Source organism: Vanellus vanellus, assembly GCF_965231255.1.
Source record: "Vanellus vanellus genome assembly, chromosome: 30".
NCBI classification, from domain to species: Eukaryota; Metazoa; Chordata; class Aves; order Charadriiformes; family Charadriidae; genus Vanellus; species Vanellus vanellus.
In genome coordinates this window covers 395,349-464,483 of record NC_138935.1, presented here as the reverse complement: position 1 = coordinate 464,483, position 69,135 = coordinate 395,349, and the positions used below count along the sequence as shown (strand labels likewise).

Below are 69,135 nucleotides of genomic sequence, written 5' to 3'. Positions count from 1 at the left end.
CAGTTTGACCGAGCCCACATTAACAGCACTTTGAGATCTTAGAGGGTAGGGTTTTGCCGTGTTGTTTCAATATTTTCTGCATTATATTCACTGTGGTTCTCTGCTCCTGGGAAATATCATTCCCCATAGTCCCCGGCTGCTTACCTCCGTCAAGCGGTAGGTTATTAATCATGCACAATGCCGCTTCCTTTCAGCGATCCAAGTTCAGCTACTTCCTTTCAGCGATCCAAGTTCAGCCAACTCCTTTCAGCGATGCAAGTTCAGCCACTTCCTTTCAGCAATCCAAGTTCAGCCACTTCCTTTCAGCAATCCAAGTTCAGCCGGGCTCTGCCACCGGTCTGCGGGATGCTGGTATTATAGCCCTGGGTGAAGTGAAACTTCAAGTCCCTGTTCAGACGACATTTTTGGTAGATTGAAAGACACGGACTCCGATATCCAGGATTGAAATCAGCTTTATTAAGCAGGCGTGCTCTTTATATACTTTTCTACCAAGGCCAGTAATTTTCTACTTTACTTGTTTACACCACCGCGTGCTCTAAAAGATCACGTTCCCCCCGAAAAGGGAATCTCTCTTCCCCGTGAGCAGCACCTCCTTATCTAGGGAGTAGCTTCACACAACTTCATCATCTGCCAAAACAGTGCTGCAGCTGCTTATTCCTCCCTATTCGTTCTACCACACTTAACCCTTCTTTTGCCTCAGTGCCCACACCTGCTCTCCCCTCCCAGGCCCTGATCCCATCCCTCTGACCCACCCCACGCATCTCCTGGGCCATCTCAGTTCTCGCTGCAAACACCCAGCACTGACATGCTCATCCCACAGGCACCCCACACTTGGGGGTCCCCACAGGTCCCCTGGGGACCCTCATCAATCCCTCATACCCCAGCCTGACCCCAGGACCCCCTCCTGGCTGACTGGTCCAGCTCAAAGTTTGCTGGTGAGTGCCCACCGGGACTGAGGAAGACACAGATATTTACCCCTCCGGCCAGCAGCAGGGACTCGGGCTCTCACCCGTGGTCCCACTCCAGACACTGGCACTGAGCCCCTCACTCACCCCAATCCCTTTTGCTCCCCACTCTCCCCTCCACGTGCCCACTGACCAGTTCCCCACACACAAGCGTGCCCTCCCGTGCCCTGACAGTGGTTAGGGACTGCCTGGCCAGGTTGCAGCTCTGCAGAAAGGTCCCTGGTTGTCCTGAGGTTTCATTGGACAAGCTAAGAGACATTGACAAAGAAGACAGAGAGCATCCTGTGCTGTCTGAGTCGGAAGACAGCCAGTGGGGGTGATTGTTCCCCTCTGCAAAGGACAGTGTCTCGAGGCAGTGACCCACATGTGGGGGCTTTGATAAACGAGGCATAAATGTAAATCATTCCGTTTGGGAGACTTAGTCCAAGCCTTGAAATCAGGCAGGATGAATCCCATCCCTGGCAAGGACCACGTCCAAACTGAAGGGCCGGCACAGCAGCTGCCCAGCTTTGGCCGTGCAGGGTGAGCAGCCTCTGTCCCGCATGTGGAAGGCCTCCAGTGAGAGCGCTGTGCCCTGGGGTCTCTGGGTAGCCAATGGCATCTGTCAGTCAGAGGGCAACGGCGTTATGCCATTGTACCCCATGAAATTTGGCCAACCTCTAGACAGGCATGATGTGGGGGAAGCACTGGCGGGTGTGGCCATTGCGTGATAGCAATGAAATGAAAATCCACCTTCTCCAACTATCGCTGCTTCCAGCTGCCTTCAGGTATCATAGAAAGGTTTAGGTTGGAAAGGACCTTGAAGATCATTGAGTTCCAATCCCCCTGCCATAGGCAGGGACACCTCCCTCTAGACCAGGTTGCCCAAGGCTACGTCCAGCCTGGCCTTGAACACCTCCAGGGATGGGGCCTCAACAACCTCTCTGGGCAACCTGGGCCAGTGCCTCACCACCCTCAAAGTGAAAAACTTCTTCCTACTCTTCAATCCTCCGGTTTAAAGTCATTCCCCTCGTCCTATTGCTACATACCCCAGTAAAAAGTCCTTCCCCAGCTCTCCTGTAGGCCCCCTTTAGGTACTGGAAGGCCACAATAAGATCTCCCCAGAGCCTGCTCTTCTCCAGGCTGAACAGTCCCATTCTTTCAGCCTCTCCTCATAGGAGAGGTGCTCCAGCCCTCGGATCATCCTCGTGGCTCTCCTCTGGACACACTCCAGCAGGTCCATGTCCTTCTTTTGTTGGGGACTCGAGAGCGGGATGCAGTACTCCAGATGGGGTCTCACCAGAGTGGAGTAAAGGGGCAGGATCGCCTCCTTTCACCTGGCTGGCCACACTTCTTTTGATGCAGCCCAGGATATGGGTGGCCTTCTGGGCTGTGATCGCACATTGCTGGCTCATGTTGAGCTTCTTGTCAATCAGCACCCCCAGGTCCTTCTCCTCAGGGCTGCTCTCCAGCCATTCCCTGCTGAGCCTGAATTTGTGCTTGGGATTGCCCTGACCCAGATGTAGAACCTTCCCCTTGGCCTTGTTGAACTGCATGAGGTTGGCTTGGGCCCACCTCTGCAGCCTGTCCAGGTCCCTCTGGGTGGCATCCCTCCCCTCCAGCGTGTCTACCTCGCCACACAGCTCGGTGTCATCGGCAAACTTGCTGAGTGAGCACTCGACCCCACTGTCCGTGTCACCGACAAAGATGTTGAACAGTACAGGTCCCAGTACTGACCCCCGAGGAACGCCACTCGTCACTGCTCTCCACTTGGACATCGAGCCTTTGACCGCAACACTTTGAGTGCGACCATCCAGCCAATTCTTTATCCACCAAGAGGTCTATTTTTTGAATCTGTGTCTCTTCAATTTAGAGACCAGGATATCAAGTGGGACAGTGTCAAACGCTTTGCACAAGTCCAAGTAGATGACATCAATTGATCTTCCCTTGTCCACTGCTGCTATACGCCCTTTGTAGAAGGCCACCAAATTTGTCAGGCATGACTTGCCCTTGGTGAGGCCATGCTGGCTGTCACCAATCACCTCCTTGTTTTCTATGTGCCTCAGCAGAGTTGCCAGGAGGATCTGCTCCATGATCTTGCCAGACACAGAGGGGAGACTGACTGGCCTGTAGTTCCCTGGGTCTTCCTTATTTCCCTTTGTGAAAATAGGGGTTACATTTCCCCTTTTCCAGTCAGTAGGAACCTCGCCAGACTGCCACGACTTCTCAAATATGATGGCTGGTGGCTTAGCGCCTTGATCTGCCAGTTCCCTCAGGACCCGTGCATGTGTCTCATCAGGTCCCACGGACTTGTGCACCTTCAGATTCCTCAGGTGGTCTCGCACTGGATCTTCACCTACAGTGGGCGGTTCTCCATTTTCCCAATCCTCGTCTTTGCATTCTGCGTCACGGGCACTGCGGCTGCAATCCTTGCCAGTGAAGACTGAGGCAAAAAAGTCATTGAGTTCCTCAGCTCTGTCTCTGTCCCGGGTAACCAGTTCTTGCGTTTCCTTCCGGAGAGGGCCCACACTTTCCCTACTCTTTCTTTTCTCACTGACATACTTAAAGAAGGATTTTTTGTTTGTCTTAATGTCCCAGGCCAGATTTAGTTCTGTCTGGGCTTTAGCTTGTCTGACCCGATCCCTGCCTGCTCAAACCAGTCCTCTGGATACCTCCCAGGCTACCCGCCCCTGTTCCCACTCCCTATAGGCCTCCCTTTTGCTTTTGGTCATGTCCAGGAGCTCCTTGTTCATCCATGCAGGCCTCCTGGCTTTTCTGCCTGCCTTCCTCTTTGTAGGGATGCAGGTAAATGTTTAAGGCAGTGTGGGGTGGGAGGGTGCAGAGAGCTCACTGGGGGGGAGATCTTCACAGCCTTCTACGTAGTAAGTCTTTGGATGCAGAGCAATGGAGGTGTGGGTGCTGGAGGAATCTCCAAAAGCCAGGGCCATCCCATGGCTGTCCTTGCCAGCAGGGTCCCTGAACACCGTGGGAGGGAGAATTCAGAAAACCCCTGCTGTTCCCTCCAATGCAGACCCCCTTGCTCTGAGTAAGCCCCCTTGCCTCTCTCCCACCCAGCCAAGCCTCTGCCCTCAGGGCTGTGGGGTCCAAAGCATGAACCAGCTCCTCTGCAGCCAGAGCTCCAGCAGAACCTTGGGGCAGATCTCCAGCATCTCTCCTGAAGAGCACACAGGCTGAGAGCAGCTGCCCAGCAGACCTCCACGATGCAAATCTGCCCCATAGCACCTTGGTCTTTTCTGAAAGAGAGACCTTGAGAAGAGGTGAGAGGTTTAGTGGTCTGCAGTGGATCCCTCTGCTCTTGGCCGTGTCTGGTGGCTTTTGAGAGTAGGCCATGCGATCTAAAACCCCCATCAAAGATCTGGCTCCTGCCCCTACCGTTCCCATGAACCCATGGCTGCAGAGCAGGGTTGACTCCTGGGCAGCAAACCAGCAGATGCTCTGCTCCTCAGGGCACACGCAGCCAGCACCAACCAGAGCTCCAGCCATGGAGCTGAAGAAGGTCTCCTGCAAAAGGAAAAGGGAGTTGAGTGTAGCAGGGAGAGCATCCGTGAGTAGTTCCTTTGATTTTGCTCAGAGAACTCTCCCCTAATTTGTCACTGTCTTTCCCTCCACGGAAAGTGCCCCTTTCCCTGAGGCAGCACATGTCCAACAGCAGCTCCATCACCCACTTTTTCCCCCTGGAGTTTGCAGCCAAGCGGGAGCTGCAGCTCTTGCACTTCTACCTCTTCCTGGGCATCGACCTGGCTGCCCTCCCGGGCAACAGCCGCATCATCACAGCCATAGCCTGTGACCACCACCTCCACACCCCCATGTAATTCTTCCTCCTCAACCTCTCCCTCCTCAGCCTAGGCTCCATCTCCACTGCTGTCCCCAAATCTGTGGCCAATTCCCTGTGAGACACCAGGGCCATTTCCTATGCAGGATGTGCTGCCCAAGTGTTTCTGTTTGTCTTCTTCTTGTCAGCAGAGTTGTCTCTTCTCACCATCATGGCCTATGACCGCTACGTTGCCATCTGCCAACCCCTGCACTAGGGGACCCTCCTGGGCAGCAGAGCTTGTGTCCACATGGCAGCAGCTGCCTGGGGCAGTGGTGTCCTCCATGCTGTGCTGCACACGGCCAATCCATTTTCACTACCCCTCTGCCAAGACAATGCCATAAACCAGTTCTTCTGTGAAATCCCCCAGATCCTCCAGCTCTCCTGCTCACACTCCTCTCTCAGGGTAGGCTGCCTTCTTGTGCTTAATGTCTCCCTGGGGTTTGGGTGTTTTATTTTCATTGTCCTGTCCTATGTGCAGGTCTTCATGGCTGTGCTGAGGTTCCCTTCTGAGCAGGGACGGCACAAAGCCTTTTCCACGTGCCTCCCTCACCTGGCCGCGGTCTCCCTGTATGTCAGCACTGGCATGTTCATCTACCTGATGCCCCCCTCCACCTCCTCCCACTCACTGGATCTGCTCATGGCTGTTCTGTACTCGGTGGTGCCCCCAGCAGTGAACCCCCTCATCTACAGCATGAGGAACCAGGAGCTCCAAGACACACTGAAGAAGCTGAGTCAATCACTTGTCTTTCAGCAGCAATAAGCTGCCCAGGTCTCTTCACCAGCAATTTCCAGTTCATCTCAGGAACCACCTCGCCTTTGGGCATTTGGTCTGTGATCATCATGTTTGGCCAGGAGTATCTGCATCCACTCCACTTCTCCAGCGTCATGAGCCCAGTCTGTCTGAGGCAGAGGCCTTTGTACATGTCTGTGGCATGATGGTACAGCTGGTCTTCTGTGTCACATCTCTCTAATAAAAGGGGATTTCCTCAGTTCCAATGTCTGGAGGTTGGACTCTTCTTCCCCAGCTGAAGTCAAGAACCGGCTGAAGTGGTTGCCCCTCCAAGGCCATGCTGCTGTGCTTGGGTTCTGCATGGGCTTGGGGGTGGAGGGCATGGGGCGATGTGTTGGGGAAGGCCTGGGCTGAGCTTTCACCTGTGGGTGACCACTGCCACTGGAGATGGTGAATGCTCAGAAGGGCTCTGCCTGGGACTGTCTCCGCATGGGTTTTGGGCACCACAGCCTGCTCACTCTGCAGAGCAGCACCACCCTCTCAGGGCTCTGTGGGGAGCACAGGGAGGGCCAGGAGTGTCCAGCCAGGTCAGCACAGGCACATTGCCATGGGGAAAGGTTCTCTGGGGAAGGGACGTCCCTGGAGAAGAGCAAAGGAGCAACTCTGTGAGGGGAAGAAATGACCAGGAGAAAGGTATTTCTGCATGCAGCAGCTCGGGGCAGGCTGGTCTTTCGCTGGCGAGATGGGAAGAGGCGAGAAGTGGCTGGGCCGGGCTGGAAAGTGCCCGGCAGAGGACAAGACCAAAGTTGGCTGAGCTGTGTGACCACGCAGGGTGAGGACTCCCCCCAGGTGGGTTGTGGTGCAGACCCCAGGGCTCCTTGAAGGCAGCTGAGCCGTGCAGGCACAGGAGAGAGAGCCTGGTCTGGAACAATAGTTGCAGCTCTGTTGCTTGGCCACCTCCGGGACAGGGTGGTGACGGGGCCACGAAGCAGCATCCAGAGAGGGGCAGCAAAGACAGGCACAAACAAGGGATTCCTGTGCATTGCCGCCATTGTGCAGGTATGATTGTGGGAAAGGCAAAGCTCCCCTGGAGTCGGTTGCAAGGGCTGTCAAGGGCGAAACAAAGAGCTTTGATTGCTTGTTAGAGACCAAGGCTGAGCAAGGGAAATGCAGGGCTGCTGCTGAAGGGGAGGGAGATTTCACACCAGCAGACAGAGGTGCGGCTGAGGGACTCAAATGGCCTTTGTCTTTCCTGGAAAGGTCTCCAGGGCTCTGTGCTCAAAGAGAGGGCTGAAGGAGGAGGAGAGCCCATCTTGGCAGGAACCTCATGGAACGCCTCAAGGACAAATGCCAGTTTCTGCCCCTGCAGGGGACAAACCCTGGCAATGGCACAGGGTGAGGGCGACCTGGGTGGGGAGCAGCTCTGTGGAGAAGGTCTTGGTGGTCAGTGATCTGGAGAGGAGGCAGCGGTGTGCCCCAAAGGAGGGAAGGCCACCAGTGTCCTGGGCTGTCTGACCAGGAGCATGGCCAGGAGAGCGAGGAAAGGGACTGTGCAGGTAACTGCATCCAGATTTCTCATCCCCAGTACAGGTAGAATGTTGGTGGTAAGCTGGAGTGTGTTTAGCAAAGGGTGCTCAAGATGGTCAGGGCCTGGAGCACTTGACTTATGAGAAAAGTCTGAGGGAGCGGGGCTTGTCCAGCCTGGAGAAGGGAAGGCCGAGGGGCACCTCAGTGCAGCCTACCAGTACCTACGAGGAGGTTACGGAGAATACAGAGCCAGGCTCTCCACCGGGGTGCATGTTGAGAGGGCAAAAAGCAGTGAGCGTAAGGTGATAGAGAAGAGCTTCAGCCTGGAGAAAAGAAAACACTTTTTCTCCATGGACTCAGTGCACCGTTGGAACCGGTCACCCAGAGAGGCTGTGCCGTCTGTGTCCCTGGGGGGTTTCAAACTACGACTGGATCAAGCCTTGAAGAACCCGGTCTGACCCTCTTTCTGACCTGTTTGACTGCAGACCTCCCGAGGTCTCTTCGGACCTGAGATGTCTTAAGATCCTATGACTTCAGACCCTGTTCTTGGTGCTTATGGGTCATGAATCCTCCTGTGCCCTATGTGGCCATGCAGTGCAAGGCATGGGAACTCCTCCTCCTCCTCCTCCTCGCTCTTCACTGCAACTGCATCCTGGGAGGCACTGCCTCAGACCTCTGTGTCGTACTCTTGAAACTCACTGCAGTCAGCTTGAACCACCTCCACGTGCCTTGTCTTGCTGCACACTGAGATGTAGGAAGAAAACCTGGGCTTTCCCGGGCTGGGATTTCTCCACCCCTGCAGTCTGCTTCTCTGCACCATCACTTTCTTTCCTACTTGACGTTCATACATGTGTGTTTTGGGAATGAGGGGAATGGACCCCAGACAGGACTCCTCAATACAGGCCTTGTATTCATGGTGAGGACCCCCTGCCCAGCCTCCACCTGCAGCTCCCGAGGGGCTCTAATCTCCTATGGAATACCTGCCCGTCCCAGACGAACACCTCAGGTCCAGTTGGGCCTCCAAAAAAGGCATTGGATGTTTATGGCCAGGCCACTGAGCTCTGCCTGGAAAGGTGCACATTTTTTTCAACATTATTAATCAGTCAAAACAACCGAGTACTTTTAATGAAATCACCATGTTTTCCCACCATGTCAGAAAGGGAATGTCCCGGAAGTGCATTATTCATAGGAGAAGTATTGATCTTCCCCTCTACTTGCATGGCAGCTACTCTGTCTACTCCACTGGGAGTTTCTTCTCCCTCACCTTTCATGTGTTCCCACCTCTCCTGATTAAGTGACCTCGCCTGAAGGCATCTTTTCAGCAGTCTATCTCGACACATACCCTTCCCATGGCTCTCCAGGTTTCCCCCTCCCCTGGCTCGTTGGTCACTCAGATGCCTCCAAACTATGTGATTGCTGCTTTGATCTTCAGGGAATTAGAAAATTGCCCCATCTATGAGAAATGTAATGAACTGTTGACTCATATCCTTAATTATGTTTCTATCTATCCTTTCCTAACTCTATCTAAAACAGTTCTTGTGCAGATATTCCTTGTGGAAGGTGGCCCTCGTGAGGTGCAGCTTGGATATGGCATGTGGAAAAGGAGAGTGTTTTGAAGGTTATCGAATTGCATCATTTGTAGCTTTTGTTTTTTGTGAATGAGGAGAAGTGCTCCTGTGGCAGTTCTCTGAGGAAAGCAGGAGGGAATTGGTGGCAAGGTGCTGTAACATCCAGCTGCAGCCTTCAGTGGAGAAGTCTGCTGTAAGGAGAAGTGATGCAAGGCCCAGGGGGCCGATTAGAGAAATGGAAGGGTTGGGGAGGTGAGGAGGAAGGATGTCCATCGAGTGTCTGGCGTCAAGGGACTGCTTCTCCTACCTGCCCATATCTGCTTAGGTGACCCTCTGGGTCAATAATCAGCTCTAGAATGCTGTTATCACTGAAAAGGAAAAAAAAATTACTTTAAAAAGTATATATACTTTTTCATTAAGTAGTCATTGAAATCTTCTCCTTTAACTACCCTCCTGAAACCTCTCCAATTAGCTGCTGAAGACTTGAAGAACATTATAGGAAGAGACAAGGCACACGAGGGCTCTCTGCCTTGGAATGAGCCCCATGGTGGTTTTGGTGCTGAGTCCATGGACCTGCAGTGCTGAGAGGAGATTGCACAATCTGCTCAAGGAGTCAGAAGGAAACACTGAAGTTTCTTGTAGTATTAATGAGCCCCACTGAGGGCCAATTCCAAGACAGCCTCCCCACGGACTCCGTTAGAGTAGAAAATTGGAGGCAGTGATGACAGGCAGGCACAGGCCAAGCACCGGTGGCTCTGGTGCTGAGTAAAGCCTTGGTGTGTTTTATCACACCAAATGCCAAGCCCTGACCCCAGGCCCTCAGAAGAGAGATCCTGTCCATCCCACACGGCTCAGGGCTCTTCCTGGGATGTGTGGGGTGTGATGCCAGGATGCCAAGGACAACAGTTCAACACCTCCCAGCCTCCCCACAGTGTGCAAGGTGGCAACATGGCCTCAGTGCCATGAACCCTGGAGAAATAATTGCAGCATCCTTTCTAGCCCCCGGAGTGGCGTCAGCTAAAGCGCTTGCTACGCTTAATAAGCTTGAGTGTTGGCTGGCCAAGCGATCTAATGCTTCATCTTCAGCTTTAAGTAGTTTACTACTAGATGTAGACTCAGTTAGACATGCCAGACTGCAGAATCGAGCTGCAATAGATTTTTTATTGCTGGCTCATGGTCATGGCTGTCAAGATTTTGATGGGCTGTGCTGCATGAACTGATCAGACCATTCTCAATCTATTCATGTACGCCTCCAAGAGTTAATGGAACGAACGAAAAAGTTAAAGGAAGAGGACGGGTTCTTCTCTTTTGATCACCTTTTGCAAAACTGGGGACTCTCGGGATGGCTGGTTTCAATGGTCAAAGCAGGATTAATAATATTGTTGATAGTTGTAGTTGTGCTAGTGATGGTGCCATGTCTCATCTCCCCGCTGCAAAGGGCCCTGCAGCAGGTGATGGGGGCGGCATTTGTAGCACAAATACAAAAAGGGGGAATTGTGGGAAACTTTGGCTGGTCCGAGGGATCAGAATGCGAGCTTAAAATTGACCTTGAGCAGATATGCATGTACCCTTGAAGAGACTGGGGAGTCCTGAGAAGAGCCAAGTAAAAAGAAAAGGGTTGGCAAACATCCTGGCTTTGACCAGAGCATGAACAGCGCGTGATCAACCATTGTATTGGCTGGCTGGCGTGTGATGTGAGAGCGTATTGGGCAAAAGTAGAATGGTAGAATATATATGCATAGATAAGCGCATGGGTAAAAGAATATAAAAAAGCACTGCTTGTTAAATAAAGAAATTGGATTGCTGCAACTTGATGTTCAGTATCGTGTCCGTCCCAAAAATGACACCAAACTTGTTCTCACCCCGGCATGTCCCTACCTTTACTGACATCTCTCCATCCTCACTGGCTGTTCCTTCAAACACAAAATCATCCGCTAACCCAGACTGCCTCTGAGCGAACTGTTATGCCAAAACATCACCCTCCTTCAACTGACATTTCTGTCTCCTCACACCCATCTGGACTTCCAGAACTGCAGTTTCTTGGGGTTTTCCTCTCTCATGCTCTTTCCTTCCACTAAAGAACATGCAATTGTCTCTGGAAGTGACCATCAAGATTTCTCAGGCCACTACTGTATTTTCCTGAGCCTCCACTTCACCAGGCCAATGAGGTCCCCACCTCTCAGCTTTCCCACACATGGCCACTAACCTCATCTTGGCAGACCTCTTAAGGGCCCGCTCCAGTTCCTCCCCACTCCTCCAGAAAAGGCATGCCCACATGAGGCCACACTATTCCAGATGTGTCCCCACACGTGCTGAGTGCGGGCTGGGGGTTGATAACTCCCCTGGCCATGGTGGCCACACTCCTCCCAGTGCAGACCAGTGTGCACATGCCCATAGCTAGGGTTAGCACCACTGCCCTGTAATGCCCGGGCCCTTCTCCTCCAGGTTGCTGCTCATCCAGTCCCGGTAGAAGCCTGTCTTGCTTTAAGAGGGGTTGTTTTGCTCCCTAATGTAGAAGGTCAGACCATCAAAAGCTGAAGATTCCGCCTCCTTGAAAACTTCTTGACGTCTCAGTTGGCCAAATCCCTGAGTTTCTCAAGGTCTACTTGGAGTGAAGCTGCGTTGTGCCAACTGTTAGTGTCAGCGTGCTGGTGGCCCACTGATCTGTGGCATCCCTAAGAAGGTCACAGCATGAGGAAATTATAGGGCAGGGCAGATAAGAAATGAAAGGAGGAGATACTAGTTAAATGAAATTCCAAGCCACGGCAGGTACTACCATGGTGACCATCCCAGAACATTTCATTCCCTGCAGGGAAGAGGGACACCCCTTTGCCCATGGGTGTCGTGGGTTGACCCCGGAAGGCAGCTAAGTCCCACACCACTTGGGGGATTGAGGAGACAATGGGAAGGGTGAAAGTGAGACAACTCATAGCTCACGATAAAGACAGTTTAATAGATAAAGCCAAAGGTGCCTGTGCAAACAAAGCAAAAGAAGGGATTCATTCTCCACTTCCCATCGGCAGGCAGTCAGCCACCTGCAGGACAGCACGGCTCCATCGTGCGTAGCGGTGGCTTTGAAGACAAACGCCGTAACTCCAAACATCCCCCCTCCCTCCCGCTTTCCCCCGGTTTCCATTGCTGGGGCACAGATTCATATGGTCCGGGATATCGCTTTGGTCAGTTGGGGTCAGCTGTCCCCACCGTGTCCCCTCCCAACTCCTTGCCCACCCCCCGCCTACTCCCTGGTGGATGAGAAACAGAAAAGGTGCAGACACGCTTCAGTGACAGCTAAAACAGGGGGGTGACACCAACAAATCCAAAACACACAACCACCCCAGCATCTAAGGAGAACATTAACTCTCTCCCAGCCAAACCCAGTACAATGGGGGGGACACCTCCCACAAACCCTCTGTACAGCAGCCACCTCCTGCTGTAACACCTCAGACACCCTCGGGAAGGGGCACTCGGGGATCTCTTGGGTCAAGAGAGACAAGAGGCAGCAGCATGCAGCTGGGGTGAGCGAGCAGAGAGCACGACAGCTCTCTGGGGACAACTTCCTCACCGCTTCAGAGGGAGAAGAGCCTCCCGAAGGACCAGGGTGGGAAGAGCTACGGAGCAGAGGATGGCTTTCACCCACTGCTCCCTGGGTCATGGGCTCACTCCTTCTGGGTCCCTCTGCCCAGGACTGATGCCAAGCAAACCAAGTAGCGCCCACCACGGGGATTCCTGCTCTACTCACAACCTCCGCGCTCCTTCACGCTGCCGCAGTACGTGCCAGCCTAGGATATCAGCTAGTGGGCTTCAAGCTCTCTCGGGCGTGTTTCCCACAGCCCTGCTGAGGAGGTCTCTTGAAGAGGTGTGTTAGATCCCCAGGGACATGTTCTGAGCATGGCAAAATGCTCCCCGACCGCCCTCCGGGCATTATGGCCTTTCTGTGCCCCAGGCCACCCTGGCTGTAGGCGTTCCCCGTGCCTTCAGGTCTACAGTGCAGTACAAGCAAACGTGGAGGTCACTTCCCTACTCTACGGCAAGCGTCTTGCAGGAAAGGCTTTCAAACTTTAACAGACTTCTATGTGGGTATTAAACACACCGTCGTATTTGGCTACAACAGGAGTAAGAGTAAAGATATCAATCCTTGCATAAGGGGAAACACGATATTTGTGACATTTGAAAATACACGGTCTCTGTTCATCCTCTTCCACTCGGCCTCCCACTCCTTCTGAGCTCTCTCATACTGCTCCCGCTCACCTGGTGACAGAGAAACAGAGGTGTTGCAAAGGCGGGAGCTGAGCCCCCAGGCTCCCAAGGACTACTCTTGTCCCCACCACCAAGCTTGGCCCTCAACAGGCAGTGACATTTCTGCCCCCCAGAAGTTACTTTTCAGTTCCCTGTCCTTCTCTGCCAGGGAGAGTTGGGTGTTGACGATGATTTTTTCCAGAGCCTCTATGTGCGGCAGGAACTCCAGCAGGACAGCATCAGCCTGCAAGAGCACAGATAGAAGAGGAGTCGAAGGGAGAAACAGCAGTTGGGGAAAATGGTTTCCTGGGGGAAGGGGATGCGACGTGGAGCCTCTCCCCTTGAAGGGGAGCTGCTCTTGTGCCTACCTTCACCCCCTTGCCAGGCAGCTCCCGATATTTCTCCAACAGTGCCTGCTGGTCTCCTTTGAACAGCTCATAACCCCCTGACACACCGTAGACTCCTGCACTGATGTTTTTGTCTATGTCTTGGTAGAGGTTCCAGAGAGCAGCCTTGCAAATGAGACGGGACACCTCCTCGTTGGCCCTGCAGAACGTCGCCTTGATGGCCTCCACCTGGCGCTGTCCAGAAAGATGCAGAGCAAAGGCATCAGCCCAGGCTGAGCTGCGGCCGCTGCTCTCATTCTAGGCAAAGATCAAGCCTTGTTGACATGGAAATTGGGATCTCCATCTGTGGGGTAATCAGCTGGCAGGTGAGAGATGGAGAGGGCATTGTGCACCCATGGACATCTCTGCACCAAGGTGCCCAGGAGCAGAGAGCATGCCAGGGACCACAGGCTTCACAAAACAGAGGGACAGGAATTAGTCAGCAGGAGAGGGGAAGCATGTCCCTGGGGGAATCCCAGCTGGGCTGGGGAGCACCTACTGTAAGATCTGCCTGGAAATGGCAGATGTCATCCCCGAATGCCTGTTTCTGGAACAGCTCCAGTGCCTCCCGCTCGCACTGGCTGTGCAGATCCAGGAGCTCCTCAACGGTCTCCGTCGGCAGCTGCGCCCGCTGATCCATCAGATCGTGGTACAACTTCACAGCCTCTTCCAGTGCCGCTGCATTTGCAATCTTGGCCAGGGCAAGCACCGCACTCTCCAGGCATGGCACTGCCCCGCTCTGGATGGCCTCCACGTAGGCCTCTGCCAGTTTCCCCAGCACTGCCAAGGACGACCGAGGATGAGAGATCGGCAGCCCCAACACAACCCAGGCTCCCCTTCGGCCCCGGCTCCTGCCATATCCCTGCTGCCTCCCTGCCAGAGCCTGCCTCAACTTCTCTTCCAAACTCTTTCCCACCCGCCTCCAACACCCAGAACCTCCAAATCCAGAGGCAGGCACAGCAGCCAGCAGAAAACCTCTCCCTTTCCCCACCGGCATCATTTGACTCTGCATTTGACCCCTCCCCAGACACAGTGCCAGGAGCTGCTGGCCACCCAACCCTCTGGACAGCCGTACTCACACGTCCCTGTTATGATGCCGCCACCGGGGATGGTCTTAGGTGAAGACTTCTCCCAGATGTGCCTGCAGAATTTCTCCACCTGCTGCTGGAATTCAGGATCGATCTCATGATCCTGAAGCTCCTCCAAGCGGACCAGGTCCCTCTTGTGGGCTGGCTGCTCAAAAACAAAGCACTTGCGATTTGGAAAGAACTGGCGGAGGCATTCCCGGGGCTCATTGTAGCGCTGGATCTCTGGGCTGTTACCTGTGGGGTAAGGGGACACGGAGCAAGTTCACCGGGCTTGGGCTGCTCTTGACTTACCCTGAAATGCCGCTGAGTCTGGGGCTGGATGTCTCCAGCAGCACAGCACCATTCCCTTACCAGCCTTCAAATTCAGTGCCTTCTCCAAGTAGTCATCCTCAGAGATTTCCTTCCCATCCACCTCCATCTGCAGCGTGAAATCCCGGACAGTCCAGACAAACGTCGGGAAGAAGGAGGCAAACTTTTTGGAATCCTTCTGTTTATCTTTACTGTTCTGGGCTGCTGCTTTCAACTTGACATGCTCGCACATCTTCATCACATAGCTAGGGAGCTGGCTAAGGAAAGAGGGAGCTCTGCTCTGAAGGCAGGGGCATCGCCATCCTGCAAGACCCCAGCACTTCCTGGGCAAGAGGGGAGACTCTGCAGGGACAGACAACTGCAGGGAACCACCGGAAGGAGAAGGGAGAAAAAGCCTCAGCCCTCAGCTCTACCACATGGCACTCCTGAGGACTCAAAGCACATCACTGGGCACCACCAGAAGGTTCTGCCACTGTCGGAGGAAGTAGCATTTGTCAAGCCCTTGCCCATCATACAGGCAGAGGAGGGCATCCCTGGTGCTGCTGTCCCACCAAGGATACTGCAGTTGCTCCATGGCCTGCTGGTCAATGGTGCCTCTGCTGTTGTAGATCAGGGTGCTGGAGAGCAGTACGGTGAGCAAAAAGATCCAGGTGTCGTTCTTGGTGTCGCCCTGGAACAAGAACCCATGGCTCTTGTTAACAACACTCCCAAAGTCTGAGCAGAACCCTAGAGCCCCAGACCCTGAGCACCCCTAACCAACATGCCATGGCAAGCCCAGTGTTTGGAGACACCCATCCCGATGCCACCCCCATGTCTTTCTGCAGCCGCGTTATCCTCAACTCTTTACTCTCAGGGTGCCACCACACCTCTATCCAAGTGCTCCCTGAGCTCCTCGTTCCCGTTCTGCTGCTCTTTGCCAGAGAAGCAGAGCAATTTGGCACCTCGTCTACCCCAACCGCCTTCCCCGTAGCCGCCAGCTCTTCCCAGCACACAGGCTGAAGGCCTCCACCGGTTTTGGGAACACCTGCACTCTGGTCCCCGTGGCTGGGCCCTCAAGAGCTTCCCAAGTGCTGGGAATGCACAAAGGCAGCTTCTGCGTCTGCCACACCTTCTCCACGTCGCCCAGCCCTTCAGTGTCCAGCAGCACCAGAGTGTGTCCAGGCTGGCAGGGGTGAGGTACACACCACATCCAGATCCCTTTGGTGTGGGACTGCAGGCCGCAGCCCAGCGAGAAACCTGTGGGGAGGACGCACAGCTCTCCAGAGCGCTACATAGAGAGGGGGAAACCCAGGTACCTTGGCCAGCCGGGGCCGGGACCTCCCTCACCTTTCCTCTGACCAGCCAGCCTGTTCATGAGGTAGGACTTGCCAGTGCGGTACAGCCCTGTGATGCCCACCACCACCACAGGCTGGGTGATCTCCGACAGCACCTGCAGGGCCTCCTGATGCACCACCAGCCTCTTCGTCTGGCTGTTCTCTATGAGGCAGACAGGCTCCGGCATGTGCACTTCAGATGCCATTGCTGACGCAAGCGCAGCCTGCGGAGGAGACGGCGAGACGGCATGCTTAACAAGGTGGGGGCACCCCACAGTCCAAACAGGGACAGTCCTTATCACCCTGCTTCATTTCTCCAAGCCAATCATGCTTTGCATCAAATTCCTTCCACCACACCTCCTCTTTTGGCCCATCGCAAGCGATGCTGCCAAGACAACGACGACACTTAGAAGAGGTGCACAGCCCCTTCCCGTTGGCCACACAACAGGAATGGCTCAATTCCGCAAAGCCCAACTGGGACCATGGCAGTGCTCTGCATTGTGTCCTGAACCCCCCGTGGAAGTTTGCTGAGTGCCGAATTGTGCAGAAATGGGTGTGGGACAGAGCAATGGCCTCAGGCAGGGCTCTAGGGCAGAGGAATGGCTGCAGAGTCACAGCAGCACCAAGGGAAGGATAGGTTAGGGGGTGAAAGTCAAGCTTCTGGGAGCTGCCTAGGAATGTCTCCATAAATTTCTCACACCCGACCCCGTTAAACCTCGTCTCACCCCCCGCTGTGCTTCTCACCGGGACATGAGTGCCTGCACAATGTGCAGTTAATTTTCAGCAGTAAGAAGAGGCTTAGCTAAAACGTGAAGTTCCTGAACACAATTGGTCCTGTTTTACCTCAAAACGCAACCACCATGACAAGCCCCCGCACCTGTGGCTTCCCGGGTCAGAAGGAGGCATTCCGCAGCCCCAGTGTGCAGGGCTGCTTGCCCGGGCTGGGGGGAGGCGTGAGGGGAAGGGACTCACCGCTGCCTTCGTCCCCTGTCCAAGGCTGCAACAGCTTTGCTGCAGCCTGGGTCCTGCCCTGACTTTTATCCTCTGCCCGTGGCCAGCGGCCCCTCCTATGCTATTCCGGGAAATCAGAGTGAGTCATAGAGCGAAAGTGAAAGTCAGTCACTGGTAGGCAGGAGGAAAACCCCACCCAGAGAGACCGCCCATGGTTTGACAGGGCCCACAAGCTCAGCACAGAAACTCGGAGCAGACAATGTAAAGACAGTTTAATAACTGAAGGACCAAGAATAAAAAACAAGCGACGCAAAAGCAAACCCTCACCACCTCCCAACCGCATGTTATCCCACACCGGGGCGTGAACCATTCCCCTAATATCTGCGCACCCCACATCGCTTTTCCCCCCGGCTTGTGGTGGAGTGAAAGACACGAACTCCGATATGCAGGATTGAAATCAGCTTTATTAAGCAAGCGTGCTCTTTTTATACTTTTCTACCAAGACCAGTAATTTTCTACTTTGCTTGTTTACACCATCGCATACTCTAAAAGATCATGTTCCCCCCACGTGATAGGAAGTGATACTCTTCCCTGTGAGCAGCTCTCCTTATCTAGGGAGTAGCTTCACACAACTTCATCATCTGCCACAACAGTGCTGCAGCTGCTTATTCCTCCCTATTCGTTCTACCACACTTAACCCTTCTTTTGCCTCAGTCCCCACTTCTCCCCCTTTTTTCTTTTGTTGAACAATTAGCACTGTGTTGATTGAGTTTTTCAACATTCTCTGCAAATATTGTAAAAGGCACAGTAAAAAGCACGGTTCTGCAAAGCAGCATGTCCAACCGAGTCTATATCCATTAATAAGCTAGACAGAGACAGCGACGTGGCATTGCTCTGTTTGGGAAGCCAGCACTCAAATTTATTCAACGTGGCTAAAGCTCGCGAAGCAGCATAGAGGCCATAATTATCTCCCCTTTACTCCAAAACCCCACGTTATCATTGCATTCGCTCTGAAAGGCGTGGGCCGATCGTTTGGGGCGTCGATGATGTTTTGTAAAATTCAGAATCGTTGATGTATTTGGGGTCAACTGCGTAAGTCTTCCCGGACTACAGGGCCCTCCCCTTATATGTGAGGGTACACCTCCCCAAGCTCGATCGCCACAGATAAAGAGCCCCCGCAGGAGCTGTAAAGGCACATTGCTGGAGCGGGAGACCTTACTACTGCTCTAGCTGCACCAGGCCGTGTTATTTCTATACATAGACAGAGAAGAATTAACATTCGGTGCTCGTATACTTAAAATTGTTTCCAGTATACTGAAAAATTAGACAGCTATCCATTTTGATTGAGCCTAGGAGTTCATTCTCCTGTGGCTCATGGGGTAGGGGTGGCAAGTGAGGAGCCCACCCATCCCAGTTATCAGCCAAAGCCGATGAGTTTCCAAAATGCCTTGCTTGTTCATGGCTTGGCCAGTTGTCTGCTGGGACACCAACGAGACATGTGGAAAAGGGGTTTCCTGGGGTAGGCAGCGAAAGGCGCAGGGTGTCCTGACTGGTCTTGTTTGCCAAAGTTACGCAGATGTTTTCCTTGGGTGCCGGTGGGATCCACAGCACATCTCCTGGTTCTGCTGTCATCATGATGACGAGGATGACTGCAGCGACGGTCGGACCCATCTCGCCAAAACGCATCTTGGTGCAGTATCTGTGGAGACACAGTGATATCCTCGACCCCAAGTTATCTGTGGGTACGGACCTTCCCATTGGTTATTCATCATATTTTTGATCATCACCTGTGCTTTCTCCCATGGAGAGAGTGCTTGCAGTCCCTCCGAGAGAGAGGTAAAGTGCTTTATCATGGCCGGCTCACCGTCCGTCCATCGATTTAAAACATTCAACACATATAATGCTTCTGCTAAACGTTCTGGCGGTGTGCCTAGGGCCACCCCCCTTTTTGTTTTTGCAACATGGCTTTGAGCATGCCATGGGCCCGTTCCATGATGGCTTGGCCAGTAGGAGAATGGGAGATACCTGTAACGTGGGAAACCACCCACACCTGGAAAAAGCGTGCCGTCTGACGGGCCGTATAGGCAGGACCGTTATCAGTCTGAACATGTCACGGGACACCAATGCCACAAAGGCGGCCTTTAGATGCCGAACTACATCTCTAGCTCGCTCAGCTGTATGACAGGAGGCAAAAATACATGTCGAAAATGTGTCAACCGACACGTGCACGTATTTCAACCTGCTGAGATCTGGAACACAGGCAGTGTCTGTCTGCCAAAGTTCTGGAGCCGACAGACCTCAGGGATTAATGCCAATGGGGACACCGGCGTCACTTGCTGGCAGTCTGGACAGGAGGCAGCAATGGCTTGAGCCTGTTCCTTGGATATAGAAAACGGACAAGCTAATGCCTGAGCATTTTGATGAAAAACTTCATGTGACAAACAAGCTTGCTCAAATGTGTGTGGGACCACAACTGGGCCCGCCACCAGATCCGCCTGTGCATTGCCTCCGACCATGGGGCCTGGAAGTTTATTCGGGGACCGCACATGCATGATAAAATATTTGCCCGGCCACCAATTCAATAAAAGCAACAATTGCCTCATAAGAGTAAACAAGTGAGGATTGGCGACCTCCTTTAAAAAGGCAGATTCCATTCTGCTGGCCAGGCCAGCAACATAGGCTGAGTCGGTGACAACGCTGAGATCTGTTGACCATTGGCAAAAGGCACAGACTACTGCCAGCAATTCGACGATTTGAGGGGAGCTGTGGAGCACTTGGACATCCTGCTGCCAGGGAGCCTCAGCGTCCGATCGCCAAACGATGTAAAATCCGACCGGAGGTGGAGGCCCCATTGTGACAAGCAATCTCTGCCCCATAGAGTGACTCGGCTAGCGAGGATGAATGGCTTTACAGTTGCCACTCACCTCTCCGGGCCTGTACTCAGAATGTTGTGCTGACTCTGCAATGGGAGAGCTGCCCCCCCTGATACCAGAAACGGAGGCAGCCGCCCTGGGGGGTGGCCACGAGGGAGGCCAAGCTGTTGTAGAGGTGCTGGTAACATCTGCACCCGTATCAATAATTCCTTCCAGAGTTATCTCATTTTGACGGGTGGAGTGCCGGAGGCTACAACGGTAGGAGGGGCGTCGCGTGGAGACGTTCTGGGCCCACATGATCTGCACGGGCCCCGTGGAACTGAAACCATCTCCGCAAGCATCTGCCAGGCATCACGGCACCTGGCTCTGAAACGGCACCAACTGTGCAATACGTGAGCCTTCAGGAATCTGACACGGAGGAGCAGGAGTCCATACCGCAATTTGAATCTCCCCGGTAAAGTCCACATGGATAACACCAGGCAATGCAAACAGTCCCTGGCACATCGCCGAGGAGCGACTGAGAAGGAGGGTGCTCAGTCCATTGCCCAACGGTCCCTTAACCCCCGTAGGGATCAGGGTAGCGGTTGTATCAAAAAGCGTTACTGTGACTGCGGAGGCCATGTCCTTTCTGGCGCTTCCGCTGGTTCGGGCATACAGGCTGGGGCTGACAGGGGCAGGGGAGGGTGGCTTGTGTCATCATGTGCCCCCTCTGCGCGCTGCCCTGGCTGTTTCCCCGACCCGATGGCTGAAGCGGTCTGCTGACCTTGTCAAACCTGGAGTGACACTGGTTGGCGAAGGGACTCCCCTTTTTACATCACGGACCGAGTCCCATCTCTCATAGGGATCGGGGGGAAACAAATCTGGCTCCTGCTCAGGATCGACTGGCCCGGGATCGAAAGGGTCGTCTGCAGGCGACTCCTGATCTCCCACAGCCCCCACCACCATGTCGGCTGACACCAAATCCAATGGAGCTGAGGTGGTCTTAGACTGTTCTCCGGGCTTTTGAGTATGCTGTTTCAAGGTCTCAAACAACGTCCACCATGCAGAGAGCCACCCTGCTGCTGTTTTGTCAGACCGGATTGCCGAGTCCCACAGTTTGACCCCTATCTGGTCCCAGGTTTTGGGATCGTAGATAGAACTGGAATCGATCCCCGGGCAGTTTGACCGAGCCCACATTAACAGCACTTTGAGATCTTAGAGGGTAGGGTTTTGCCGTGTTGTTTCAATATTTTCTGTATTATATTCACTGTGGTTCTCTGCTCCTGGGAAATACCATTCCCCATAGTCCCCGGCTGCTTACCTCCGTCAAGCGGTAGGTAATTAATCATGCACAATGCCGCTTCCTTTCAGCGATGCAAGTTCAGCTACTTCCTTTCAGCGATCCAACTTCAGCCAATTCCTTTCAGCACTCCAAGTTCAGCCACTTCCTTTCAGCACTCCAAGTTCAGCCACTTCCTTTCAGCAATCCAAGTTCAGCCGGGCTCTGCCACCGGTCTGCGGGATGCTGCTATTATAGCCCTGGGTGAAGTGAAACTTCAAGTCCCTGTTCAGGCGTCATTTTTGGCAGATTGAAAGACACGGACTCCGATATCCAGGATCGAAATCAGCTTTATTTAGCAAGCGTGCTCTTTATATACTTTTCTACCAAGGCCAGTAATTTTCTACTTTACTTGTTTACACCACCGCGTGCTCTAAAAGATCACGTTCCCCCCGAAAAGGGAATCTCTCTTCCCCGTGAGCAGCACCTCCTTATCTAGGGAGTAGCTTCACACAACTTCATCATCTGCCAAAACAGTGCTGCAGCTGCTTATTCCTCCCTATTCGTTCTACCACACTTAACCCTTCTTTTGCCTCAGTGCCCACACCTGCTCTCCCCTCCCAGGCCCTGATCCCATCCCTCTGACCCACCCCACGCGTCCCCTGGGCCATCTCAGTGCTCGCTGCAAACACCCAGCACTGACATGCTCATCCCACAGGCACCCCACACTTGGGGGTCCCCTCAGGTCCCCTGGGGACCCTCATCAATCCCTCATACCCCAGCCTGACCCCAGGACCCCCTCCTGGCTGATTGGTCCAGCTCAAAGTTTGCTGGTGAGTGCCCACCGGGACTGAGGAAGACACAGATATTTACCCCTCCGGCCAGCAGCAGGGACTCGGGCTCTCACCCGTGGTCCCACTCCAGACACTGGCACTGAGCCCCTCACTCACCCCAATCCCATTTGCCCCCCGCTCTCCCCTCCACGTGCCCACTGACCAGTTCCCCACACACAAGCGTGCCCTCCCGTGCCCTGACAGCGGTTAGGGACTGCCTGGCCAGGTTGCAGCTCTGCAGAAAAGTCCCTGGTTGTCCTGAGGTTTCATTGGACAAGCTAAGAGACATTGACAAAGAAGACAGAGAGCATCCTGGGCTGTCTGAGTCGGAAGACAGCCAGTGGGGGCGATTGTTCCCCTCTGCAAAGGACAGTGTCTCGAGGCAGTGACCCACATGTGGGGGCTTTGATAAACGAGGCATAAATGTAAATCATTCCGTTTGGGAGACTTAGTCCAAGCCTTGAAATCAGGCAGGATGAATCCCATCCCTGGCAAGGACCACGTCCAAACTGAAGGGCCGGCACAGCAGCTGCCCAGCTTTGGCCGTGCAGGGTGAGCACCCGCTGTCCCGCATGTGGAAGGCCTCCAGTGAGAGCGCTGTGCCCTGGGGTCTCTGGGTAGACAATGGCATCTGTCAGTCAGAGGGCAACGGCGTTATGCCATTGTACCCCATGAAATTTGGCCAACCTCTAGACAGTCATGATGTGGGGGAAGCACTGGCGGGTGTGGCCATTGCGTGATAGCAATGAAATGAAAATGGGATCGATCCACCTTCTCCAACTATCACTGCTTCCAGCTGCCTTCAGGTATCATAGAAAGGTTTAGGTTGGAAAGGACTGTGAAGATCATTGAGTTCTAATCCCCCTGCCATAGGCAGGGACACCTCCCTCTAGACCAGGTTGCCCAAGGCTACGTCCAGCCTGGCCTTGAACACCTCCAGGGATGGGGCCTCAACAACCTCTCTGGGCAACCTGGGCCAGTGCCTCACCACCCTCAAAGTGAAAAACTTCTTCCTACTCTTCAATCCTCCGGTTTAAAGTCATTCCCCTCGTCCTATCGCTACATACCCCAGTAAAAAGTCCTTCCCCAGCTCTCCTGTAGGCCCCCTTTAGGTACTGGAAGGCCACAATAAGATCTCCCCAGAGCCTGCTCTTCTCCAGGCTGAACAGTCCCATTCTTTCAGCCTCTCCTCATAGGAGAGGTGCTCCAGCCCTCGGATCATCCTCGTGGCTCTCCTCTGGACACGCTCCAGCAGGTCTATGTCCTTCTTTTGTTGGGGACTCGAGAGCGGGATGCAGTACTCCAGATGGGGTCTCACCAGAGTGGAGTAAAGGGGCAGGATCGCCTCCTTTCACCTGGCTGGCCACACTTCTTTTGATGCAGCCCAGGATATGGGTGGCCTTCTGGGCTGTGATCGCACATTGCTGGCTCATGTTGAGCTTCTTGTCAATCAGCACCCCCAGGTCCTTCTCCTCAGGGCTGCTCTCCAGCCATTCCCTGCTGAGCCTGAATTTGTGCTTGGGACTGCCCTGACCCAGATGTAGAACCTTCCCCTTGGCCTTGTTGAACTGCATGAGGTTGGCTTGGGCCCACCTCTGCAGCCTGTCCAGGTCCCTCTGGGTGGCATCCCTCCCCTCCAGCGTGTCTACCTCGCCAAACAGCTTGCTATCATCAGCAAACTTGCTGAGTGAGCACTCGACCCCACTGTCCGTGTCACCGACAAAGATGTTGAACAGTACAGGTCCCAGTACTGACCCCCGAGGAACGCCACTCGTCACTGCTCTCCACTTGGACATCGAGCCTTTGACCGCAACACTTTGAGTGCGACCATCCAGCCAATTCTTTATCCACCAAGAGGTCTATTTTTTGAATCTGTGTCTCTTCAATTTAGAGACCAGGATATCGTGTGGGACAGTGTCAAACGCTTTGCACAAGTCCAAGTAGATGACATCAATTGATCTTCCCTTGTCCACTGCTGCTATACGCCCTTTGTAGAAGGCCACCAAATTTGTCAGGCATGACTTGCCCTTGGTGAGGCCATGCTGGCTGTCACCAATCACCTCCTTGTTTTCTATGTGTCTCAGCAGAGTTGCCAGGAGGATCTGCTCCATGATCTTGCCAGACACAGAGGTGAGACTGACTGGCCTGTAGTTCCCTGGGTCTTCCTTATTTCCCTTTGTGAAAATAGGGGTTACATTTCCCCTTTTCCAGTCAGTAGGAACCTCGCCAGACTGCCACGACTTCTCAAATATGATGGCTGGTGGCTTAGCGCCTTGATCTGCCAGTTCCCTCAGGACCCGTGCATGTGTCTCATCAGGTCCCACGGACTTGTGCACCTTCAGATTCCTCAGGTGGTCTCACACTGGATCTTCACCTACAGTGGGCGGTTCTCCATTTTCCCAATCCTCGTCTTTGCATTCTGCGTCACGGGCACTGCGGCTGCAATCCTTGCCAGTGAAGACTGAGGCAAAAAAGTCATTGAGTTCCTCAGCTCTGTCTCTGTCCCTGGTAACCAGTTCTTGCGTTTCCTTCCGGAGAGGGCCCACACTTTCCCTACTCTTTCTTTTCTCACTGACATACTTAAAGAAGGATTTTTTGTTTGTCTTAATGTCCCAGGCCAGATTTAGTTCTGTCTGGGCTTTAGCTTGTCTGACCCGATCCCTGCCTGCTCAAACCAGTCCTCTGGATACCTCCCAGGCTACCCGCCCCTGTTCCCACTCCCTATAGGCCTCCCTTTTGCTTTTGGTCATGTCCAGGAGCTCCTTGTTCATCCATGCAGGCCTCCTGGCTTTTCTGCCTGCCTTTCTCTTTGTAGGGATGCAGGTAAATGTTTAAGGCAGTGTGGGGTGGGAGGGTGCAGAGAGCTCACTGGCGGGGAGATCTTCACAGCCTTCTACGTGGTAAGTCTTTGGATGCAGAGCAATGGAGGTGTGGGTGCTGGAGGAATCTCCAAAAGCCAGGGCCATCCCAGGGCTGTCCTTGCCAGCAGGGTCCCTGAACACCATGGGAGGGAGAATTCAGAAAACCCCCTGCTGTTCCCTCCAATGCAGACCCCCTTGCTCTGAGCAAGCCCCCTTGCCTCTCTCCCACCCAGCCAAGCCTCTGCCCTCAGGGCTGTGGGGTCCAAAGCATGAACCAGCTCCTCTGCAGCCAGAGCTCCAGCAGAGCCATGGGGCAGCTCTCCAGCATCTCCCCTGAAGAGCACACAGGCTGAGAGCAGCTGCCCAGCAGACCTCCACGATGCAAATCTGCCCCATAGAAACTTTGTTTTTTCTGAAAGAGAGACCTTGAGAAGAGGTGAGAGGTTTAGTGGTCTGCAGTGGATCCCTCTGCTCTTGGCCGTGTCTGGTGGCTTTTGAGAGTAGGCCATGCGATCTAAAACCCCCATCAAAGATCTGGCTCCTGCCCCTACCGTTCCCATGAACCCATGGCTGCAGAGCAGGGCTGACTCCTGGGCAGCAAACCAGCAGATGCTCTGCTCCTCAGGGCACACGCAGCCAGCACCAACCAGAGCTCCAGCCATGGAGCTGAAGAAGGTCTCCTGGGAAAGGAAAAGGGAGTTGAGTGTAGCAGGGAGAGCATCCGTGAGTAGTTCCTTTGATTTTGCTCAGAGAACTCTCCCCTAATTTGTCACTGTCTTTCCCTCCACGGAAAGTGCCCCTTGCCCTGAGGCAGCACATGTCCAACAGCAGCTCCATCACCCAGTTTTTCCCCCTGGAGTTTGCAGCCAAGCGGGAGCTGCAGCTCTTGCACTTCTGGCTCTTCCTGGGCATCGACCCGGCTGCCATCCCGGGCAACAGCCGCATCATCACAGCCATAGCCTGTGACCACCACCTCCACACCCCCATGTAATTCTTCCTCCTCAACCTCTCCCTCCTCAGCCTAGGCTCCATCTCCACTGCTGTCCCCAAATCTGTGGCCAATTCCCTGTGGGACACCAGGGCCATTTCCTATGCAGGATGTGCTGCCCAAGTGTTTCTGTTTGTCTTCTTCTTGTCAGCAGAGTTGTCTCTTCTCACCATCATGGCCTATGACCGCTATGTTGCCATCTGCAAACCCCTGCACTACGGGACCCTCCTGGGCAGCAGAGCTTGTGTCCACATGGCAGGAGCTGCCTGGGGCAGTGGTGTCCTCCATGCTGTGCTGCACACGGCCAATCCATTTTCACTACCCCTCTGCCAAGACAATGCCATAAACCAGTTCTTCTGTGAAATCCCCCAGATCCTCCAGCTCTCCTGCTCACACTCCTCTCTCAGGGTAGGCTGCCTTCTTGTGGTTAATGTCTCCCTGGGGTTTGGGTGTTTTATTTTCATTGTCCTGTCCTATGTGCAAGTCTTCATGGCTGTGCTGAGGTTCCCTTCTGAGCAGGGACGGCACAAAGCCTTTTCCACGTGCCTCCCTCACCTGGCCGTGGTCTCCCTGTATGTCAGCACTGGCATGTTCACCTACCTGATGCCCCCCTCCACCTCCTCCCACTCACTGGATCTGCTCATGGCTCTTCTGTACTCGGTGGTGCCCCCAGCAGTGAACCCCCTCATCTACAGCATGAGGAACCAGGAGCTCCAAGACACACTGAAGAAGCTGAGTCAATCACTTGTCTTTCAGCAGCAATAAGCTGCCCAGGTCTCTTTACCAGCAATTTCCAGTTCATCTCAGGAACCACCTCGCCTTTGGGCATTTGGTCTGTGATCATCATGTTTGGCCAGGAGTATCTGCATCCACTCCACTTCTCCAGCGTCATGAGCCCAGTCTGTCTGAGGCAGAGGCCTTTGTACATGTCTGTGGCATGATGGTACAGCTGCTCTCCTGTGTCACATCTCTCTAGTAAAAGGGGATTTCCTCACTTCCAGTGTCTGGAGGTTGGACACTTCTTCCCCAGCTGAAGTGGAGAACCGGCTGAAGAGGTTGCCCCTCCAAGGCCATGCTGCTGTGCTTGGGTTCTGCATGGGCTCGGGGGTGGAGGGCATGGGGCGATGTGTTGCGGAAGGCCTGGGCTGAGCTTTCACCTGTGGGTGACCTCTGGCCCAGGAGTTGGTGAATGCTCAGAAGGGCTCTGCCTTGGACTGTCTCCGCATGGGTTTTGGGCACCACAGCCTGCTCACTCTGCAGAGCCGCACCACCCTCTCAGGGCTCTGTGGGGAGCACGGGGAGGGCCAGGAGTGTCCAGCCAGGTCAGCACAGGCACATTGCCATGGGAAAGGTTCTCTGGGGAAGGGACGTCCCTGGAGAAGAGCAAAGGAGCAACTCTGTGAGGGGAAGAAATGACCAGGAGAAAGGTATTTCTGCATGCAGCAGCTCGGGGCAGGCTGGTCTTTCGCTGGCGAGATGGGAAGAGGTGAGAAGTGGCTGGGCCAGGCTGGAAAGTGCCCGGCAGAGGACAAGACCAAAGTTGGCTGAGCTGTGTGACCACGCAGGGTGAGGACTCAGCCCAGGTGGGTTGTGGTGCAGACCCCAGGGCTCCTTGAAGGGAGCTGAGCCGTGCAGGCACAGGAGAGAGGAGCCTGGTCTGGAACAACAGTTGCAGCTCTGTTGCTTGGCCACCTCCGGGACAGGGTGGTGACGGGGCCACGAAGCAGCATCCAGAGAGGGGCAGCAAAGACAGGCACAAACAAGGGATTCCTGTGCATTGCTGCCATTGTGCAGGTATGATTGTGGGAAAGGCAAAGCTCCCCTGGAGTCGGTTGCAAGGGCTGTCAAGGGCGAAACAAAGAGCTTTGATTGCTTGTTAGAGACCAAGGCTGAGCAAGGGAAATGCAGGGCTGCTGCTGAAGGGGAGGGAGATTTCACACCAGCAGACACAGGGGCAGCTGAGGGACTCAAATGGCCTTTGTCTTTCCTGGAAAGGTCTCCAGGGCTCTGTGCTCAAAGAGAGGGCTGAAGGAGGAGGAGAGCCCATCTTGGCAGGAACCTCATGGAACGCCTCAAGGACAAATGCCAGTTTCTGCCCCTGCAGGGGACAAACCCTGGCAATGGCACAGGGTGAGGGCGACCTCGGTGGGGAGCAGCTCTGTGGAGAAGGTCTTGGTGGTCAGTGATCTGGAGAGGAGGCAGCGGTGTGCCTTAAAGGAAGGGAGGCCACCAGTGTCCTGGGCTGTCTGACCAGGAGCATGGCCATTAGAGCGAGGAAAGGGACTGTGCAGGTAACTGCATCCAGATTTCTCATCCCCAGTACAGGTACAATGTTGGTGGTAAGCTGGAGTGGGTTTAGCAAAGGGTGCCCAAGATGGTCAAGGGCTGGAGCACGACTTATGAGAAGAGTCTGAGGGAGCGGGGCTTGTCCAGCCTGGAGAAGGGAAGGCCGAGGGGCACCTCAGTGCAGCCTACCAGTACCTACGAGGAGGTTACGGAGAATACAGAGCCAGGCTCTCCACCGGGGTGCATGTTGAGAAGGCAAAAAGCAGTGAGCGTAAGGTGATAGAGAAGAGCTTCAGCCTGGAGAAAAGAAAACACTTTTTCTCCATGGACTCAGTGCACCGTTGGAACAGGTCACCCAGAGAGGCTGTGCCGTCTGTGTCCCTGGGGGATTTCAAACTACGACTGGATCAAGCCTTGAAGAACATGGTCTGACCCTCTTTGTGAACTCTTTTGACTGTTCTTTGTGAACTCTTTGACTCCTCCTCCTCATCCTCCTTGCTCTTCACTGCAACTGCAGCCTGGGAGGCACTGCCTCAGACCTCTGTGTGTTACTCCCGAAACTCATTGCAGTCAGCTTGAACCACCTCCACGTGCCTTGTCTGGCTGCGCACGGAGATGTTGCAGAAAACCTGGGCTTTCCCGGGCTGGGATTTCTCCACCCCTGCAGTCTGCTTCTCTGCCCCTTCACTTTCTTTCCTACTTGAAGTTGAGACATGTGTGTTTTGGGAATGAGGGGAATGGACCCCAGACAGGACTCCTCAATACAGGCCTTGTATTCATGGTGAGGACCCCCTGCCCAGCCTCCACCTGCAGCTCCCGAGGGGCTCTAATCTTCTCTGCAACACCTGCCCGTCCCAGACAAACACCTCAGGTCCAGTTGGGCCTCCAAGAAAGGCCCTGGATGTTTATGGTCAGCCCACTGAGGTCTGCCTGGAAAGGTGCACATTTTTTTTCAACATGATTCATCAGTCAAAACACCTGAGTACTTTTAATGAAATCACCATGTTTTCCCACGTTGTCAGAAAGGGAATGTCCCGGAAGTGCATTATTCATAGGAGAAGTATTGATCTTCCCCTCTACTTGCATGGCAGCTACTCTGTCTACTCCACTGTGTGTTTCTTCTCCCTCACCTTTCATGTGTTCCCACCTCTCCTGATTAAGTGACCTCGCCTGAGGGCATCTTTTCAGCAGTCTATCTCGACACATACCCTTCCCATGGCTCTCCAGGTTTCTCCCTCCCCTGGCTCGTTGGTCACTCAGATGCCTCCAAACTATGTGGTTGCTGCTTTGAGCTTCAGGGAATTAGAAAATTGCCCCATCTCTGAGAAATGTAATGAACTCTTGACACATATCCTTAATTATGTTTCTATCTATCCTTTCCTAACTCTATCTAAAACAGTTCTTGTGCAGATATCCCTTGTGGAAGGTGGCCCTCGTGAGGTGCAGCTTGGATATGGCGTGTGGAAAAGGAGAGTGTTTTGAAGGTTATCGAATTGCATCATGTGTGGCTTTTTTTTTTTGTGAATGAGGAGAAGTGCTCCTGTGGCAGTTCTCTGAGGAAAGCAGGAGGGAATTGGTGGCAAGGTGCTGTAACATCCAGCTGCAGCCTTCAGTGGAGAAGTCGGCTGTAAGGAGAAGTGATGCAAGGCCCAGGGGTCCGATGAGAGAAATGGAGGGGTTGGGGAGGTGAGGAGCAAGGATGTCCATCGAGTGTCTGGCGTCAAGGGACTGCTTCTCCTACCTGCCCATATCAGCTTAGGTGACCCTCTGGGTCAATACCAGCTCTAGAATGCTGTTATCACTGAAAAGGAAAAAAAAAACATTACTTTATAAAGTATATCTACTTTTTCATTAAGTAGTCATTGAAAACTTCCCCGTTAACTACCCTCCGAAAACTTCTCCAATTAGCTTCTGAAGACTTGAAGAGCATTATAGGAAGAGACCAGGCACACGAGGGCTCTCTGCCTTGGAATGAGCCCCATGGTGGTTTTGGTGCTGAGTCCGTGGACCTGCAGTGTTGAGAGGAGATTGCACAATCTGCTCAAGGAGTCAGAAGGAAACGCTGAAGTTTCCTGGAGTATTAATGAGCCCCACTGAGGGCCAATTCCAAGACAACCTCCCCACGGACACGTTAGAGCAGAAAATTGGAGGCAGTGATGACAAGCAGGCACAGGCAAAGCAGCGGTGGCTCTGGTGCTGAGTAAAGCCTTGGTGTGTTTTATCACGCCAAACGCCAAGCCCTGACCCCAGGCCCTCAGAAGAGAGATCCTGTCCATCCCACACGGCTCAGGGCTCTTCCTGGGATGTGTGGGGTGTGATGCCAGGATGCCAAGGACAACAGTTCAACACCTCCCAACCTCCCCACAGTGTGCAAGGTGGCAACATGGCCTCAGTGCCATGAACCCTGGAGAAATAACTGCAGCATCCATTTTAGCCCCCGGAGTGGCGTCAGCTAAAGCGCTTGCTACGCTTAAGAAGCTTGAGTGTTGGCTGGCCAAGCGATCTAATGCTACATCTTCAGCTTTAAGTAGTTTACTACTAGATGTAGACTCAGTTAGACATGCCAGACTGCAGAATCGAGCTGCAATAGATTTTTTGTTGCTGGCTCAAGGTCATGGCTGTCAAGATTTTGATGGGCTGTGCTGCATGAACTTATCAGACCATTCTCAATCTATTCATGTACGCCTCCAAGAGTTAATGAAACGAACGAAAAAGTTAAAGGAAGAGGACGGGTTCTTCTCTTTTGATCACCGTTTGCAAAACTGGGGACTCTCGGGATGGCTGGTTTCAATGGTCAAAGCAGGATTAATAATATTGTTGATAGTTGTAGTTGTGCTAGTGATGGTGCCATGTCTCATCTCCCTGCTGCAAAGGGCCCTGCAGCAGGTGATGGGGGCGGCATTTGTAGCACAAATACAAAAAGGGGGAATTGTGGGAAACTTTGGCTGGTCCGAGGGATCAGAATGCGAGCTTAAAATTGACCTTGAGCAGATATGCGTGTACCCTTGTAGAGACTGGGGAGTCCTGAGAAGAGCCAAGTAAAAAGAAAAGGGTTGGCAAACATCCTGGCTTTGACCAGAGCATGAACAGCGCGTGATCAACAATTGTATTAGGTGGCTGGGGTGTGATGTGAGAGCGTATTGGGCAAAAGTAGAATGGTAGAATATATGCATAGATAAGCACACGGGTAAAAGAATATAAAAAAGCACTGCTTGTTAAATAAAGAAATTGGATTGCTGCAACTTGATGTTCAGTATCGTGTCCATCCCAAAAATGACACCAAACTTGTTCTCACCCCGGCATGTCCCTACATTTACTGACATCTCTCCATCCTCACTGGCTGTTCCTTCAAACACAAAATCATCCGTTCGGGAGGGGCAAAAGAAGAAAAAAGAAAATACAAGGTGAAGGCAAGGAAAAGGTCATGGCTGATCCTGGGCCGCATTAGACAGTGTTGCCCGCAGGTGGTGGGAGGTGATCCTTCCTCCTCATTCAGGGATGCCGAGAAGCTGGGTATGCGACCCAGACAGCAAAATGTTAAAGTCCCCAGGGTAAAGGGAGGAAGTGGTATTTGCCATACCACGAAAATTTGTTTATGTTCTCTGGAAGAGAAGCACATGTCATCTACTGGCTTAGCAGTTAAAAAGCACAATGAAAATATTTAGGGGTTTGATGTGCTGATTGGATGAAACTGGTGCCTGGCAGACTGTGGCGCGTGGTCCTTCGGGACAAGCACCGAGACCAACCCCGGTAGGAATTGGGAGGCTACAGTGCGTGCACTCTGCACAGCCCAGAAATCAGCAGTGTACTGCAGGATCCGATTGCTGCTGCAGCAGGAAATGGAATTTCGCATGTCATAACAGACTCAGGAAAAAGGCACATTATTGCCCCACCCCCTGTACAATTCACCCCTCTGGCCAGTCTGAAACCGGGTGGGAGATGGCACCTGAGAGTTGATTATCAGCATAATAATATGTTATCGTGTATTGCTGTGCCGACACATCTCCGCTAACGGCTGCGTACCCGCTAGTGCAGCTCTAACAGCCACGCTCCAGGCAGCCGCACACCCCTGGATGGCCGTGCTCCATGTCGGAGATATGTTCTTTACGGTGCCCTCGCCGGAGGAGGATAAAGAGAAACTGGCTCTTCCTTGGGAAGGAAGACAATACCCCTTTGACAGACTCCCACACGGCTACAAACATTCACCCGCGATCGCTCATGCTGCGCTTGCTGAACTTTCACAGAGCGTTCTGCTTCCTCAGGATGTGGAACTCTGCCAAGAGATGATATTCTGACTGAAGGAACTTCTCCTGAGAGGGTGGTGTGTTGTGAAGCTCACTTATGACCTCACTGACAGTAAAGCCACAGCTTTTGTTTGAACAGTAGGCAATGCTTGTGTACCCACCATACACCCAATCAGTGCACTGCGATTAAATTGTACTCTGTCTGTCAGAACATAGAGTGTGGGCCCCAGAAAATGGGAACAAATGGCCAACCATTGCTGTTAATGCATGTGTTGTATGGCAACAGCAAGGATTTCTTGGGGAAATAACAGCATTAAGGCCCAAGACATCCGTCTTGACACCGAACAAAATGTTTGTCATTTTGAAATACATCCTGATGAACCCCCTGAAACTGTCCTTGTGCACGTTGGAAATGGATGTGCTTGTGCAAGAACCCTTTGTGATTCTGTAGTTACAGACACCACCACTGTAGGTATACCCAGTCCCTGAAATATCTGTCTTGGTCGTTTTGCTGTAGTCCAAGCCTGGGTGTCCCAACAGAAGACATGGACCTGCTGGAGGGGATCCAGAGGAGGCCACAAAGATGCTGCGAGGGCTGGAGCCCCTCTGCTGGGAAGACAGGCTGGGAGAGTTGGGGGTGTTCAGCGTGGAGAAGAGAAGGCTCCGGGGAGACCTCAGAGCCCCTTCCAGTGCCTAAGGGGTCTCGAGGAGAGCTGGGGAGGGCCTCTGGGTCAGGGAAGGGAGCCATGGGACGAGGGGGAAGGGTTTGACACTGAAAGAGAGGGGCTTTAGGTGAGATATTAGAAAGAAATTCTTGCCTGTGAGGGTGGTGAGACACTGTCCCAGGTTGCCCAGAGAAGTTATGGATGCCCCAGTCCCTGGAGGTGTTCAGGGCCAGTCAGGACAGGGCTTTGAGCAAACTGGGCTGGTGGAAGGTGTGGGGACTGGAACTAGATGGTCTTTAAGGTGCCTTCCAACCCAAACCATTCTACCATTCTATGATTCCTTGTCCAAACCAGCAGTGGTCTGATTCAGGCTCCAAAGGACGTAGAGGTCTAAGTCTTAACCCCACCAAGAACTTCTCTATCTCTAAGTTGTTCTCTGAAAACAGAGAACAAAGGAACAGAGTGACACAGTGAGCATCGATGCATATGAGCTTGGAACACCGATCATGCAATTAACACATGAAGAGCAGGAAGCTTTTCCAAGACTTCTTTGTCAAGGAACAAAGTAAGCTGTGGGTACGAGGCCTCTCATGCAAACTTTTCCCATCGCAAGTCATTTGACTACAAGCCCCCTCTTTAGTCATGGACTCTTTGAAGTTGGGAAAGACCCTTAAGACCATCGAGTCCAACCGTTAACCTGGCCCTGGCAATCCCCCACTAAACCATGTCCCCAAGTGCCACGTCTACTAGTCTTTTAAATAACCCCAGGCTATTTCCTCCTGTCCTATTGCTTGTCACTTGGGAGAAGACACCAATGCCCACCTCGCCACCACCTCCTTTCAGGCTATTGTAGAGAATGTCTCCCGTCAGCCTCCTTTTCTCCAGTCTAAACAACCCCAGTTCCCTCAGCCACTCCTCACCAGATGTGTTCTCCGGACCCTTCACCAGCCCTTCTCTGGACATGCTCCAGCACCTCAATGACTTTCTTCTTGTAAGGGGCCCAAAACTGAACACAGGATTTGAGGTGGGGCCTCACCACTGCCGAGTACAGGGGCACAATCACTGCCCCAGTCCCACTGGCAACACTATTCCTGATCCAAGCCAGGGTGCTACTGGCGTTCTTGGCCACTGCGCACAATTCTGGCTCATATTCAGCCGGCTGTTCACCTACACCCCCAGGTCCTTTGCTGCTGGGCAGCTTTCCAGCCATTCTGCCCCACAGCTGTAGCACTACCTGGGGTTGGTGTGACCCAAGTGGAGGACCTGGCATGACAGCTTGAGTGATCCTTTTTTGATCTCTTCCTGCTGAGCAGCTGCCTGCATGGCCATGCTCTCCCCTGGAGCTGGGACACCTCTCAAGGTTGCTCCTTGTGGCAGAAACCTCTCACCAACTGCAGATCCTTGGTAAGGGACCAATGTTGCTCATAATCTTGCATTATAGCACACCAAGGTTTTGTATTGCAAACTTTGATTCTGAATTGGTAGTTTTGAATCATTGTGTCCTTCGTGCAGTAGGTAATCGAGGGAACCTTGCCACTGAAGTCACTCTTTACAACATCATATTTCAACAAAACCATTTTTGCTGATACCTTTAGTAGTGGTTCTTTAAGATGTCTTAATCTCCTGTCCACCACAAATTGGCATCATGGACAGGACGTTAAATCTGATCTGATCAGGGTGACCAAGTAGGTCAGGGGAGTGATGCTTATAAAGCACAAGAAGAGGCTGAGAGACGTGGGTTTGCTCAGACTTAAGGAGCAAAAGGGAGACGTCGATGCCATCTTCACTCAGTGGGAGGTGACGAGAAGGAGGACGTGGAGCAGCGTGGCTGTAGAAACATGTACAGAGCCCTTACACTTCTCTGTGTGATCCAGAGCAAACTTTGCTGTTCTCAGTGAGATTCATCTCACCTGTCTCTGGCAACCACAGCACTGATGTCCCTGCCCACTGGCCCACCTCTGCTGCCTTTGCAGGTGCTGGGATGCTTCTCCTCAGGAAGAAGGCAAACAGGGTTGAGAGGACCATGCTCATTTGGCAACAGCGGGGCACAGCTGGACCCTGTGCACCTGCTTTGCAGGAGGAAGAGATCCTGACTGGGAGGACAGATCAGCAGATCAGCTCACCGCAGTCTGCCTCAGGGAGATATTTTGGGGCGCTCTCCTTTCAGAGGCAAAGCCTGAAGGCAACTCAACTCATACCACACACCAGGTCTGCATGGCTTGGAGGCAATGCCTGCTTGCCCCAGGGCCAAGGCTGTGAGGAGGAGAGCGCTGCTCATGTGGGTCAACAGTTGGCTGAGGACTTGGTGTTGGTGATGGGGTTTGGGGCTCACCCACCACGGGACCCTGTATGCAGATCAGTGTGTGCCTGGCAGAGATGGGATCCACCGCCCCAATAGGGCAAATGAATCTTTGACCTTGTAAGGGAGGCTTTGAAGTAAGGGTGAGAGGGAGAGGGCATCCAGCAGCGTGTGAGGGAGTGGCAGAGAGGGTCGATGAGCAAAGCTCCGGGGTGATGTGACAGGAAGGGATTGAAAAATCAATAAAGGAGACCTTAATCAGGACACCTCCAGCACTTGTGTGTAACAAGGAAGCGCCTCCGTGTAACCGTGATGGAGAAATCCCCAAAACCTCTCCAGGAATCAATCCAGTTGGTGTGTTCAATCCAGTTGGTGTGCAGTCACAAGTGGTGTTCCCCAGGGCTCGGTGCTGGGGCCGGTACTCTTTAATATCTTTATCAATGACCTGGATGAGGGGATCGAATGCACCCTCAGTAAGTCCGCAGATGACACTAAGCTCGGCGAGCGTGTTGATCTGCTTGAGGGTAGGATGGGTCTACAGAGGGATCTGGACAGGCTGGACTGATGGGCCGAGGCCAATGGTATGAGGTTCAAGAAGGCCAAATGCCGGGTCCTGCACTCGGGTCACACCAACCCCAGGCAGTGCTACAGGCTTGGGGCAGTATGGCTGCAAAGCTGACTGGCAGAAAAGGGCCTGGGAGTCTTAAAAAGACATGTAGGTGTGGCACTTAAGGACCTGATTCATTGGTGGACTTGGCAGTGTTAGGCAGTGTTGGGCGAAAAGGCTTCAAGTTATGCCAGGTGAGGGTTAGACTAGATATGAAGAAACATTTTTCACTGAAATGGTTATTAGACATTGGAATGGGCTGCCCAGGGAGGGGGTGGCTTCGCCATCCCTGGAGGTGTTTAAAAAAGGGGTAGACGTGGTACTTGGGGACATGATTTAGAAGTGGTTTTGTCAGGGTAGCTTAGTGGTTGGACTTGATGCTCTTCAAGGTCCCTTCCAACCTCAGCAATCCTATGGTTCTATGTGGTGGGGCGGCTCCCAGGACTAGAGTGTGGCAAGGGAGGGTCTCACGGTGTGGGGGCTCAGGAGGGCAAAGAGCACCGGCACAGGAGCCTGTGGAGGAGCAGAGCCTGGGCTTTGTCCTCGGGAGCTTCCCCAGGACCTTGCTGGGTGAGCAGGGGCTGTGCTCTGCAGACCTTCCTCTCTCACGGGCAGACCTCCCCTGCAGGGATGGAGTGCCCACAGCGCAGGAAAGTCTTTCCAGGGGCTAGTGCCTCTGGCATGGCGGGGGTGACTGCCTTTGGAGCAGCCCCTCTGTCCAGAAAGAACTCAAAACCCTCTACTCCTTCACCTTACTGCAACGGTTAGTGTCCCTGCTTCTTCTCATGCTGCAGGTGAACATTTCATTCCCTGCAGGGAAGAGGGACACCCCTTTGCCCATGGGTGTCGTGGGTTGACCCCGGAAGGCAGCTAAGCCCCACACCACTTGGGGGATGGAGGAGACAATGGGAAGGGTGAAAGTGAGACAACTCATAGCTCACGATAAAGACAGTTTAATAGATAAAGCCAAAGGTGCCTGTGCAAACAAAGCAAAAGAAGGGATTCATTCTCCACTTCCCATCGGCAGGCAGTCAGCCACCTGCAGGACAGCAGGGCTCCATCGTGCGTAGCGGTGGCTTTGAAGACAAACGCCATAACTCCAAACATCCCCCCTCCCTCCCGCTTTCCCCCGGTTTCCATTGCTGGGGCACAGATTCATATGGTCCGGGATATCGCTTTGGTCAGTTGGGGTCAGCTGTCCCTGCCGTGTCCCCTCCCAACTCCTTGCCCACCCCCCGCCTACTCCCTGGTGGATGAGAAACAGAAAAGGTGCAGACACGCTTCGGTGACAGCTAAAACAGGGGGGTGACACCAACAAATCCAAAACACACAACCACCCTGGCATCTAAGGAGAACATTAACTCTCTCCCAGCCAACCCCAGTACGATGTGGGGGACACCTCCCACGAACCCTCTGTACAACAGCCATCTCCTGCTATACCACCTCAGACACCCTCGGGAAGGGGCACTTGGGGATCTCTTGGGCTCAAGAGAGACAAGAGGCAGCAGCATGCAGCTGGGGTGAGCGAGCAGAGAGCACGACAGCCCTCTGGGGACAACTTCCTCACCGCTTCAGAGGGAGAAGAGCCTCACGAAGGACCAGGGTGGGAAGAGCTACAGAGCAGAGGATGGCTTTCACTCACTGCTCCCTGGGTCACGGGCTCACTCCTTCTGGGTCCCTCTGCCCAGGACCGATGCCAAGCAAACCAGGTAGCGCCCACCACGGGGATTCCTGCTCTACTCACAACCTCTGCGCTCCTTCACGCTGCCGCAGTACGTGCCAGCCTAGGATATCAGCTAGTGGGCTTCAAGCTCTCTCGGGCGTGTTTCCCACAGCCCTGCTGAGGAGGTGTCTCGAAGAGGTGTGTTAGATCCCCAGGGACATGTTCTGAGCATGGCAAAATGCTCCCCGACCGCCCTTTAGGCATTATGGCCTTTCTGTGCCCCAGGCCACCCTGGCTGTAGACGTTCCCCGTGCCTTCAGGTCTACAGTGCAGTACAAGCGAACGTGGAGGTCACTTCCCTACTCTACAGCAAGCGTCTTGCAGGAAAGGCTTTCAAACTTTAACAGACTTCTACGTGGGGACTAAACACACCGTCGTATTTGGCTACAACAGGAGTAAGAGTAAAGATATCAATCCTTGCATAAGGGGAAACACGAAATGTGTGACATTTGAAAATACACGGTCTCTGTTCATCCTCTTCCACTCGGCCTCCCACTCCTTCTGAGCTCTCTCATACTGCTCCCGCTCACCTGGTGACAGAGAAACAGAGGTGTTGCAAAGGCGGGAGCTGAGCCCCCAAGCTCTCAAGGACTACTCTTGTCCCCCCCACCAAGCTTGGCCCTCGACAGGCAGTGACATTTCTGCCCCCCAGATTTTACTTTTCAGCTCCTTGTCCTTCTCTGCCAGGGAGATTTGGGTGTTGATGATGATTTTTTCCAGAGCCTCTATGCGCGGGAGGAACTCCAGCAGGACAGCATAAGCCTGCAGGAGTACAGTAGAAGAGGAGTCGGGGGCAGAAAGAGCAGCAGGGGGGAAATGGTTTCCTGGGGGAAGGGGATGGGACGTGGAGCCTCTCCCCTTGAAGGGGAGCTGCTCTTGTGCCTACCTTCACCCCCTTGCCAGGCAGCTCCCAATATTTCTCCAACAGTGCCTTCTGGTCTCCTTTGAACAGCTCATAACCCCCTGACACACTGTAGACACCAGCACTGATGTTTTTGTCTATGTCTTGGTAGAGGTTCCAGAGAGCAGCCTTGCAATTGCAACGGGACACCTCCTCGTTGGCCCTGCAGAACGTCTCCTTGATGGCCTCCACCTGGCGCTGTCCAGAAAGATGCAGAGCAAAGGCATCAGCCCAGGCTGAGCTGCGGCTGCTGCTCTCATTCTAGGCAAAAATCAAGCCCTGTTGCCAAAGAAATTGGGATCTCCATCTGTGGGGTAATCAGCTGGCAGGTGAGAGATGGGGAGGGCATTGTGCACCCATGGACATCTCTGCGCCAAGGTGCCCAGGAGCAGAGAGCATGCCAGGGACCACAGGCTTCACAAAACAGAGGGACAAGAATTAGTCAGCAGGAGAGGGGAAGCATGTCCCCGGTGGAATCCCAGCTGGGCTGGGGAGCACCTACTGTAAGATCTGCCTGGAAATGGCAGATGTCATCCTCGAATGCCTGTTTCTGGAACAGCTCCAGTGCCTCCCACTCGCACTGGCTGTGCAGATCCAGGAGCTCCTCAACGGTCTCCGTCGGCAGCTGCGCCCGCTGATGCATCAGATCATGGTACAACTTCACAGCCTCTTCCAGTGCCGCTGCATTTGCAATCTTGGCCAGGGCAAGCACCGCACTCTCCAGGCATGGCACTGCCCCGCTCTGGATGGCCTCCACCTAGGCCTCTGCCAGTTTCCCCAGCACTTGCAAGGAGGACCGAGGATGAGAGATCGGCAGCCCCAACACAACCCAGGCTCCCCTTCGGCCCCGGCTCCTGCCATATCCCTGCTGCCTCCCTGCCAGAGCCTGCCTCAACTTCTCTTCCAAACTCTTTCCCACCCGCCTCCAACACCCAGAACCTCCAAATCCAGAGGCAGGCACAGCAGCCAGCAGAATACCTCTCCCTTTCCCCACCGGCATCATTTCACTATGCATTTGACCCCTCCCCAGACACAGTGCCAGGAGCTGCTGGCCACCCAATCCTCTGGACAGCCGTACTCACACGTCCCTGTTATGATGCTGCCACCGGGGATGGTCTTAGGTGAAGACTTCTCCCAGATGTGCCTGCAGAATTTCTCCGCCTGCTGCTGAAATTCAGGATTGATCTCATGATCCTGAAGCTCCTCCAAGCGGACCAGGTCCCTCTTGTGGGCTGGCTGATCAAAAACAAAGCACTTGCGATTTGGAAAGAACCTGCAGATGCATTCCCGGGGCTCATTGTAGCGCTGGATCTCTGGGCTGTTACCTGTGGGGTAAGGGGACACGGAGCAAGTTCACCGGGCTTGGGCTGCTCTTGACTTACCCTGAAATGCCGCTGAGTCTGGGGCTGGACGTCTCCAGCAGCACAGCACCATTCCCTTACCAGCCTTCAAATTCAGTGCCTTCTCCAAGTAGTCATCCTCAGAGATTTCCTTCCCATCCACCTCCATCTGCAGCGTGAAATCCCGGACAGTCCAGACAAACGTTGGGAAGAAGGAGACAAACTTTTCAGAATCCTTCCCTTTATTGTTACTCTGCTCGAGTGCTGCTTTCAACTTGACATGCTCGGACAGCTTCATCACATAGCTAGGGAGCTGGCTAAGGAAAGAGGGAGCTCTGCTCTGAAGGCAGGGGCATCGCCATCCTGCAAGCCCCCAGCACTTCCTGGGCAAGAGGGGAGACTCTGCGGGGACAGACAACTGCAGGGAACCACCGGAAGGAGGAGGGAGAAAAAGCCTCAGCCCTCAGCTCTACCACATGGCACTCCTGAGGACTCAAAGCACATCACTGGGCACCACCAGAAGGTTCTGCCACTGTCGGAGGAAGTAGCATTTGTCAAGCCCTTGCCCACCACACAGGCAGAGGAGGGCATCCCTGGTGCTGCTGTCCCACCAAGGATACTGCAGTTGCTCCATGGCCTGCTGGTCAATGGTGCCTCTGCTGTTGTAGATCAGGGTGCTGGAGAGCAGTACGGTGAGCACAAAGATCCAGGTGTCGTTCTTGGTGTAGCCCTGGAACAAGAACCCATGGCTCTTGTTAACAACACTCCCAAAGTCTGAGCAGAACCCCAGAGCCCCAGACCCTGAGCACCCCTAACCAACACGCCATGGCAAGCCCAGTGTTTGGAGACATCCACCCCCATGCCACCCCCATATCTTTCTGCAGCCGCGTTATCCTCAACTCTTTACTCTCAGGGTGCCACCACACCTCTATCCAAGTGCTCCCTGAGCTCCCCATTCCCGTTCTGCTGCTCTTTGCCAGAGAAGCAGAGGAATTTGGCACCTCGTCTACCCCAACCGCCTTCCCCGTGGCCGCCGGCTCTTCCCAGCACACAGGCTGAAGGCCTCCACTGGTGGTGGGAACACCTGCACTCTGGTCCCCGTGGCTGGGCCCTCAAGAGCTTCCCCAAGTGCTGGGAATGCACAAAGGCAGCTTCCGCCTCTGCCACACCTTCTCCACGTCGCCCAGCCCTTCAGTGTCCAGCAGCACCAGAGTGTGTCCAGGCTGGCAGGGGTGAGGTACACACCACATCCAGATCCCTTTGGTGTGGGACTGCAGGCCGCAGCCCAGCGAGAAACCTGTGGGGAGGACGCACGGCTCTCCAGAGTGCTACATAGAGAGGGGGAAACCCAGGTACCTTGGCCAGCCGGGGCCGGGACCTCCCTCACCTTTCCTCTGACCAGCCAGCCTGTTCATGAGGTAGGACTTGCCAGTGCGGTACAGCCCTGTGATGCCCACCACCACCACAGGCTGGGTGATCTCCGACAGCACCTGCAGGGCCTCCTGATGCACCACCAGCCTCTTCGTCTGGCTGTTCTCTATGAGGCAGACAGGCTCCGGCATGTGCACTTCAGATGCCATTGCTGACGCAAACGCAGCCTGCGGAGGAGACGGTGAGACGGCATGCTTAAGAAGGTGGGGGCACCCCACAGTCCAAACAGGGACAGTCCTTATCACCCTGCTTCATTTCTCCAAGCCAATCATGCTTTGCATCAAATTCCTTCCACCACACCTCCTCTTTTGGCCCATCGCAAGCGATGCTGCCAAGACAACGACGACACTTGGAAGAGGTGCACAGCCCCTTCCCGTTGGCCACACAACAGGAATGGCTCAATTCCGCAAAGCCCACTGGGACCGTGGCAGTGCTCTGCATTGTGTCCTGAACCCCCCGTGGAAGTTTGCTGAGTGCCGAATTGTGCAGAAATGGGTGTGGGACAGAGCAATGGCCTCAGGCAGGGCTCTAGGACAGAGGAATGGCTGCAGAGTCACAGCAGCACCAAGGGAAGGATAGGTTAGGGGGTGAAATTCAAGCTTCTGGGAGCTGCCTAGGAATGTCTCCATAAATTTCTCACACCCGACCCCGTTAAACCTCGTCTCACCCCCCGCTGTGCTTCTCACAGGGACATGAGTTTCTGCACAATGTGCAGTTAATTTTCAGCAGTAAGAAGAGGCTTAGCTAAAACGTGAAGTTCCTGAACACAATTGGTCCTGTTTTACCTCAAAACGCAACCACCATGACAAGCCCCCGCACCTGTGGCTTCTGGATCTGGGAGCAAGAAAATTTACTCTATCCCAGCCAAAACCACCACAGAATCACAGAATCACAGAATCACAGAATCGTCAGGGTTGGAAGGGACCTCTGGAGATTATCTAGTCCTACCCCCCTGCCAGAGCAGGGTCACCTACAACAGGTTGCACAGGACAGCGTCCAGGCAGGTTTTGAACGTCTCCAGAGTGGGAGACTCCACAACCTCTCTGGGCAGCCTGTTCCAGTGATCCACTACCCTCAAAGTGAACAACTTCCTCCTCATGTTAAGACGGAACTTCCTATGTTCAAGCTTGTGCCCATTACCCCTCGTCCTATCAATGGGAACCGCTGAGAAAAGACTCCTCCCATCCCTCTGGCATCCTCCCTTTAAGTATTTGAAAGCATTAATAAGATCCCCCCTCAGTCTTCTTTTCTCTTGACTAAAGAGACCCAAGTTCCTCAGCCTTTCCTCATATGAAAGATGTTCTAATCCCCTAATTATCTTCATAGCCCTTTGCTGGAGCCTCTCCAGCAGATCCCTGTCTTTCGTGTACTGGGGAGCCCAGAACTGGACGCAGTACTCCAGATGCGGCCTCACCAGGGCAGAGTAGAGGGGGAGGATGACTTCCCTCCACCTGCTGGCCACACTCTTTTTGATGCACCCCAGGATGCCATTGGCCCTCTTGGCCGCCAGGGCACATTGCTGGCTCATGGTCATCCTGTTGTCCACCAGGACTCCCAGGTCCCTTTCCACAGAGCTGCTCTCCAGGAGGTCAGCCCCCAACCTGTACTGATGCATGGGGTTATTCCTCCCCAGATGCAGTACCCTACATTTACCCTTGTTGAATTTCATTAGGTTCCTCCCTGCCCAACTCTCCAGCCTCTCCAGGTCACGCTGCAAAGCCGCACAGCCTTCTGGCGGGTCAGCCACTCCTCCCAGTTTAGTGTCATCAGCAAACTTGCTGATGGTACACTCTATCCCTTCATCCAGATCATCGATGAATATATTGAACAGGACTGGACCCAGTACTGACCCTTGAGGGACACCACTTGTTACTGACCCTCAACTAGACTCTGCACCACTAACCACAACCCTCTGAGCTCTATCTGTCAGCCAGTTCTCAATCCACCCCACTGTCCATTCATCTAGCCTGCACTTCCTAAGCTTGCATGTGATAACCTTCTTTACACCCAGGTGCTTTGAGATGATAAGAATGAACAAGAAGTCGGGAACGGTCACCGCCACGACAGCTGACCCCCAACCGACCATTTTGCTTTGTTTGCACACACAGCTTTTGCTTTGCCTATTAAAACATCTTGATCTCGACCTATGAGTTCTCTCCCTTCTGATTCTCTGCGCCATCCCACCCGGGGAGGGGCAGCCACCGGCTGTGTGGGGCTTAGTTGCTAGCTGGGGTTAAACCACGACAAGCCCCAGCTATCACCAGCCCCTCCCGGGCTCCAGCAAACCCCACGCACAGACGTGGAGGCAGCACAAGGGCTCAGCCCATGCCCAGTCCCAGAAGCTGCCCCACGGCAACCTCCCGCACCCCCCGCGACTCACTGTGGCAATGGCCAGCTCCACACACACTGCCCACTGCTGGGCTTTGAATCCTCTCTGAGGACCTCACAAGCACTGCCCTCTTCCAGGCAAAGCAAGGCGATCCCCAGGGGGGGACAAGAGGCTGCCCCTCATGTCACGGGCACTCCCTGCACAGTAGGGAGGAGAGGAAAGGTTCGGGCATAGCGCCCCAGCTTCGGCCAGTCCTAACGCGCGTGCAAAGCCACGGGGGGGTGAACACCCGCTCCCAGCCACCCATTCCTCTTGCTCAGTGCCAGAGCCTACGGAGACGTTTGGGCCACCTCCTCCTCCCACCCGCTTGGGTCCCTGTCACTTGCTGGGGACCCCGTGGCTTCCCGGGGTCAGAAGGAGGCATTCCGCAGCCCCAGTGTGCAGGGCTGCTTGCCCGGGCTGGGGGGAGGCGTGAGGGGAAGGGACTCACCGCTGTCTTCGTCCCCTGTCCAAGGCTGCAACAGCTTTGCTGCAGCCTGGGTCCTGCCCTGACTTTTATCCTCTGCCCGTGGCCAGCGGCCCCTCCTATGCTATTCCGGGAAATCAGAGTGAGTCATAGAGCGAAAGTGAAAGTCAGTCACTGGTGGGCAGGAGGAAAACCCCACCCAGAGAGACCGCCCATGGTTTGACAGGGCCCACAAGCTCAGCACAGAAACTCGGAGCAGACAATGTAAAGACAGTTTAATAACTGAAGGACCAAGAACAAAAAACAAGCGACCCAAAAGCAAACCCTCACCACCTCCCAACCGCATGTTATCCCACACCGGGGCATGAACTATTCCCCTAATGTCTGCGCACCCCACATCGCTTTTCCCCCCGGCTTGCGTTGGAGTGAAAGACACGAACTCCGTTGACCGCAACACTTTGAGTGCGACCATCCAGCCAATTCTTTATCCACCAAGAGGTCTATTTTTTGAATCTGTGTCTCTTCAATTTAGAGACCAGGATATCAATTGGGACAGTGTCAAACGCTTTGCACAAGTCCAAGTAGATGACATCAATTGATCTTCCCTTGTCCACTGCTGCTATACGCCCTTTGTAGAAGGCCACCAAATTTGTCAGGCATGACTTGCCCTTGGTGAGGCCATGCTGGCTGTCACCAATCACCTCCTTGTTTTCTATGTGTCTCAGCAGAGTTGCCAGGAGGATCTGCTCCATGATCTTGCCAGACACAGAGGTGAGACTGACTGGCCTGTAGTTCCCTGGGTCTTCCTTATTTCCCTTTGTGAAAATAGGGGTTACATTTCCCCTTTTCCAGTCAGTAGGAACCTCGCCAGACTGCCATGACTTCTCAAATATGATGGCTGGTGGCTTAGCGACTCGATCTGCCAGTTCCCTCAGGACCCGTGCATGTGTCTCATCAGGTCCCACGGACTTGTGCACCTTCAGATTCCTCAGGTGGTCTCGCACTGGATCTTCACCTACAGTGGGCGGTTCTCCATTTTCCCAATCCTCGTCTTTGCATTCTGCGTCACGGGCACTGCGGCTGCAGTCCTTGCCAGTGAAGACTGAGGCAAAAAAGTCATTGAGTGCCTCAGCTGTGTCTCTGTCCCGGGTAACCAGTTCTTGCGTTTCCTTCCGGAGAGGGCCCACACTTTCCCTACTCTTTCTTTTCTCACTGACATACTTAAAGAAGGATTTTTTGTTTGTCTTAATGTCCCAGGCCAGATTTAGTTCTGTCTGGGCTTTAGCTTGTCTGACCCGATCCCTGCCTGCTCAAACCAGTCCTCTGGATACCTTCAAGGCTACCTGCCCCTGTTCCCACTCCCTATAGGCCTCCCTTTTGCTTTTGGTCATGTCCAGGAGCTCCTTGTTCATCCATGCAGGCCTCCTGGCTTTTCTGCCTGCCTTCCTCTTTGTAGGGATGCAGGTAAATGTTTAAGGCAGTGTGGGGTGGGAGGGTGCAGAGAGCTCACTGGGGGGGAGATCTTCACAGCCTTCTACGTGGTAAGTCTTTGGATGCAGAGCAATGGAGGTGTGGGTGCTGGAGGAATCTCCAAAAGCCAGGGCCATCCCATGGCTGTCCTTGCCAGCAGGGTCCCTGAACACCGTGGGAGGGAGAATTCAGAAAACCCCCTGCTGTTCCCTCCAATGCAGACCCCCTTGCTCTGAGCAAGCCCCCTTGCCTCTCTCCCACCCAGCCAAGCCTCTGCCCTCAGGGCTGTGGGGTCCAAAGCATGAACCAGCTCCTCTGCAGCCAGAGCTGCAGCAGAGCCATGGGGCAGCTCTCCAGCATCTCCCCTGAAGAGCACACAGGCTGAGAGCAGCTGCCCAGCAGTCCTCCACGATGCAAATCTGCCCCATAGAAACTTTGTTTTTTCTGAAAAAGAGACCTTGAGAAGAGGTGAGAGGTTTAGTGGTCTGCAGTGGATCCCTCTGCTCTTGGCCGTGTCTGGTGGCTTTTGAGAGTAGGCCATGCGATCTAAAACCCCCATCAAAGATCTGGCTCCTGCCCCTACCGTTCCCATGAACCCATGGCTGCAGAGCAGGGCTGACTCCTGGGCAGCAAACCAGCAGATGCTCTGCTCCTCAGGGCACACGCAGCCAGCACCAACCAGAGCTCCAGCCATGGAGCTGAAGAAGGTCTCCTGGGAAAGGAAAAGGGAGTTGAGTGTAGCAGGGAGAGCATCCGTGAATAGTTCCTTTGATTTTGCTCAGAGAACTCTCCCCTAATTTGTCACTGTCTTTCCCTCCACGGAAAGTGCCCCTTGCCCTGAGGCAGCACATGTCCAACAGCAGCTCCATCACCCACTTTTTCCCCCTGGAGTTTGCAGCCAAGCGGGAGCTGCAGCTCTTGCACTTCTACCTCTTCCTGGGCATCGACCCGGCTGCCCTCCCGGGCAACAGCCGCATCATCACAGCCATAGCCTGTGACCACCACCTCCACACACCCATGTAATTCTTCCTCCTCAACCTCTCCCTCCTCAGCCTGGGCTCCATCTCCACTGCTGTCCCCAAATCTGTGGCCAATTCCCTCTGGAACACCAGGGCCATTTCCTATGCAGGATGTGCTGCCCAAGTGTTTCTGTTTGCCTTCTTCATGTCAGCAGAGTTGTCTCTTCTCACCATCATGGCCTATGACCGCTACGTTGCCATCTGCAAACCCCTGCACTAGGGGACCCTCCTGGGCAGCAGAGCTTGTGTCCACATGGCAGCAGCTGCCTGGGGCAGTGGTGTCCTCCATGCTGTGCTGCACACGGCCAATCCATTTTCACTACCCCTCTGCCAAGACAATGCCATAAACCAGTTCTTCTGTGAAATCCCCCAGATCCTCTAGCTCTCCTGCTCACACTCCTCTCTCAGGGTAGGCTGCCTTCTTGTGGTTAATGTCTCCCTGGGGTTTGGGTGTTTTATTTTCATTGTCCTGTCCTATGTGCAGGTCTTCATGGCTGTGCTGAGGTTCCCTTCTGAGCAGGGACGGCACAAAGCCTTTTCCACGTGCCTCCCTCACCTGGCCGCGGTCTCCCTGTATGTCAGCACTGGCATGTTCATCTACCTGATGCCCCCCTCCACCTCCTCCCACTCACTGGATCTGCTCATGGCTGTTCTGTACTCGGTGGTGCCCCCAGCAGTGAACCCCCTCATCTACAGCATGAGGAACCAGGAGCTCCAAGACACACTGAAGAAGCTGAGTCAATCACTTGTCTTTCAGCAGCAATAAGCTGCCCAGGTCTCTTCACCAGCAATTTCCAGTTCATCTCAGGAACCACCTCGCCTTTGGGCATTTGGTCTGTGATCATCATGTTTGGCCAGGAGTATCTGCATCCACTCCACTTCTCCAGCGTCATGAGCCCAGTCTGTCTGAGGCAGAGGCCTTTGTACATGTCTGTGGCATGATGGTACAGCTGCTCTCCTGTGTCACATCTCTCTAATAAAAGGGGATTTCCTCAGTTCCAGTGTCTGGAGGTTGGACTCTTCTTCCCCAGCTGAAGTGGAGAACCGGCTGAAGAGGATGCCCCTCCAAGGCCATGCTGCTGTGCTTGGGTTCTGCATGGGCTCGGGGGTGGAGGGCATGGGGCGATGTGTTGGGGAAGGCCTGGGCTGAGCTTTCACCTGTGGGTGACCTCTGGCCCAGGAGTTGGTGAATGCTCAGAAGGGCTCTGCCTTGGACTGTCTCCGCATGGGTTTTGGGCACCACAGGCTGCTCACTCTGCAGAGCAGCACCACCCTCTCAGGGCTCTGTGGGGAGCACGGGGAGGGCCAGGAGTGTCCAGCCAGGTCAGCACAGGCACATTGCCATGGGGAAAGGTTCTCTGGGGAAGGGACGTCCCTGGAGAAGAGCAAAGGAGGGGCTCTGTGCTCAAAGAGAGGGCTGAAGGAGGAGGAGAGCCCATCTTGGCAGAAATTTCATGGGATGCCTCAAGGACAAATGCCAGTTTCTGCCCCTGCAGGGGACAGACCCTGGCAATGGAATAGGGAGGGGGCGGCCTGGGTTGGGAGCAGCTCTGTGGAGAAGGTCTTGGTGGTCAGTGATCTGGAGAGGAGGCAGCCTTGTGCCCCAAAGCAAGGGAGGCCACCAGTGTCCTGGGCTGTCTGACCAGGAGCATGGCCAGGAGAGCGAGGAAAGGGACTGTGCAGGTAACTGCATCCAGATTTCACATCCCCAGTACAGGTAGAATTTTGGTGGTAAACTGGAGTGGGTTTAGCAAAGGACGCCCAAGATCGGGGGCTGGAGCTCTTGACTTATGAGAAGAGTCTGAGGGAGCGGGGCTTGTCCAGCCTGGAGAAGGGAAGGCCGAGGGGCACCTCAGTGCAGCCTACCAGTACCTACGAGGAGGTTACGGAGAATACAGAGCAACGGTCTCCACCGGGGTGCATGTTGAGAGGGCAAAAAGCAGTGAGCGTAAGGTGATAGAGAAGAGCTTCAGCCTGGAGAAAAGAAAACACTTTTTCTCCATGGACTCAGTGCACCGTTGGAACAGGTCACCCAGAGAGGCTGTGCCGTCTCTGTCCCTGGGGGGGTTTCAAACTACGACTGGATCAAGCCTTGAAGAACATGGTCTGACCCTCTTTTTGAACTCTTTGACTGCAGACCTCCTGAGGTCTTTTCCGACCTGAGCTGTGTTATGATCCTCTGACCTCTGGCTGTGTTCCTGGTGCTTATGGGTCATGAATCCTCCTGTGCCCTATGTGGCCATACAGTGCAAGGCATGGGAACTCCTCCTCCTCCTCCTCCTCCTCCTTCTCTTCCTCCTCATCCTCCTCCTTCTCCTCCTCCTCCTCCTCCTCCTCCTCCTCCTCCTCCTCCTCCTCCCTCTTCACTGCAACTGCAGCCTGGGAGGCACTGCCTCAGACCTTTGTGTGTTACTCCTGAAACTCATTGCAGTCAGCTTGAACCACCTCCACGTGCCTTGTCTGGCTGCGCACGGAGATGTAGGGAGAAAACCTGGGCTTTCCCGGGCTGGGATTTCTCCACCCCTGCAGTCTGCTTCTCTGCCCCTTCACTTTCTTTCCTACTTGAAGTTGAGACATGTGTGTTTTGGGAATGAGGGGAATGGACCCCAGACAGGACTCCTCAATACAGGCCTTGTATTCATGGTGAGGACCCCCTGCCCAGCCTCCACCTGCAGCTCCCGAGGGGCTCTAATCTCCTCTGCAATACCTGCCCGTCCCAGACAAACACCTCAGGTCCAGTTGGGCCTCCAAGAAAGGCACTCAATGTTTATGGTCAGGCCACTGAGGTCTGCCTGGAAAGGTGCACATTTTTTTCAACATTATTAATCAGTCAAAACAACTGAGTACTTTTAATGAAATCACCATGTTTTCCCACCATGTCAGAAAGGGAATGTCCCGGAAGTGCATTATTCATAGGAGAAGTATTGATCTTCCCCTCTACTTGCATGGCAGCTACTCTGTCTACTCCACTGTGAGTTTCTTCTCCCTCACCTTTCATGTGTTCCCACCTCTCCTGATTAAGTGACCTCGCCTGAGGGCATCTTTTCAGCAGTCTATCTCGACACATACCCTTCCCATGGCTCTCCAGGTTTCCCCCTCCCCTGGCTCGTTGGTCACTCAGATGCCTCCAAACTATGTGGTTGCTGGTTTGAGCTTCAGGGAATTAGAAAATTGCCCCATCTCTGAGAAATGTAATGAACTCTTGACACATATCCTTAATTATGTTTCTATCTATCCTTTCCTAACTCTATCTAAACCAGTTCTTGTGCAGATATCCCTTGTGGAAGGTGGCCCTCGTGAGGTGCAGCTTGGATATGGCGTGTGGAAAAGGAGAGTGTTTTGAAGGTTATCGAATTGCATCATTTGTAGCTTTTGTTTTTTTTTTTTGTCAATGAGGAGAAGTGCTCCTGTGGCAGTTCTCTGAGGAAAGCAGGAGGGAATTGGTGGCAAGGTGCTGTAACATCCAGCTGCAGCCTTCAGTGGAGAAGTCTGCTGTAAGGAGAAGTGATGCAAGGCCCAGGGGTCCGATGAGAGAAATGGAAGGGTTGGGGAGGTGAGGAGCAAGGATGTCCATCGAGTGTCTGGTGTCAAGGGACTGCTTCTCCTACCTGCCCATATCAGCTTAGGTGACCCTCTGGGTCAATACCAGTTCTATAATGCTGTTATCACTGAAAAGAAAAAAATAAATTACTTTAAAAAGTATATCTACTTTTTCATTAAGTAGTCATTGAAAACTTCCCCTTTAACTACCCTCCTGAAACCTCTCCATTTAGCTGCTGAAGACTTGAAGAACATTATGGGAAGAGACAAGGCACACGAGGGCTCTCTGCCTTGGAATGAGCCCCATGGTGGTTTTGGTGCTGAGTCCGTGGACCTGCAGTGCTGAGAGGAGATTGCACAATCTGCTCAAGGAGTCAGAAGGAAACGCTGAAGTTTCCTGGAGTATTAATGAGCCCCACTGAGGGCCAATTCAAAGACAGACTCCCCACGGACTCGTTAGAGCAGAAAATTGGAGGCAGCAATGACAGGCAGGCACGGGTCAAGCAGCGGTGGCTCTGGTGCTGAGTAAAGCCTTGGTGTTTTTTATCACGCCAAATGCCAAGCCCTGACCCCAGGCCCTCAGAAGAGAGATCCTGTCCATCCCACACGGCTCAGGGCTCTTCCTGGGATGTGTGGGGTGTGATGCCAGGATGCCAAGGACAACAGTTCAACACCTCCCAGCCTCCCCACGGTGTGCAAGGTGGCAACATGGCCTCAGTGCCATGAACCCTGGAGAAATAATTGCAGCATCCTTTCTAGCCCCCGGAGTGGCGTCAGCTAAAGCGCTTGCTACGCTTAAGAAGCTTGAGTGTTGGCTGGCCAAGCGATCTAATGCTACATCTTCAGCTTTAAGTAGTTTACTACTAGATGTAGACTCAGTTAGACATGCCAGACTGCAGAATCGAGCTGCAATAGATTTTTTGTTGCTGGCTCATGGTCATGGCTGTCAAGATTTTGATGGGCTGTGCTGCATGAACTGATCAGACCATTCTCAATCTATTCATGTACGCCTCCAAGAGTTAATGGAACGAACGAAAAAGTTAAAGGAAGAGGACGGGTTCTTCTCTTTTGATCACCTTTTGCAAAATTGGGGACTCTCGGGATGGCTGGTTTCAATGGTCAAAGCAGGATTAATAATATTGTTGATAGTTGTAGTTGTGCTAGTGATGGTGCCATGTCTCATCTCCCCGCTGCAAAGGGCCCTGCAGCAGGTGATGGGGGCGGCATTTGTAGCACAAATACAAAAAGGGGGAATTGTGGGAAACTTTGGCTGGTCCGAGGGATCAGAATGCGAGCTTAAAATTGACCTTGAGCAGATATGCATGTACCCTTGAAGAGACTGGGGAGTCCTGAGAAGAGCCAAGTAAAAAGAAAAGGGTTGGCAAACATCCTGGCTTTGACCAGAGCATGAACAGCGCGTGATCAACCATTGTATTGGCTGGCTGGGGTGTGATGTGAGAGCGTATTGGGCAAAAGTAGAATGGTAGAATATATATGCATAGATAAGCGCATGGGTAAAAGAATATAAAAAAGCACTGCTTGTTAAATAAAGAAATTGGATTGCTGCAACTTGATGTTCAGTATCGTGTCCGTCCCAAAAATGACACCAAACTTGTTCTCACCCCGGCATGTCCCTACCTTTACTGACATCTCTCCATCCTCACTGGCTGTTCCTTCAAACACAAAATCATCTGCTAACCCAGACTGCCTCTGAGCGAACTGTTGTGCCAAAACATCACCCTCCTTCAACTGACATTTCTGTCTCCTCACACCCATCTGGACTTCCAGAACTGCAGTTTCTTGGGGTTTTCCTCTCTCATGCTCTTTCCTTCCACTAAAGAACATGCAATCGTCTCTGGAAGTGACCATCAAGATTTCTCAGGCCACTACTGTATTTTCCTGAGCCTCCACTTCACCAGGCCAATGAGGTCCCCACCTCTCAGCTTTCCCACACAGGGCCACTAACCTCATCTTGGCAGACCTCTTAAGGGCCCGCTCCAGTTCCTCCCCACTCCTCCAGAAAAGGCATGCCCACAAGAGGCCACACTATTCCAGATGTGTCCCCACACGTGCTGAGTGCGGGCTGGGGGTTGATAACTCCCCTGGCCATGGGTTAGCACCAACTCCCCTAGCTAGGGTTAGCACCACTGCCCTGTAATGCCCGGGCCCTTCTCCTCCAGGTTGCTGCTCATCCAGTTCCGGTAGAAGCCTGCCTTGCTTTAAGAGGGGTTGTTTTGCTCCCTAATGTAGAAGGTCAGACCATCAAAAGCTGAAGATTCCGCCTCCTTGAAAACTTCTTGACGTCTCAGTTGGCCCAATCCCTGAGTTTCTCAAGGTCTACTTGGAGTGAAGCTGCGTTGTGCCAACTGTTAGTGTCAGCGTGCTGGTGGCCCACTGATCTGTGGCATCCCTAAGAAGGTCACAGCATGAGGAAATTATAGGGCAGGGCAGATAAGAAATGAAAGGAGGAGATACTAGTTAAATGAAATTCCAAGCCACGGTAGGTACTACCATGGTGACCATCCCAGAACATTTCATTCCCTGCAGGGAAGAGGGACACCCCTTTGCCCATGGGTGTCGTGGGTTGACCCCGGAAGGCAGCTAAGCCCCACACCACTTGGGGGATGGAGGAGAGAATGGGAAGGGTGAAAGTGAGACAACTCATAGCTCACGATAAACACAGTTTAATAGATAAAGCCAAAGGTGCCTGTGCAAACAAAGCAAAAGAAGGGATTCATTCTCCACTTCCCATCGGCAGGCAGTCAGCCACCTGCAGGACAGCACGGCTCCATCGTGCGTAGCGGTGGCTTTGAAGACAAACGCCATAACTCCAAACATCCCCCCTCCCTCCCGCTTTGCCCCGGTTTCCATTGCTGGGGCACAGGCTCATATGGTCCGGGATATCGCTTTGGTCAGTTGGGGTCAGCTGTCCCCGCCGTGTCCCCTCCCAACTCCTTGCCCACCCCCCGCCTACTCCCTGGTGGATGAGAAACAGAAAAGGTGCAGACACGCTTCAGTGACAACTAAAACAGGGGGGTGACACCAACAAATCCAAAACACACAACCACCCCGGCATCTAAGGAGAACATTAACTCTCTCCCAGCCAACCCCAGTACGATGTGGGGGACACCTCCCATGAACCCTCTGTACACCAGCCACCTCCTGCTGTAACACCTCAGACACCCTCAGGAAGGGGCACTTGGGGATCTCTTGGGTCAAGAGAGACAAGAGGCAGCAGCATGCAGATGGGGTGAGCGAGCAGAGAGCACGACAGCCCTCTGGGGACAACTTCCTCACCGCTTCAGAGGGAGAAGAGCCTCACGAAGGACCAGGGTGGGAAGAGCTACGGAGCAGAGGATGGCTTTCACCCACTGCTCCCTGGGTCACGGGCTCACTCCTTCTGGGTCCCTCTGCCCAGGACCGATGCCAAGCAAACCAGGTAGCGCCCACCACGGGGATTCCTGCTCTACTCACAACCTCACAACGTTCCCCATGCCTTCAGATGGAGGGAGAGAGCAGGTGCTCTGGGAGGGAAGAGGACAACAGCTTCTCCTGGAGGAGACACGCATGAAAGCACTATCTACAGTGCAGTACAAGCGAACGTGGATGTCACTTCCCTACTCTACGGCAAGCGTCTTGCAGGAAAGGCTTTCAAACTTTAACAGACTGTTACATGGGCACAATACACACCTCTCTTACTTTGTGACTACAGTCTTGGTAAATATTTCAATGCTTTCATAAGGGAATACACCATAAGCGTGGCATTTGAGAATATACTCTGTCTATTCATCGCCTTCCACTGGGCCTCCCACGCCTTCTGAGCTCTCTCATACTGCTCCTGCACACCTGGGGACAGAGGAACAGAGGTGTTGCAAAGGCGGGAGCTGAGCCCCCAAGCTCCCAAGGACTACTCTTGTCCCCCCCACCAAGCTTGGCCCTCGACAGGCAGTGACATTTCTGCCCCCCAGAAGTTACTTTTCAGCTCCTTGTCCTTCTCTGCCAGGGAGAGTTGGGTGTTGACGATGATTTTTTCCAGAGCCTCTAGGCGCGGGAGGAACTCCAGCAGGACAGCATCAGCCTGCAGGAGCACAGATAGAAGAGGAATCGCGGGGAGAAAGAGCAGCAGGGGGGAAATGGTTTCCTGGGGGAAGGGCATGCGACGTGGAGCCTCTCCCCTTGAAGGGGAGCTGCTCTTGTGCCTACCTTCACCCCCTTGCCAGGCAGCTCCCAATATTTCTCCAACAGTGCCTGCTGGTCTGCTTTGAACAGCTCATAACCCCCTGACACACTGTAGGCACCAGCACTGATGTTTTTGTCTATGTCTTGGTAGAGGTTCCAGAGAGCAGCCTCGCAATTGCGACGGGACACCTCCTCGTTGGCCTTGCAGAACGTCGCCTTGATGGCCTCCACCTGGCGCTGTCCAGAAAGATGCAGAGCAAAGGCATCAGCCCAGGCTGAGCTGCGGCCGCCACTCATATCCTAGGAAAAATCAAGCCCTGTTTCCACGGAAATTGGAATCTCCATCTGTGGAGTGATCACTGGCAGGTGAGTGATGGGGAGGGCACTGTGTACCCACAGACATCTCTGCACCGAGTTGCACGGGAGAAGAGGGCATGCCAGGCACAAGAATTAGTCAGCAGGATAGGGCAAATATGTCCCTGGGGAAATCATGGTTGGGCTGGGGAGCACCTACTGTAAGATCTGCCTGGAAATGGCAGATGTCATTCCCGAATGCCTGTTTCTGGAACAGCTCCAGTGCCTCCCGCTCGCACTGGCTGTGCAGATCCAGGAGCTCCTCAACGGTCTCCGTCGGCAGCTGCGCCCGCTGATCCATCAGATCATGGTACAACTTCACAGCCTCTTCCACTGCCGCTGCATTTGCAATCTTGGCCAGGGCGAGCACCGCACTCTCCAGGCATGGCACTGACCCGCTCTGGATGGCCTCCACGTAGGCCTCTGCCAGTTTCCCCAGCACTGCCAAGGACGACCGAGGATGAGAGATCGGCAGCCCTAACACAACCCAGGCTCCCCTTTGGCCCCGGCTCCTGCCATATCCCTGCTGCCTCCCTGCCAGAGCCTGCCTCAACTTCTCTTCCAAACTCTTTCCCACCCGCCTCCAACACCCAGAACCTCCAAATCTAGAGGCAGGCACAGCAGCCAGCAGAATACCTCTCCCTTTCCCCACCAGGATCATTTGACCCTGCATTTGACCCCTCCCCAGACACAGTGCCAAGAGCTGCTGGCCACCCAACCCTCTGGACAGCCGTACTCACACGTCCCTGTTATGATGCCGCCACCGGGGATGGTCTTAGGTGAAGACTTCTCCCAGATGTGCCTGCAGAATTTCTCCGCCTGCTGCTGGAATTCAGGATTGATCTCATGATCCTGAAGCTCCTCCAAGCGGACCAGGTCCCTCTTGTGGGCTGGCTGCTCAAAAACAAAGCACTTGCGATTTGGAAAGAGCTGGCAGATGCATTCCCGGGGCTCATTGTAGCGCTGGATCTCTGGGCTGTTACCTGTGGGGTAAGGGGACACGGAGCAAGTTCACCGGGATTGGGCTGCTCTTGACTTACCCTGAAATGCCGCTGAGTGTGGGGCTGGACGTCTCCAGCAGCACAGCACCATTCCCTTACCAGCCTTCAAATTCAGTGCCATCTCCAAGTAGTCATCGTCAGAGATTTCCTTCCCATCCACCTCCATCTGCAGCGTGAAATCCCGGACAGTCCAGACAAACGTCGGGAAGAAGGAGACAAACTTTTCGGAATCCTTCCGTTTATCGTTACTCTGCTCGGGTGCTGCTTTCAACTTGACATGCTCGGACAGCTTCATCACATAGCTAGGGAGCTGGCTAAGGAAAGAGGGAGCTCTGCTCTGAAGGCAGGGGCATCGCCATCCTGCAAGCCCCCAGCACTTCCTGGGCAAGAGGGGAGACTCTGCGGGGACAGACAACTGCAGGGAACCACCGGAAGGAGGAGGGAGAAAAAGCCTCAGCCCTCAGCTCCACCACATGGCACTCCTGAGGATTCAAAGCACATCACTGGGCACCACCAGAAGGTTCTGCCACTGTTGGAGGAAGTAGCATTTGTCAAGCCCTTGCCCACCACACAGGCAGAGGAGGGCATCCCTGGTGCTGCTGTCCCACCAAGGATACTAAAGTTGCTCCATGGCCTGCTGGTCAATGGTGCCTCTGCTGTTGTAGATCAGGGTGCTGGAGAGCAGTACGGTGAGCACAAAGATCCAGGTGTCGTTCTTGGTGTCGCCCTGGAACAACAACCCATGGCTCTTGTTAACAACACTCTCAAAGTCTGAGCAGAACCCCAGAGCCCCAGACCCTGAGCACCCCTAACCAACACGCCATGGCAAGCCCAGTGTTTGGAGACATCCACCCCCATGCCACCCCCATGTCTTTCTGCAGCCGCGTTATCCTCAACTCTTTACTCTCAGGGTGCCACCACACCTCTATCCAAGTGCTCCCTGAGCTCCCCATTCCCGTTCTGCTGCTCTTTGCCAGAGAAGCAGAGGAATTTGGCACCTCGTCTACCCCAACCGCCTTCCCCGTGGCCGCCGGCTCTTCCCAGCACACAGGCTGAAGGCCTCCACCGGTGGTGGGAACACCTGCACTCTGGTCCCCGTGGCTGGGCCCTCAAGAGCTTCCCCAAGTGCTGGGAATGCACAAAGGCAGCTTCCGCCTCTGCCACACCTTCTCCACGTCGCCCAGCCCTTCAGTGTCCAGCAGCACCAGAGTGTGTCCAGGCTGGCAGGGGTGAGGTACACACCACATCCAGACCCCTTTGGTGTGGGACTGCAGGCCGCAGCCCAGCGAGAAACCTGTGGGGAGGACGCACGGCTCTCCAGAGTGCTACATAGAGAGGGGGAAACCCAGGTACCTTGGCCAGCCGGGGCCGGGACCTCCCTCACCTTTCCTCTGACCAGCCAGCCTGTTCATGAGGTAGGACTTGCCAGTGCGGTACAGCCCTGTGATGCCCACCACCACCACAGGCTGGGTGATCTCCGACAGCACCTGCAGGGCCTCCTGATGCACCACCAGCCTCTTCGTCTGGCTGTTCTCTATGAGGCAGACAGGCTCCGGCATGTGCACTTCAGATGCCATTGCTGACGCAAACGCAGCCTGCGGAGGAGACGGCGAGACGGCATGCTTAACAAGGTGGGGGCACCCCACAGTCCAAACAGGGACAGTCCTTATCACCCTGCTTCATTTCTCCAAGCCAATCATGCTTTGCATCAAATTCCTTCCACCACACCTCCTCTTTTGGCCCATCGCAAGCGATGCTGCCAAGACAACGACGACACTTGGAAGAGGTGCACAGCCCCTTCCCGTTGGCCACACAACAGGAATGGCTCAATTCCGCAAAGCCCACTGGGACCATGGGAGTGTTCTGCATTGTGTCCTGAACCCCCCGTGGAAGTTTGCTGAGTGCCGAATTGTGCAGAAATGGGTGTGGGACAGAGCAATGGCCTCAGGCAGGGCTCTAGGGCAGAGGAATGGCTGCAGAGTCACAGCAGCACCAAGGGAAGGATAGGTTAGGGGGTGAAATTCAAGCTTCTGGGAGCTGCCTAGGAATGTCTCCATAAATTTCTCACACCCGACCCCGTTAAACCTCGTCTCACCCCCGGCTGTGCCTCTCACCGGGACATGAGTTCCTGCACAATGTGCAGTTAATTTTCAGCAGTAAGAAGAGGCTTAGCTAAAACGTGAAGTTCCTGAACACAATTGGTCCTGTTTTACCTCAAAACACAACCACCATGACAAGCCCCCGCACCGGTGGCATCTGGATCTGAGAGCAAGAAAATTTACTCTATCCCAGCCAAAACCACCACAGAATCACAGAATCACAGAATCACAGAATCACAGAATCGTCAGGGTTGGAAGGGACCTCTGGAGATTATCTAGTCCTACCCCCCTGCCAGAGCAGGGTCACCTACAACAGGTTTCACAGGACAGCGTCCAGGCGGGTTTTGAACGTCTCCAGAGTGGGAGACTCCACAACCTCTCTGGGCAGCCTGTTCCAGTGATCCACTACCCTCAAAGTGAACAACTTCCTCCTCATGTTAAGACGGAACTTCCTATGTTCAAGCTTGTGCCCATTACCCCTCGTCCTATCAATGGGCACCGATGAGAAAAGACTCCTCCCATCCCTCTGGCATCCTCCCTTTAAGTATTTGAAAGCATTAATAAGATCCCCCCTCAGTCTTCTTTTCTCTTGACTAAAGAGACCCAAGTTCCTCAGCCTTTCCTCATATGAAAGATGTTCTAATCCCCTAATTATCTTCATAGCCCTTTGCTGGAGCCTCTCCAGCAGATCCCTGTCTTTCGTGTACTGGGGAGCCCAGAACTGGACGCAGTACTCCAGATGCGGCCTCACCAGGGCAGAGTAGAGGGGGAGGATGACTTCCCTCCACCTGCTGGCCACACTCTTTTTGATGCACCCCAGGATGCCATTGGCCCTCTTGGCCGCCAGGGCACATTGCTGGCTCATGGTCATCCTGTTGTCCACCAGGACTCCCAGGTCCCTTTCCACAGAGCTGCTCTCCAGGAGGTCAGCCCCCAACCTGTACTGATGCATGGGGTTATTCCTCTCCAGATGCAGTACCCTACATTTACCCTTGTTGAATTTCATTAGGTTCCTCCCTGCCCAACTCTCCAGCCTCTCCAGGTCACGCTGCAAAGCTGCACAGCCTTCTGGCGGGTCAGCCACTCCTCCCAGTTTAGTGTCATCAGCAAACTTGCTGATGGTACACTCTATCCCTTCATCCAGATCATCGATGAATACATTGAACAGGACTGGACCCAGTACTGACCATTGAGGGACACCACTTGCTACTGACCTCCAACTAGACTCTGCACCACTAACCACAACCCTCTGAGCTCTATCTGTCAGCCAGTTCTCAATCCACCCCACTGTCCATTCATCTAGCCCGCACTTCCTAAGCTTGCATGTGATAACCTTCTTTACATCCAGGTGCTTTGAGATGATAAGAATGAACAAGAAGTCGGGAACGGTCACCGCCACGACAGGTGACCCCCAACCGACCATTTTGCTTTGTTTGCACACACAGCTTTTGCTTTGCCTATTAAAACATCTTGATCTCGACCTATGAGTTCTCTCCCTTCTGATTCTCTGCCCCATCCCACCCGGGGAGGGGCAGCCACCGGCTGTGTGGGGCTTAGTTGCTAGCTGGGGTTAAACCACGACAAGCCCCAGCTATCACCAGCCCCTCCCGGGCTCCAGCAAACCCCACGCACAGACGTGGAGGCAGCACAAGGGCTCAGCCCATGCCCAGACCCAGAAGCTGCCCCACGGCAACCTCCCGCACCCCCCGCGACTCACTGTGGCAATGGCCAGCTCCACACACACTGCCCACTGCTGGGCTTTGAATCCTCTCTGAGGACCTCACAAGCACTGCCCTCTTCCAGGCAAAGCAAGGCGATCCCCAGGGGGGGACAAGAGGCTGCCCCTCATGTCAAGGGCACTCCCCGCATAGTAGGGAGGAGAGGAAAGGTTCGGGCATAGCGCCCCAGCTTCAGCCAGTCCTAACGCGCGTGCAAAGCCACAGGGGGGTGAACACCCGCTCCCAGCCACCCATTCCTCTTGCTCAGTGCCAGAGCCTACGGAGACGTTTGGGCCACCTCCTCCTCCCACCCGCTTGGGTCCCTGTCACTTGCTGGGGACCCCGTGGCTTCCCGGGGTCAGAAGGAGGCATGCCGCAGCCCCAGTGTGCAGGGCTGCTTGCCCGGGCTGGGGGGAGGCGTGAGGGGAAGGGACTCACCGCTGCCTTCGTCCCCTGTCCAAGGCTGCAACAGCTTTGCTGCAGCCTGGGTCCTGCCCTGACTTTTATCCTCTGCCCGTGGCCAGCGGCCCCTCCTATGCTATTCCGGGAAATCAGAGTGAGTCATAGAGCGAAAGTGAAAGTCAGGCACTGGTGGGCAGGAGGAAAACCCCACCCAGAGAGACCGCCCATGGTTTGACAGGGCCCACAAGCTCAGCACAGAAACTCGGAGCAGACAATGTAAAGACAGTTTAATAACTGAAGGACCAAGAACAAAAAACAAGCGACCCAAAAGCAAACCCTCACCACCTCCCAACCGCATGTTATCCCACACCGGGGCATGAACTATTCCCCTAATGTCTGCGCACCCCACATCGCTTTTCCCCCCGGCTTGCGGTGGAGTGAAAGACACGAACTCCGTTGACCGCAACACTTTGAGTGCGACCATCCAGCCAATTCTTTATCCACCAAGAGGTCTATTTTTTGAATCTGTGTCTCTTCAATTTAGAGACCAGGATATCAATTGGGACAGTGTCAAACGCTTTGCACAAGTCCAAGTAGATGACATCAATTGATCTTCCCTTGTCCACTGCTGCTATACGCCCTTTGTAGAAGGCCACCAAATTTGTCAGGCATGACTTGCCCTTGGTGAAGCCATGCTGGCTGTCACCAATCACCTCCTTGTTTTCTATGTGCCTCAGCAGAGTTGCCAGGAGGATCTGCTCCATGATCTTGCCAGACACAGAGGGGAGACTGACTGGCCTGTAGTTCCCTGGGTCTTCCTTATTTCCCTTTGTGAAAATAGGGGTTACATTTCCCCTTTTCCAGTCAGTAGGAACCTCGCCAGACTGCCATGACTTCTCAAATATGATGGCTGGTGGCTTAGCGCCTTGATCTGCCAGTTCCCTCAGGACCCGTGCATGTGTCTCATCAGGTCCCACGGACTTGTGCACCTTCAGATTCCTCAGGTGGTCTCGCACTGGATCTTCACCTACAGTGGGCGGTTCTCCATTTTCCCAATCCTCGTCTTTGCATTCTGCGTCACGGGCACTGCGGCTGCAGTCCTTGCCAGTGAAGACTGAGGCAAAAAAGTCATTGAGTGCCTCAGCTGTGTCTCTGTCCCGGGTAACCAGTTCTTGCGTTTCCTTCCGGAGAGGGCCCACACTTTCCCTACTCTTTCTTTTCTCACTGACATACTTAAAGAAGGATTTTTTGTTTGTCTTAATGTCCCAGGCCAGATTTAGTTCTGTCTGGGCTTTAGCTTGTCTGACCCGATCCCTGCCTGCTCAAACCAGTCCTCTGGATACCTCCCAGGCTACCCGCCCCTGTTCCCACTCCCTATAGGCCTCCCTTTTGCTTTTGGTCATGTCCAGGAGCTCCTTGTTCATCCATGCAGGCCTCCTGGCTTTTCTGCCTGCCTTCCTCTTTGTAGGGATGCAGGTAAATGTTTAAGGCAGTGTGGGGTGGGAGGGTGCAGAGAGCTCACTGGGGGGGAGATCTTCACAGCCTTCTACGTGGTAAGTCTTTGGATGCAGAGCAATGGAGGTGTGGGTGCTGGAGGAATCTCCAAAAGCCAGGGCCATCCCATGGCTGTCCTTGCCAGCAGGGTCCCTGAACACCGTGGGAGGGAGAATTCAGAAAACCCCCTGCTGTTCCCTCCAATGCAGACCCCCTTGCTCTGAGCAAGCCCCCTTGCCTCTCTCCCACCCAGCCAAGCCTCTGCCCTCAGGGCTGTGGGGTCCAAAGCATGAACCAGGTCCTCTGCAGCCAGAGCTCCAGCAGAGCCATGGGGCAGCTCTCCAACATCTCCCCTGAAGAGCACACAGGCTGAGAGCAGCTGCCCAGCAGACCTCCACGATGCAAATCTGCCCCATAGAAACTTTGTTTTTTCTGAAAGAGAGACCTTGAGAAGAGGTGAGAGGTTTAGTGGTCTGCAGTGGATCCCTCTGCTCTTGGCCGTGTCTGGTGGCTTTTGAGAGTAGGCCATGCGATCTAAAACCCCCATCAAAGATCTGGCTCCTGCCCCTACCGTTCCCATGAACCCATGGCTGCAAAGCAGGGCTGACTCCTGGGCAGCAAACCAGCAGATGCTCTGCTCCTCAGGGCACACGCAGCCAGCACCAACCAGAGCTCCAGCCATGGAGCTGAAGAAGGTCTCCTGGGAAAGGAAAAGGGAGTTGAGTGTAGCAGGGAGAGCATCCGTGAGTAGTTCCTTTGATTTTGCTCAGAGAACTCTCCCCTAATTTGTCACTGTCTTTCCCTCCACGGAAAGTGCCCCTTGCCCTGAGGCAGCACATGTCCAACAGCAGCTCCATCACCCACTTTTTCCCCCTGGAGTTTGCAGCCAAGCGGGAGCTGCAGCTCTTGCACTTCTGCCTCTTCCTGGGCATCGACCCGGCTGCCCTCCCGGGCAACAGCCGCATCATCACAGCCATAGCCTGTGACCACCACCTCCACACCCCCATGTAATTCTTCCTCCTCAACCTCTCCCTCCTCAGCCTAGGCTCCATCTCCACTGCTGTCCCCAAATCTGTGGCCAATTCCCTGTGGGACACCAGGGCCATTTCCTATGCAGGATGTGCTGCCCAAGTGTTTCTGTTTGTCTTCTTCTTGTCAGCAGAGTTGTCTCTTCTCACCATCATGGCCTATGACCGCTACGTTGCCATCTGCCAACCCCTGCACTAGGGGACCCTCCTGGGCAGCAGAGCTTGTGTCCACATGGCAGCAGCTGCCTGGGGCAGTGGTGTCCTCCATGCTGTGCTGCACACGGCCAATCCATTTTCACTACCCCTCTGCCAAGACAATGCCATAAACCAGTTCTTCTGTGAAATCCCCCAGATCCTCCAGCTCTCCTGCTCACACTCCTCTCTCAGGGTAGGCTGCCTTCTTGTGGTTAATGTCTCCCTGGGGTTTGGGTGTTTTATTTTCATTGTCCTGTCCTATGTGCAGGTCTTCACGGCTGTGCTGAGGTTCCCTTCTGAGCAGGGACGGCACAAAGCCTTTTCCACGTGCCTCCCTCACCTGGCCGTGGTCTCCCTGTATGTCAGCACTGGCATGTTCACCTACCTGATGCCCCCCTCCACCTCCTCCCACTCACTGGATCTGCTCATGGCTGTTCTGTACTCGGTGGTGCCCCCAGCAGTGAACCCCCTCATCTGCAGCATGGGGAACCAGGAGCTCCAAGACACACTGAAGAAGCTGAGTCAATCACTTGTCTTTCAGCAGCAATAAGCTGCGCAGTCCTCTTCACCAGCAATTTCCAGTTCATCTCAGGAACCACCGCGCCTTTGGGCATTTGGTCTGTGATCATCATGTTTGGCCAGGAGTATATGCATCCACTCCACTTCTCCAGCGTCATGAGCCCAGTCTGTCTGAGGCAGAGGCCTTTGTACATGTCTGTGGCATGATGGTACAGCTGCTCTCCTGTGTCACATCTCTCTAATAAAAGGGGATTTCCTCAGTTCCAATGTCTGGAGGTTGGACTCTTCTTCCCCAGCTGAAGTGGAGAACCGGCTGAAGAGGTTGCCCCTCCAAGGCCATGCTGCTGTGCTTGGGTTCTGCATGGGCTCGGGGGTTGAGGGCATGGGGCGATGTGTTGGGGAAGGCCTGGGCTGAGCTTTCACCTGTGGGTGACCTCTGGCCCAGGAGTTGGTGAATGCTCAGAAGGGCTCTGCCTGGGACTGTCTCCGCATGGGTTTTGGGCACCACAGCCTGCTCACTCTGCAGAGCCGCACCACCCTCTCAGGGCTCTGTGGGGAGCACGGGGAGGGCCAGGAGTGTCCAGCCAGGTCAGCACAGGCACATTGCCATGGGGAAAGGTTCTCTGGGGAAGGGACGTCCCTGGAGAAGAGCAAAGGAGCAACTCTGTGAGGGGAAGAAATGACCAGGAGAAAGGTATTTCTGCATGCAGCAGCTCGGGGCAGGCTGGTCTTTCGCTGGCGAGATGGGAAGAGGCGAGAAGTGGCTGGGCCAGGCTGGAAAGTGCCCGGCAGAGGACAAGACCAAAGTTGGCTGAGCTGTGTGACCACGCAGGGTGAGGACTCAGCCCAGGTGGGTTGTGGTGCAGAGCCAGGGCTCCTTGAAGGCAGCTGAGACGTGCAGGCACAGGAGAGAGGAGCCTGGTCTGGAACAATAGTTGCAGCTCTGTTGCTTGGCCACCTCCGGGACAGGGTGGTGACGGGGCCACGAAGCAGCATCCAGAGAGGGGCAGCAAAGACAGGCACAAACAAGGGATTCCTGTGCATTGCCGCCATTGTGCAGGTATGATTGTGGGAAAGGCAAAGCTCCCCTGGAGTCGGTTGCAAGGAATGTCAAGAGCGAAACAAAGAGCTTTGATTGCTTGTTAGAGACCAAGGCTGAGCAAGGGAAATGCAGGGCTGCTGCTGAAGGGGAGGGAGATTTCACACCAGCAGACACAGGGGCAGCTGAGGGACTCAAATGGCCTTTGTCTTTCCTGGAAAGGTCTCCAGGGCTCTGTGCTGAAAGAGAGGGCTGAAGGAGGAGGAGAGCCCACCTTGGCAGGAACCTCATGGAACGCCTCAAGGACAAACGCCAGTTTCTGCCCCTGCAGGGGACAAACCCTGGCAATGGCACAGGGTGAGGGCGACCTGGGTGGGGAGCAGCTCTGTGGAGAAGGTCTTGGTGGTCAGTGATCTGGAGAGGAGCCAGCGGTGTGCTGGAAGGGAGGCCACCAGTGTCCTGGGCTGTCTGACCAGGAGCATGGCCAGGAGTGTGAGGAAAGGGACTGTGCAGGTAACTGCATCCAGATTTCACATCCCCAGTACTGGTAGAATGTTGGTGGTAAGCTGGAGTGGGTTTAGCAAAGGGCGCCCAAGATGGTCAAGGGCTGGAGCACGACTTATGAGAAGAGTCTGAGGGAGCTGGGCTTGTCCAGCCTGGAGAAGGGAAGGCCGAGGGGCACCTCAGTGCAGCCTACCAGTACCTACGAGGAGGTTACGGAGAATACAGAGCCAGGCTCTCCACCGGGGTGCATGTTGAGAGGGCAAAAAGCAGTGAGCATAAGGTGATAGAGAAGAGCTTCAGCCTGGAGAAAAGAAAACACTTTTTCTCTATGAACTCAGTCCATTGTTGGAACAGGTCACCCAGAGAGGCTGTGCCTTCTCTGTCCCTGGGGTGTTTCAAACTACGACTGGATCAAGCCTTGAAGAACCCGGTCTGACCCTCTTTCTGACCTGTTTGACTGCAGATCTCCCGAGGTCTCTTCGTACCTGAGCATTCTTATCATCCTATGACCTCTGGCTGTGTTCCTGATGCTTATGGGTCATGAATCGTGTGCCCTATGTGGCCATGCAGTGCAAGGCATGGGAACTCCTCCTCCTCCTTCTTCTCCTCCTCCTCCTCCTCCTCCTCCTCCTCCTCCTCCTCCTCCTCGCTCTTCACTGCAACTGCAGCCTGGGAGGCACTGCCTCAGACCTCTGTGTGTTACTCCTGAAACTCATTGCAGTCAGCTTGGACCACCTCCACGTGCCTTGTCTGGCTGCGCACTGAGATGTAGGGAGAAAACCTGGGCTTTCCCGGGCTGGGATTTCTCCACCCCTGCAGTCTACTTCTCTGCCCCTTCACTTTCTTTCCTACTTGAAGTTCATACATGTGTGTTTTGGGAATGAGGGGAATGGACCCCAGACAGGACTCGGCAATACAGGCCTTGTATTCATGGTGAGGACCCCTGCCCAGCCTCCACCTACAGCTCCCGAGGGGCTCTAATCTCCTCTGCAATACCTGCCCGTCCCAGACAAACACATCAGGTCCAGTCGGGCCTCCAAGAAAGGCACTGCATGTTTATGGCCAGGCCACTGAGGTCTGCCTGGAAAGGTGCACATTTTTTTCAACATTATTAATCAGTCAAAACAGCTGAGTACTTTTAATGAAATCACCATGTTTTCCCACGTTGTCAGAAAGGGAATGTCCCGGACGTGCATTATTCATAGGAGAAGTATTGATCTTCTCCTCTACTTGCATGGCAGCTACTCTGTCTACTCCACTGGGAGTTTCTTCTCCCTCACCTTTCATGTGTTCCCACCTCTCCTGATTAAGTGACCTTGCCTGAGGGCATCTTTTCAGCAGTCTATCTCGACACATACCCTTCCCATGGCTCTCCAGGTTTCTCCCTCCCCTGGCTCGTTGGTCACTCAGATGCCTCCAAACTATGTGGTTGCTGCTTTGAGCTTCAGGGAATTAGAAAATTGCCCCATCTCTGAGAAATGTAATGAACTCTTGACACATATCCTTAATTATGTTTCTATCTATCCTTTCCTAACTCTATCTAAACCAGTTCTTGTGCAGATATCCCTTGTGGAAGGTGGCCCTCGTGAGGTGCAGCTTGGATATGGCATGTGGAAAAGGAGAGTGTTTTGAAGGTTATCGAATTGCATCATTTGTAGCTTTTGTTTTTTGTGAATGAGGAGAAGTGCTCCTGTGGCAGTTCTCTGAGGAAAGCAGGAGGGAATTGGTGGCAAGGTGCTGTAACATCCAGCTGCAGCCTTCAGTGGAGAAGTCTGCTGTAAGGAGAAGTGATGCAAGGCCCAGGGGGCCGATGAGAGAAATGGAGGGGCTGGGGAGGTGAGGAGCAAGGATGTCCATCGAGTGTCTGGCATCAAGGGACTGCTTCTCCTACCTGCCCATATCAGCTTAGGTGACCCTCTGGGTCAATACCAGTTCTATAATGCTGTTATCACTGAAAAGGAAAAAAAAAATACTTTATAAAATATATCTACTTTTTCATTAAGTAGTCATTGAAAACTTCCCCTTTAACTACCCTCCTGAAACTTCTCCAATTTGCTGCTGAAGACTTGAAGAACATTATGGGAAGAGACCAGGCACACGAGGGCTCTCTTCCTTGGAATGAGCCCCATGGTGGTTTTGGTGCTGAGTCCATGGACCTGCAGTGCTGAGAGGAGATTGCACAATCTGCTCAAGGAGTCAGAAGGAAACGCTGAAGTTTCCTGGAGTATTAATGAGCCCCACTGAGGGCCAATTCAAAGACAGACTCCCCACAGACTCGTTAGAGCAGAAAATTGGAGGCAGTGATGACAGGCAGGCACGGGTCAAGCAGCGGTGGCTCTGGTGCTGAGTAAAGCCTTGGTGTGTTTTATCACACCAAATGCCAAGCCCTGACCCCAGCCCCTCAGAAGAGAGATCCTGTCCATCCCACACGGCTCAGGGCTCTTCCTGGGATGTGTGGGGTGTGATGCCAGGATGCCAAGGACAACAGTTCAACACCTCCCAGCCTCCCCACAGTGTGCAAGGTGGCAACATGGCCTCAGTGCCATGAACCCTGGAGAAATAATTGCAGCATCCTTTTTAGCCCCCGGAGTGGCGTCAGCTAAAGCGCTTGCTACGCTTAAGAAGCTTGAGTGTTGGCTGGCCAAGCGATCTAATGCTACATCTTCAGCTTTAAGTAGTTTACTACTAGATGTAGACTCAGTTAGACATGCCAGACTGCAGAATCGAGCTGCAATAGATTTTTTGTTGCTGGCTCATGGTCATGGCTGTCAAGATTTTGATGGGCTGTGCTGCATGAACTTATCAGACCATTCTCAATCTATTCATGTACGCCTACAAGATTTAATGGAGCGAACGAAAAAGTTAAAGGAAGAGGACGGGTTCTTCTATTTTGATCACCTTTTGCAAAATTGGGCACTCTCGGGATGGCTGGTTTCAATGGTCAAAGCAGGATTAATAATATTGTTGATAGTTGTAGTTGTGCTAGTGATGGTGCCATGTCTCATCTCCCTGCTGCAAAGGGCCCTGCAGCAGGTGATGGGGGCGGCATTTGTAGCACAAATACAAAAAGGGGGAATTGTGGGAAACTTTGGCTGGTCCGAGGGATCAGAATGCGAGCTTAAAATTGACCTTGAGCAGATATGCGTGTACCCTTGAAGAGACTGGGGAGTCCTGAGAAGAGCCAAGTAAAAAGAAAAGGGTTGGCAAACATCCTGGCTTTGACCAGAGCATGAACAGCGCGTGATCAACAACTGTATTAGGTGGCTGGCGTGTGATGTGAGAGCGTATTGGGCAAAAGTAGAATGGTAGAATATATGCATAGATAAGCACACGGGTAAAAGAATATAAAAAAAGCACTGCTTGTTAAACAAAGCAATTGGATTGCTGCAACTTGATGTTCAGTATCGTGTCCGTCCCAAAAATGACACCAAACTTGTTCTCACCCCGGCATGTCCCTACCTTTACTGACATCTCTCCATCCTCACTGGCTGTTCCTTCAAACACAAAATCATCCGCTAACCCAGACTGCCTCTGAGCGAACTGTTGTGCCAAAACACCACCCTCCTTCAACTGACATTTCTGTCTCCTCACACCCATCTGGACTTCCAGAACTGCAGTTTCTTGGGGTTTTCCTCTCTCATGCTCTTTCCTTCCACCAAAGAACATGCAATCGTCTCTGGAAGTGACCATCAAGATTTCTCAGGCCACTACTGTATTTTCCTGAGCCTCCACTTCACCAGGCCAATGAGGTCCCCACCTCTCAGCTTTCCCACACATGGCCTTTAACCTCATCTTGGCAGACCTCTTATGGGCCCGCTCCAGTTCCTCCCCACTCCTCCAGAAAAGGCATGCCCACAAGAGGCCACACTATTCCAGATGTGTCCCCACACGTGCTGAGTGCGGGCTGGGGGTTGATAACTCCCCTGGCCATGGTGGCCACACTCCTCCCAGTGCAGACCAATGTGCACATGCCCATAGCTAGGGTTAGCACCACTGCCCTGTAATGCCCGGGCCCTTCTCCTCCAGGTTGCTGCTCATCCAGTCCCGGTAGAAGCCTGCCTTGCTTTAAGAGGGGTTGTTTTGCTCCCTAATGTAGAAGGTCAGACCATCCTTCTGCTTCCTTGAAAACTTCTTGACGTCTCAGTTGGCCAAATCCCTGAGTTTCTCAAGGTCTACTTGGAGTGAAGCTGCGTTGTGCCAACAGTCAGTGTCAGCGTGCTGGTGGCCCACTGATCTGTGGCATCCCTAAGAAGGTCACAGCATGAGGAAATTATAGGGCGGGGCAGATAAGAAATGAAAGGAGGAGAGACTAGTTAAATGAAATTCCAAGCCACGGCAGGTACTACCATGGTGACAATCCCAGAAACACCAAATGAGGGGACAAACCAAGGCAAAGCAGGCCCAGTGAGGGAAGGTTTAACAGGGGAGGGCTGTTTTTATGGGAGGCCTGGGGTGATCAAAGGGAAGAGCTCTGGAGGGGTAAAAGAGGGAAAAAGAAAATACAAGGTGTAGCCAAGGAAAAGGTCATGGCTGATCCTGGGCCGCATTAGACAAAGTGTTGCCCGCAGGTGGATGGCGGTGAT

At 53.8% G+C, this 69,135-nt stretch overlaps 2 protein-coding genes, 1 long non-coding RNA gene and 2 pseudogenes across 5 annotated transcripts; 1 reads left to right on the top strand and 4 right to left on the bottom strand.

The window, feature by feature from the left end:
* Window positions 1-11,537: 11,537 nt before the first annotated feature.
* On the bottom strand, window positions 11,538-16,155 carry LOC309682599 (guanylate-binding protein 1-like). The gene is made up of 9 exons (XM_082496706.1): window positions 15,950-16,155; window positions 15,732-15,859; window positions 15,184-15,293; window positions 14,666-14,868; window positions 14,306-14,548; window positions 13,732-14,006; window positions 13,209-13,442; window positions 12,982-13,084; window positions 11,538-12,852 (listed from the first exon to the last, which is right to left on the bottom strand). Exons 1-9 carry the CDS (start codon window positions 16,140-16,142, stop codon window positions 12,707-12,709), a joined length of 1,635 nt encoding a protein of 544 aa, XP_082352832.1. The 5' UTR covers window positions 16,143-16,155; the 3' UTR covers window positions 11,538-12,706.
* Window positions 16,156-22,326: 6,171 nt separating this feature from the next.
* Window positions 22,327-37,765, top strand: LOC309682598 (olfactory receptor 14I1-like; annotated as a pseudogene). The gene is made up of 4 exons: window positions 22,327-22,403; window positions 25,652-25,913; window positions 26,157-26,272; window positions 37,750-37,765. The product of its transcript is annotated as an olfactory receptor 14I1-like (transcript).
* On the bottom strand, window positions 36,739-44,031 carry LOC309682537 (guanylate-binding protein 1-like; annotated as a pseudogene). The gene is made up of 10 exons (XR_014270599.1): window positions 44,016-44,031; window positions 41,153-41,363; window positions 40,935-41,062; window positions 40,386-40,495; window positions 39,868-40,070; window positions 39,508-39,750; window positions 38,928-39,208; window positions 38,411-38,623; window positions 38,184-38,286; window positions 36,739-38,054 (listed from the first exon to the last, which is right to left on the bottom strand). The product of XR_014270599.1 is annotated as a guanylate-binding protein 1-like (transcript).
* An 8,657-nt stretch (window positions 44,032-52,688) lies between these two features.
* Window positions 52,689-54,175, bottom strand: LOC309682538. The gene is made up of 2 exons (XR_014270127.1): window positions 53,996-54,175; window positions 52,689-53,866 (listed from the first exon to the last, which is right to left on the bottom strand). It is a non-coding gene; the product is annotated as an uncharacterized lncRNA (long non-coding RNA).
* A 478-nt stretch (window positions 54,176-54,653) lies between these two features.
* On the bottom strand, window positions 54,654-57,159 carry LOC309682597 (guanylate-binding protein 1-like; the record flags this gene model as incomplete). Its single annotated transcript, XM_082496705.1, has 6 exons — window positions 56,939-57,159; window positions 56,721-56,848; window positions 56,172-56,281; window positions 55,654-55,856; window positions 55,294-55,536; window positions 54,654-54,994 (listed from the first exon to the last, which is right to left on the bottom strand). Exons 1-6 carry the CDS (start codon window positions 57,129-57,131, stop codon window positions 54,654-54,656), a joined length of 1,218 nt encoding a protein of 405 aa, XP_082352831.1. The 5' UTR covers window positions 57,132-57,159.
* Window positions 57,160-69,135: the final 11,976 nt, after the last annotated feature.

What these genes read in the sequence shown, in the direction of transcription:
- LOC309682599 (XM_082496706.1), bottom strand. Translation starts at nt 16,142, where the DNA reads ATGGCATCTGAAGTGCACATGCCGGAGCCTGTCTGCCTCATAGAGAAC. An exon ending in GCTGGCTGGTCAGAGGAAAG is followed by an intron (nt 15,860 to 15,949) that starts GTGAGGGAGGTC and finishes TCCTCCCCACAG; the next exon opens with GTTTCTCGCTGGGCTGCGGC. An exon ending in TGCCTGGCAAGGGGGTGAAG is followed by an intron (nt 13,085 to 13,208) that starts GTAGGCACAAGA and finishes GTGCTCTTGCAG; the next exon opens with GCTGATGCTGTCCTGCTGGA.